General features: G+C 37.0%; 2 protein-coding genes across 2 annotated transcripts; one reads left to right on the forward strand and one right to left on the reverse strand.

Moving 5' to 3' along the window:
- The first annotated feature begins 24,964 nt into the window (after positions 1–24,964).
- On the forward strand, positions 24,965–27,098 carry LOC111898054 (thioredoxin H-type 2). The gene is made up of 3 exons (XM_023894000.2): positions 24,965–25,104; positions 25,428–25,550; positions 26,783–27,098. Exons 1-3 carry the CDS (start codon positions 25,024–25,026, stop codon positions 26,930–26,932), a joined length of 354 nt encoding a protein of 117 aa, XP_023749768.1. The 5' UTR covers positions 24,965–25,023; the 3' UTR covers positions 26,933–27,098.
- Positions 27,099–27,415: 317 nt separating this feature from the next.
- LOC111897359 (beta-galactosidase 3) lies at positions 27,416–34,438 on the reverse strand. Its single transcript, XM_023893317.3, has 18 exons — positions 33,983–34,438; positions 33,773–33,868; positions 33,536–33,648; positions 32,969–33,035; positions 32,794–32,886; positions 31,024–31,167; positions 30,856–30,944; positions 30,544–30,649; positions 30,255–30,342; positions 29,904–30,022; positions 29,658–29,819; positions 29,399–29,577; positions 29,206–29,315; positions 29,028–29,137; positions 28,832–28,942; positions 28,284–28,397; positions 27,961–28,163; positions 27,416–27,803 (listed from the first exon to the last, which is right to left on the reverse strand). The coding sequence occupies exons 1-18, from the start codon at positions 34,139–34,141 to the stop codon at positions 27,686–27,688; spliced, it is 2,181 nt and encodes a 726-aa protein (XP_023749085.1). The 5' UTR covers positions 34,142–34,438; the 3' UTR covers positions 27,416–27,685.
- Between the last annotated feature and the right edge of the window lie 37,651 nt (positions 34,439–72,089).

The following is a 72,089-nucleotide window of genomic DNA, read 5'->3' on the forward strand; positions in this document are numbered from 1 at the left end:
CACCCTTATACTATGTATAACATTAAAAGTTTAATATTATATATGTATAACTAAAATGCTAGTTGTGACAACCCGATATTTCAACTCTTTGTAATGACCAAAAAGGGTCAAGTATTGTAACCACTTTTGAGTAATAAAATTTACTTTCATAATAAAATGTACAAATAGTTCTATTTAATTTCCTTCTATGTTTAAATGTCTTTGAACCATGATCGTACGTGAAAAGAACGCCCAAATCCGACTTCATATAGCGAAGTTATGATTTTTCCAAGTTCGGCTTAGCAACAGACAGCTAAAAACTCGAATCGGAGATCGAGCGACTTTTGGCCGAAATGACCTAAACGAGAATCGAAGGTCTCGACAATGGTATTCCAGCGGTAAAAAGTCTGGCAAAAACCGACATCAGATAAAGAAGTTATGAATTTTCAAAGAAATTCCTTAAACACGATGAGTTAAATATAAATAAATAAAAATAATAATTTCGGAATTTGCCGACAGAGTCTAAACGAAAGTTGTAGAGCGTAGTCTCACCTACGCGTGGATATAAAGACCATCTAAAACGGAGTTCGTATGAAGAATATATGAATTTTTGAAGTTTGTTAAATAAATTATATATTTATTTAATTCAAAATTCGGACCTTATCCGAAGAAGAGTCAGCGTCCTCATCTGAGATACGCCCTGCGTACCCCTGTACGCCCTGCGTACCCGAGATACTTGGCCTCTGATCGTCCACATCGCCCCATCCGACCCGTCCGACCCGTCCGAAGTATCCGACCCGTCCGACCCGCTGTCCCGTCCGACCCGCCGTCCCATCCGACCCGTCTCCCCAGCAACCCGTCCCATCCGACCCGCCTACCCAGCAACCCGTCCCATCCGAAGCTGAGGCATTCGAGGCTTCGGTCATGCATGACGTACGCGTACGCGCTGCGTACGAGCGTACGCCCTGCGTACCGAGGCGGTTCAGCCTTCCTATAAATAGGATGTGAGGGCTTCCGAGAAAAGGGCTCATTTTTCTCCTCTCTCACAATCTTGCCTCGTTTTCCGTGCCCGTTCAAAACCGAAGCTCTGGTCTTTTTGCTCAAGTCCCGAGGGTCGATTTTACTCCCGAGATTCCCGAGAATCCCAAGAAAAATCCGTTTTCCGAGACGAAACTCTGCCCGGTTTTCCATCTCGCTATCTTCAAACTTTCAAGTGAGTTCATACCCCTTAATTTACCTTTTAAATATTTTATAAATTCTTTTATATGCTTTCAAGGGGGGGATTACAAGTAAAACACACGAGTATTGTCGTGTGTTACATAAAGAAACTCTTTTATATGCTGTTATATATCTAAATCACATGCGATTTATAAACCTTTAAGGAACTTTCATATATATAACATATGTTAAAATAGCATTCTATCTTTTGAAATATAAATTTGTTGTAATGCATGTATAAACTAAACTTTTCTTAGATTATTCTTGTCTATCTTAGACTCTACACCAAAAATCTATGCTTTCATAAACAAGTGATTTCTTTTCTAGGTATTTCTAAACAAACAAGACACACTTTTAGAAAACTATAATAGGTATAGTTTTACGAACAAATTTCTAACTCTTATGTACTAGAAACATGAATTTCAAGAAGTTTACTTTCGTATACAAGAACAAACGTAACATTTTAACAAGTAGATCTGTTTTTATACCACGGTTTTGTGAGACACTAACTTCATGTATGTTCGAGTACACATTTCAAGTCATGTATTATATACCAGAATCCCTTGGAGGGGGAGCGTGGTGTTTGTGTATAGATCTATACGGGCTTGACAACCCGCGCCCTGACTGTTAGCTGCAGTCCACCGTTTGGGGTGACAAACGTCATAACATTCCAACGCCTGAAGAACGTTGTGTATAGGCATTCCGAGTCAATAGTATGGTTATAAAACTCACAAGAGGTATTAAAAATGCATTGATTTACAAGGTTTTCAAACTCATTGGTTATTTTACACTTACATACATTTTAGAAACAAACATTGGTCTTGAGTGAAGGCTACTATTATACTAGTAGAAAATATAGGATTTTCTAAACACAAACAAACAAAGACAAAACATTTCATTTCAGACAAACATTGGTCTTGAGTGAAGGCTACTATTATACTAGTAGAAAATATAGGATTTTCTAAACACAAACAAACAAAGGCAAAACATTTCATTTCATTCAAACATTGTCATTTAAATACTTATGAAACTCACCAGCTTAAATGCTGATCTACTCTTTCAAAATTCCTTGTATGTCCCAGGAAATCAGTAAATTTCAGGTATTCATTTTGCTTTTGATGAAGGGATGCTGCGGCGCCAGTTTAATCTCGTATTTTGACATCATATTGTAATTGGTTTTGAACATGTAACTTTTGACAAATGTAAACTTTCAATTATATATATGATGGTTGTATTGCTTTCTTTACTATGTATTCATTTGTTACGTTACCACATGAAGTCATCCGCCCCCGAACGTTTCCGCCGTTCAGGTTTGGGGGTGTGACAGATTGGTATCAGAGCAATGTTTATAGTGAACTAAGTATATCGAACCACATAAGATATACAAACTATAAATGCTTAAGGGACTAATACTCTCTGACAAAACAAATTTTCTTTTTACGCTGAAGCAACTTTGCGTTCAACTTAAATTGATAGTTCATTTAAGTACAATTACATGCATACCACAAATTATTTTCATGTTATACAACTATACAAGTATTTAGACAAGTTGACACTACGATTGAGACTCGATATATGTAATCAGATTTTGGACGAATATAGCGTGATCAACTATATTTCCCCGAGATTGGACCAACGTATATCGAGGAATGATCGTAGTAAGCAACAAGTCAAACCTTACCAAACCATTACAAGAATCAAACACAAGAATTAAAATACTATAGGAGTATTTGCGATCTAAACTAGTTTAACTTACATGTTTTGCATGTTTCAACTTTATTCCATTCTTATAACCCTATTTCTCGTACAGTCAAATGGATGGATTGCACCACCCTGGCGACCCCTACTTTCCCAACCAAGGCAACGGAGGATGGATCGAAGATGATCCCGAAGAGGACGAGGAACCCATAGAAGTGGGTGATGACTCCGGTACCGACTCAGAGCCGGAAGTTATCGATCCACCACCCATTCAACCTCCCGTCTTCGTAAGGAACTTTCAAGGACCGACTCCCATCTGGGGAAGTCACCTCCACCATTGGAGCCAACAGCAAAACCTACGCCCTCCCTACGGCATGTGCCGGGACTTCTATGATGTCCGCGGCGGAGGTTCGGCTAATCGAGCACTCCCGGTAATGGTGGGTAAGTTAGCCAATCAGTCCTATCAGTCTGGAGTTCAAGCTAGTCGACTCCGGGATGTCAACGTGGAAGTGCAGGTTCACACTTCTGACATCCGTAGGCTGGACAAGATACAAGACAATGCTCAGCTTCAAACCAAAGCATTTCAAGCGCAAATGATTGCAGCCCTCGCAGAACTGAGGGAACAACAAGCCGCTTTTGATAGGCGTCTAATGGAGTCAAAGCAATCAGATGCGGAGTCAAGCTCCAAGCGCAACCTTCGACGCAAGTAGTGCTTGTCAAGGACTCAAATTTTGTTATAGCTTAGGACCTCGGCTACAAGTCTTTAAGTTTCTCGAACTTTGTAATCGGAGACCCTTATAGGGGTCAAATTTTCATGATCTTTGTAACAACTTTTATATTAATATAAGTGACACTATTACTACTATGTTAAGTATTTCGTTCAAACCTTGAATGGTCTTTGGGAAACCAAATACTTGTTTCATACCTTCAGTCTTACAAATAACTTTCATTTTTCTATTTTAAGACTCATACTATCATCTGTTGTTGAACTATAGCGATTTAGTTCATGAGACACATACATTTTCTATTCTATGAAATTCTTATCCTTGTCTTTTCAACCTATAGTTGAAGGATGCCTCCACGTAGGAATCCAAGGCGAAACAACGGTGAGGAAGCACCTGTACTACCTCCACCACCTCAATTTGATGTTGTTATGTTTCAAGCAACAGTCACCGCAGCGGTGGCAGCTGCCATGTCACAGATCAATAACTCGAGTACTAATGGCTCGGGATCTGGCACACGCCTATCCAACCATGGCGAGAGTCATGGACCACCTCGAGAATGCACCTATAAGGACTTCACTAATGCCAAGCCCCGGATGTTTTATGGAACTGGTGGTGTGATGGCCCTGAGGAAGTGGATTGAAAGGACGGAGGCAGTCTTTGAAATCTGCTCCTGTCCCGAGCACAGCAAAGTCAAATTTGCAACTTTCACCCTTCTTGATAAAGCTTTAACTTGGTGGAATGGCCACGTTAAAGTACTTACCCTAATCGTGGCAAACTCCATAAGCTGGGAGAGCCTGAAAGCCATGATGATGAGAGAATACTGCCCACGGGGAGAGATTCAAAAGCTTGAACACGAGCTATGGACTCTCGAAATGGTTGGTACCGACATCGCTACTTATACCAACAGATTCTGCGAGCTGGCAATCCTTTGTCCAGATATGATTGCTCCCGAGAGCAAGAAAATAGAAAGGTACATCTGGGGACTGACGCCCCAAATGCGATCAAGCGTGTTAGCTTCTAAACCTGACACCTTTGAAAGTGCTAAGGAACTGGCACAATCTCTGATTGACTACGGAGGTCATCAGAACTCAACCACTTCTGCACCAGCACCACAGAAAGGAAACAACAACAACAACAACAACAACTACAACAACAACAACAACAACAACAATGGCAGAAAGAGAGTGTGGAATAAAGGGAAGGGTGGGTCTTCCCAAGAATCCGCAACGAAACAACTGGTTTCAGTGAATGCTGCCACTATACCTACTACAGCTCCTACAAATACCTACCCAACAAAGTCGTATATAGGTAACCTCCCAAAGTGCACCAAATGCAATTTCCACCACCATGGACCTTGTCGGGAAATGCAGTGCGCCAACTGCAACAGGAAGGGACACACAACCCGTTTCTGCAAGGACCCTGCAAAACCTATCACTCAAGTTCCCGGTGCGGGTGTAGGGCAGACTTGCTACGGTTGTGGCGAGGTGGGCCACTACAAGAGGAACTGTCCTAAGGCAGCAGGCACCGGAGGTGTGGGACGAGTTTTGGCGATAGGCCACGACGAAGCTGTAGCTGACCCAACTATAGTTGCTGGTACGTTCCTTCTCGATAATTCATACGCATGCATATTATTCGATAGTGGAGCGGAGAGAAGCTTCGTGAGTCGAAACTTTATTCATTTACTTAAACCTAAACCTAGCAAGTTAGAAAAATCATTCACTGTAGAGATGGCCAATGGAAAAACCGAAAACACAAATTGCATATACATGGGCTGTACGTTAACTTTAGACGGCCATTCTTTCCCAATCAATCTCATGTCGGTCCAAATTAAAAGTTTCGACGTCATAGTCGACATGGATTGGTTGAGTCTTCTTCGCGCCGACATCATGTGCTTTGAGAAAGCAGTCCGTCTTAATCTCCCTAACAACGAAACCTTAGTTATCTACGGCGACAAATCTAGTACAAACCTTCGCATCATTTCGTGCATCCAAGCTCGAAAGTGCTTGCGGAAGGATTGTCGAGCATTCCTAGCGCACATCGTTGATACAAGTCAAGAACTGAAGGACATCAAGAGCATCTCGGTAGTACGCGACTTTCCCGATATCTTTCCAGAAGAACTACCAGGATTACCACCGCAACGCCAAGCCGAGTTCAGAATCGACTTAGTTCCAGGAGCTACCCCAGTAGCGAAGTCGCCTTACCGTCTCGCACCAGCAGAGATGCAGGAACTTTCCAGTCAACTTAATGAACTCCTTCAAAAAGGATTCATAAGACCAAGTTTCTCACCTTGGGGAGCACCGGTCTTGTTTGTAAAGAAGAAAGACGGATCGTTCCGTATGTGCATCGACTACAGAGAGCTGAACAAACTTACTGTCAAGAACCGCTATCCTCTACCCCGCATTGACGACCTATTCGATCAACTTCAAGGAGCAAACTACTTCTCAAAGATAGACCTACGATCCGGATATCACCAACTACGATTTCTAGAGGGGGACATTCCAAAGACAGCTTTCCGAACTCGTTATGGACACTACGAATTTGTAGTGATGCCGTTCGGATTAACCAATGCACCAGCAGTATTTATGGACCTAATGAATAGGGTATGCCGCCCTTACTTGGATCAGTTCGTCATCGTCTTTATCGATGATATACTTATCTACTCCCGAAGTGAGGAAGAGCATAGTCAGCACCTACGAAAAGTCCTAGAAACACTGCGAATGGAGAAACTCTATGCGAAGTTCTCTAAATGCGAATTTTGGATTCGAAGAGTCGAATTTTTAGGCCACGTTGTTAGCGAGAAAGGTATACACGTGGACCCCTCCAAAATTAAGGCTATTGAGAACTGGTCGGCACCAAAGACACCTACAGAAATTCGTCAATTTCTAGGTCTAGCTGGCTACTATCGCAGATTCATAAAGAACTTTTCGAGCATTGCGAAACCTCTTACTACACTAACCCAGAAAGGTGTGGCCTTTGACTGGGAAGCGAAACAAGAGAAGGCATTCCAGACACTAAAGCAGGCCTTGTGCACTGCACCGATACTATCCCTCCCCGAAGGGATAGAAGACTTCGTAGTGTATTGCGATGCGTCAAATCAAGGACTTGGTTGTGTTCTTATGCAGAGAGGGAAGGTTATCGCTTATGCCTCCCGACAGCTTAAGACACACGAAGTGAACTATACGACACACGATCTCGAGTTAGGAGCAGTGGTATTTGCTCTGAAGATCTGGAGGCACTACTTATACGGAACAAAGAGTACTATTTTCACCGATCACAAGAGCCTTCAACACATTTTCGATAAAAAGGAACTCAACATGCGACAACGACGATGGGTTGAGTTACTGAATGACTACGAATGTGAAATTCGTTATCATCCTGGCAAGGCCAACGTGGTAGCTGACGCCCTCAGTCGAAAGGAATACACTGGTCGGAGGGTCAAATCTCTGACCATGACTATCCATTCCCACTTATCCACACAAATTAAGGAGGCACAAATGGAAGCTTTGCAACCTGAAAATGTGGCAGGTGAATCCCTGCGAGGAATGGAGAAGAATCTAGAAGTCAAGGGTGGCGGAGCCTACTATCTCATGGACCGAATCTGGACCCCGAAACATGGTGGTTTCAGAAACATAGTCATGACCGAGGCTCACAACTCAAGATATTCCGTTCACCCGGGTTCAGATAAAATGTATCTGGATCTTAAGAAGCTGTATTGGTGGCCTAACATGAAAGCAGAAATTGCTACCTTCGTGAGTAAATGTCTTACTTGCGCTAAGGTTAAGGTCGAGTATCAGAAACCGTCAGGATTACTACAACAACCAGAGATACCAGAATGGAAATGGGAGCGGATTACTATAGACTTCATAACCAAGTTACCCAAGACGACAAGTGGACTCGATACCATATGGGTCATTGTCGACAAATTGACCAAATCCGCGCATTTCCTACCCATCAAGGAGACTGTCAAAATGGAAAAGCTTACAAGAACTTACTTAAGGGAAGTAGTGCGACTGCATGGTGTTCCGATATCCATTATCTCCGATCGAGATAGTAGATTCACTTCAAGATTCTGGCAGTCACTACAAAGTTCCCTGGGAACTAGGCTAGACATGAGTATAGCCTACCACCCACAAACAGACGGACAAAGTGAGAGAACAATACAAACTTTAGAAGATATGCTGAGAGCCTGTGTGATTGACTTTGGAAAGGCATGGGATATTCATTTACCCCTTGTCGAATTTTCATACAACAATAGTTATCATACAAGCATAAAGGTTGCTCCGTTTGAAGCCCTCTATGGTCGAAAGTGCAGATCCCCTCTGTGCTGGACTGAAGTTGGCGATACCCAGTTAGCTAGAGGAAGAGTTCCTGAAAGCACTCTCACTAGTCCGGAAATCATACGAGAAACGACAGAGAAGATCGCTCAGATTCGTGAACGATTGAAAGCCTCTAGAGACCGACAGAAAAGCTATGCTGACCAAAGGAGGAAACCTTTGGAATTCCAGGTAGGAGACCACGTCTTATTAAAGGTCTCACCGTGGAAGGGTTTAATACGATTTGGAAAGCATGGGAAACTAAATCCAAGATACATAGGGCCTTTCGAGATCCTTGCCAGAATCGGCCCTGTGGCTTACAAGCTTAACCTACCACGCGAACTTAGTAACATCCATCCAACCTTCCACGTCTCAAACTTGAAAAAGTGTCTATCCGACAAGACTCTTGTTATTCCACTCTACGAGATCGCGATCAACGAGAGCCTCAACTTTATGGAAGAACCAGTAGAAATCATGGACCGGGAGGTGAAACAAACAAAACAAAGTCGCATACCCATCGTGAAGGTTCGCTGGAACGCCAAGCGGGGACCTGAATTCACATGGGAACGCGAAGATCAGATGAAACAAAAGTACCCTCATCTCTTTCATGTTCACTAGTATCTTTACTACTTTAAATTTCGGGACGAAATTCTCTCTAACGGGGGGATGATGTGACAACCCGATATTTCAACTCTTTGTAATGACCAAAAAGGGTCAAGTATTGTAACCACTTTTGAGTAATAAAATTTACTTTCATAATAAAATGTACAAATAGTTCTATTTAATTTCCTTCTATGTTTAAATGTCTTTGAACCATGATCATACGTGAAAAGAACGCCCAAATCCGACTTCATATAGCGAAGTTATGATTTTTCCAAGTTCGGTTTAGCAACAGACAGCTAAAAACTCGAATCGGAGATCGAGCGACTTTTGGCCGAAATGACCTAAACGAGAATCGAAGGTCTCGACAATGGTATTCCAGTGGTAAAAAGTCTGGCAAAAACTGACATCAGATAAAGAAGTTATGAATTTTCAAAGAAATTCCTTAAACACGATGAGTTTAATATAAATAAAAAAATAATAATAATTTCGGAATTTGCCGACGGAGTCTAAACGAAAGTTGTAGAGCGTAGTCTCACCTACGCGTGGATATAAAGACCATCGAAAACGGAGTTCGTATGAAGAAGATATGAATTTTTGAAGTTTATTAAATAAATTATATATTTATTTAATTCCAAATTCGGACCTTATCCGAAGAGGAGTCAGCGTCCTCATCCGAGGTACGCGCTGCGTACCCCTGTACGCCCTGAGTACCCGAGAGACTTGGCCTCTGATCGTCCACGTCGCCCCATCCGACCCGTCCGACCCGTCCGAAGTATCCGACCCGTCCGACCCGCTGTCCCGTCCGACCCGCCGTCCCATCCGACCCGTCTCCCCAGCAACCCGTCACAGCCGACCCGCCTACCCAGCAACCCGTCCCATCCGAAGCCGAGGCAGTCGAGGCTTCGGTCATGCATGACGTACGCGTACGCGCTGCGTACGAGCGTACGCCCCGCGTACTGAGGCGGTTCAGCCTTCCTATAAATAGGATGCAAGGGCTTCCGAGAAAAGGGCTCATTTTTCTCCTCTCTCTCACAATCTTGCCTCGTTTTCCGTGCCCGTTCAAACCCGAAGCTCTGGTCTTTTTGCTCAAGTCCCGAGGGTCGATTTTACTCCCGAGATTCCCGAGAATCCCGAGGAAAATCCGTTTTCCGAGACGAAACTCTGCCCGGTTTTCCATCTCGCTATCTTCAAACTTTCAAGTGAGTTCATACCCCTTAATTTACCTTTTAAATATTTTATAAATTCTTTTATATGCTTTCAAGGGGAGGATTACAAGTAAAACACACGAGTATTGTCGTGTGTTACATAAAGAAACTCTTTTATATGCTGTTATATATCCAAATCACATGCGATTTACAAACCTTTAAGGAACTTTCATATATATAACATATGTTAAAATAGCATTCTATCTTTTGAAATATAAATTTGTTGTAATGCATGTATAAACTAAACTTTTCTTAGATTATTCTTGTCTATCTTAGACTCTACACCAAAAATCTATGCTTTCATAAACAAGTGATTTCTTTTCTAGGTATTTCTAAACAAACAAGACACACTTTTAGAAAACTATAATAGGTATAGCTTTACGAACAAATTTCTAACTCTTATGTACTAGAAACATGAATTTCAAGAAGTTTACTTTCGTATACAAGAACAAACGTAACATTTTAACAAGTAGATCTGTTTTTATACCACGGTTTTGTGAGACACTAACTTCATGTACGTTCGAGTACACATTTCAAGTCATGTATTATATACCAGAATCCCTTGGAGGGGGAGCGTGGTGTTTGTGTATAGATCTATACGGGCTTGACAACCCGCGCCCTGACTGTTAGCTGCAGTCCACCGTTTGGGGTGACAAACGTCATAACATTCCAACGCCTGAAGAACGTTGTGTATAGGCATTCCGAGTCAATAGTATGGTTATAAAACTCACAAGAGGTATTAAAAATGCATTGATTTACAAGGTTTTCAAACTCATTGGTTATTTTACACTTACATACATTTTAGAAACAAACATTGGTCTTGAGTGAAGGCTACTATTATACTAGTAGAAAATATAGGATTTTCTAAACACAAACAAACAAAGACAAAACATTTCATTTCAGACAAACATTGGTCTTGAGTGAAGGCTACTATTATACTAGTAGAAAATATAGGATTTTCTAAACACAAACAAACAAAGGCAAAACATTTCATTTCATTCAAACATTGTCATTTAAATACTTATGAAACTCACCAGCTTAAATGCTGATCTACTCTTTCAAAATTCCTTGTATGTCCCAGGAAATCAGTAAATTTCAGGTATTCATTTTGCTTTTGATGAAGGGATGCTGCGGCGCCAGTTTAATCTCGTATTTTGACATCATATTGTAATTGGTTTTGAACATGTAACTTTTGACAAATGTAAACTTTCAATTATATATATGATGGTTGTATTGCTTTCTTTACTATGTATTCATTTGTTACGTTACCACATGAAGTCATCCGCCCCCGAACGTTTCCGCCGTTCAGGTTTGGGGGTGTGACACTAGTCTTACCGTTAGTAGGCCTCATTCACGAAGCCGATCGATAAGGGGGGTATAAGGTTATGGCCTATAAAATGGCCGTTTAATGGGTATCCACTCTTACCCACTGCTTCCTTGATTGGTGGAGGATCGTTAGCCGAACGGGTAGGATAGGGCAATCCTTTTTCATTAATAAGTATAATGAATCTATACAAAGTAACTAAACGCTTTTCCAAATTCCCAATCCTAGTTACTTTAGGCAAAAGTGAAATTGATGCATTCCCATGAAATTACACTTTGCACCCTTGCTAAAAAGTTAGTGGAGCGTGTGTGGTTAACCGGCACACTAATTGGTTCTGAGCAAAGGTGGCAAAGGGTGACTCAATGTTTGTCATAGTTCAATGGAGCGTGTGTGGTTTACCGGCACATCGAATAGGTGACTGTAACAATGAGGGCACCATGTAGATTTGCATGGTTATTCACACCCACTTTGTGATCCTCGGCATCCCAGTCACAAACAAGAGGGGCATATCGAGATTTAAACATGTCATTGAAAATTTCAATGAATCTCAAAGGAAATCTTGGAATTCTTAATACATTTAAAACTTAAGCCTTTATGTTTTTTCATGGTGAAGAATTAGTGAATCGTCATTCACTTACCTCCAAATTATTTGCATGTTGGATTACGGCATCCCTCTTCTAATGTGTAAATAATGTTGTTGGATCCTAGCCTTAATGTCTCATTTGGGTGTTTCATTAAGGATTCAATCAACTAACTTGAAATTTCTCCCGTTTTGTAGATGTCTAACTCTAACCGTGGTCTTCCCGGATCCCAAGGAAAAGGTGTTCCTATTGAAAGTGATAGCTTGTTCCAAAGTGAAGGATCAATGTGGACTAGCTTGATCTCACTCCCTCCTCCTCCACCCGTTGTTCTCCCCAACCCACAAGATTGAAGATTTGAAAGGTTCAAGATCACCGAGACCCTATTGGCAATGCAACATGAAGATGTTAAACCTGTGTGTGCTCACGTCCTAGGGATGAAATCACACATCGATAGGTTGATTATGTTGGGTGCGTCTTTTCCCAATAAGGTGGCTGTGGACTGGGTTCTTCAGTCACTCCCTGAATCATATGATAAGTTCATAAGAGAGTATTATATGATGGACATTGACGCGACCCTCATTGACTTAACTTACATGCTTATTGCTGCTGAATCAGAAATGATTTGGCGAAGTAATGGAGCATATTTGTCTAGTCAATCAACCAACCATGATTCCGTGGACGTTCTAGGAGAAGCCACATGTTTCTACTGCCAAGGGAAAGGGAAATGGATACGAAGTTGCCCAAAGGAACTGAAGAGTATAAGAGATGGAAGAGTCAAGAAGTGTGGCTCTGCTTCAGGTAAAAAATCCACTATCTAACTCCATTAAATTCCTATTCTTTATACATAATGTGATAAGATTACATTTGCATGCTTTGCAGGGTCAAAGAAAAGAAAGGAAGGTTGATGGAATAGCAAGATAGTCTGATCACCAAGAAATGGATTACGATCGCATGGATTCGAAGATCAGATTTTGAGCTTAGGAAGTTATGAAAGATATGCTAGGAGTATTTGAATACATAGTTTTTCATTTGAATTTTGCGTTGTAAGGACATGTTTTCCGCTGCTTTAATGAATAAAATAAATTTTGGATTTTACCTTATTTTTTTATCCTTGCAATGGCATATATGAAAAATTGATGTTTGTGTACTTCTACTATTAGCAAAATGGATTTGATTCTTAATTAGGTTACTTGTGGATGTGTCAAAAGTTTACCAAATAGGGAGAGTTTCTCATCGCCCAAGTTTCAAGTGGATAGGAACTTGGAATCGTGCAACAAGTATTGCATGGTGAATGAAAACTATCACATTTGGGAAATTTAGACTAGTCGTTGACAAAGTGTCAAGTGAAGGACTATGAGATCAAGTACACAAAGTTGTGTGTTGATCAAGTCCACCACAAGAGTGACAAGATATTCATCATGATTTACTAAAGTTTAGTAAATATGGTTATAATTATAAGATTAAGTGTAATTCTGAATTGATTAAAAGAGTTCCAATCAATAACAAATAAGAATAATCAAGTAGGCAGAAAGATAAAAGTTTCTCTGTTCTAAGAAGAAGGGGGAGTACCTTTTATTGTGTTTTATGATAGGACTTAATGATTAAGAACCATATCATAATTAATCCTCTAAGTGACTCTTGGTACAATTTGTATGTATAAGAAGAGGAGACGAGAATTGTGAAAATGGTTAAATCAAGAAGTCAATCATACTTCGTTCCAATGTCAAGTCTTAGAGTTATACTCCAAGATTGTGAATTAGGTGATAAGTCTTAAGAAGGTTTATAACATTCGTCAAATGTGAAGCCAAGAAAAAAGGTTTTTCTTATTCTTACATATTTGAAATTGGCAAATTGTGATGTCTTGGATAAGACAAAGACCAACTAGGACCAATTATGTGAAGAGTTTTGATAAAAGTTGCACTAACTCTTGAATATTTGTTTGTCAAGACATGTTTCTTAATAAGGGAATCTTATATGTCAAGGATTCAGTGGGAGTCTTAATGGTCTTGAAAGGTTTCAAGAACAAATCAAGAATAGACCTTATAATATAACACTAGCACACGACTAGAGGTTTACTACCTATCATGTTGACACTATTTTGTTTCTGTGCCATTCCGAATTGAGTTAGTTATGCAAGTGAGTTCTACGAGTTCTCAATGGATTGTATAAGGGCAAGGCACCTTGTTCAATGGAAAGTACATTGAAATAAAGGGGTGAGCTGCTAAATAACTTGGAAGCAATGGTGGGACCCTTGATGGCAAGAAATTAAGAAGAACTAGTTCTATCCATAAGAGTTTGGATTTGTCACTGACATGATCTTGTGATTATGGTTACAACAAATTCACATGGATGAGAACGAATACACCGCAAAATCTAAGTGTCATGAGGTTTCTTTCATTCATAAGAATGATTGTGAGGAAACGCTTTCACTAAGAGAGATTTTGAAGATGGCATTATGTGATTTGGGTTTCTCAAATTCAACTTTGATTACGGCATACCTCTTCATAGTTCGAATTGTGGGAAATGGCAAATAGGTCTGAACATCTTAGACTTATTGATATGAGTCCTAGAATCGTTTGGACATATACATATGAGCTATCCAAAGAAAGGTGTATGAGTTTAAGAAGCTTAGATAGAGTCTTATCAAAGCATCTAGTATTAGAAATATGAACCTAAGAAATTATTTTCTAGAAGTTCATCTGATTTCTGAATACATGTCAAAGCTACTGGGAGCATAAGTGTTATGCTGGTAAAGAAATAATCATCATGTAAGTGGGAGCATGATTATTATGGTAAGTATTGCAAGTTAGCAATGTTAATTATAGAAAACAAGTGTCGTACTTTGCAATGTCGTAAATGTTGAAAAGTTGTTTTGCTATAATTAAGGGAGAGAATATTGTACTTCGTTTCATAATCTAAAGCTTAGATTGAGAAATTTTAATAAAATTAGTCAAAAGGTACATAGTGAGTTCTTAAATTTTGATTATGATTATGGTGTTCCTCTTCATAGATCAAATTGTAAGAACGTGACACATAAAATATTATGGCAAAAGATTGATAGAGTATCGTATCTTTATGTAAGACATTATGCATCGTGTCCCATACGCTTCGGGTATAGGATCGATTGCATAAGCTGTAATATTTGACCATTCTAAATTTTTCCAAATGCCTAGCGCATTAAGAGGGAAAAAGGACAAGAATCGGTTTTGACTAAGATAATTAAACAACTATCAAAGGACGATCCAAAGTTCACTGAGGATTGGTCGCTTGTGAGTAGTTGGAAGTATGGCATTGAATGGACCATATCGACATCATTATGAATAGATAAGATTCTATTAAGAATGAGTTGTCATATGGGAAGTATGGAAATGTTTCCATAAATCGGAGTTGGAAATTAAGAATTAATGTCTAGATTAGAAAATTTTATGCAAAAGGATGTTCAAGGAATGTACTTTGAGTGAGAGACATCACATCTATAGAATATTTCTATAACTATTTTGATAGAGTACCTTGTGATTTCGATGGCCGGGTCTTTGTGATTTTGTGCCGTGACTTCACAAGATGATCATTGCATAAAATATTAGAATTTGACATATTCTATAAGTGACAAGAATTTGATATTCTTGTGCTTATGATAAAGAATTGGGATTTGTGAAATGAGAATGATTAAAAATGTGTTCGCTTGATCTATTTCACAAAGTAATAGACCAGATAAAACCAAAATGTGCATGCTTGGAGCATGGGACAATTGTGGTTATAATTCAAGTTATAAAGTTGATTATCTGAAACGTTAAACAATGTATAATGAGTAATCAATATGGTGATTAAATAAAGGTGTTTTATTTATACTCAAGGGTTTGGGACCATATAGGATTAGTATTACTTTTGTGTTTCACTTTGCATGTTTTGACTTCTAGAATAATTGAGTTCATTAAGAATAATCGAATTATTCAAACGGACCACAATCAGTCATACGTTGGAAGTAGGTATGAATGAAGACTGTCATGAATTGGTTTGTAGATTGTCTAAAGCGTATTATACATAACAAAGGTTTGCTGCAGCGTTCATGAGTGCTTATGAATATGATTTTGAGCATTGGATTAAACCCACGCGCACTTGGATCGCTTCATGGATTTTATCATGAGCGATTGGTGAGACGATAATATCTTGTATTCTTGAAACCGAGATGTGTGAGTTGTATCTTGCGAATCGGTTGCACATTGATAATATGTAAACGCACCAGTAACTTGGTGTTATAAAACTTATTGTTGTGTGTGATTTGGTGAGTGAGTGCAAGCAAGCATTGAGTCGAAGTTTATCCGTTCCTTTTACCCAGAGTGGGATAAAAGCGATATATGTGGGCCCCTCGATGATTTAGTGATGACAAACTTAAATGCTCGGCCGGGCTAGGGCTAATTTGATTTGTTCAATTAGTCAGTCATCGTAAATCGGAAATCAAGAAACAACACATAGACTGAGAGAATGATTTCAATCCATTTCTCGTGTCTATACGATATCTAGAATGGAGGAATATACGATCCCTTATCTAAAGGACAGGTTACTGATAAGATCAAAGTTTGACAACGTCTTTGAGAGCTACGATTGCTAATCGAGGTGTACTTATATTGTAGTTACTAGACTTATCGCTGCAGCGTTCATGAGTGCTTATGAATATGATTTTGAGCATTGGATTAAACCCACGCTCACTTGGATCGCTTCATGGATTTTATCATGAGCGATTGGTGAGACGATAATATCTTGTATTCTTGAAACCGAGATGTGTGAGTTGTATCTTGCGAATCGGTTGCACATTGATAATATGTAAACGCACCAGTAACTTGGTGTTATAAAACTTATTGTTGTGTGTGATTTGGTGAGTGAGTGCAAGCAAGCATTGAGTCGAAGTTTATCCGTTCCTTTTACCCAGAGTGGGATAAAAGCGATATATGTGGGCCCCTCGATGATTTAGTGATGACAAACTTAAATGCTCGGCCGGGCTAGGGCTAATTTGATTTGTTCAATTAGTCAGTCATCGTAAATCGGAAATCAAGAAACAACACATAGACTGAGAGAATGATTTCAATCCATTTCTCGTGTCTATACGATATCTAGAATGGAGGAATATACGATCCCTTATCTAAAGGACAGGTTACTGATAAGATCAAAGTTTGACAACGTCTTTGAGAGCTACGATTGCTAATCGAGGTGTACTTATATTGTAGTTACTAGACTTATCCAAGTGGGAGACTGTTGGATTATTGTCTAAGCCTGTAACCATAATTAGTAAGTACTTGACCCGATTGTGCATGGTCCTTTTGGGTTGCCTTCACCAAAGCAACTTGACTGAAGAAATAATAGAGAGAGGTTATTATGATTTATTAATATGTTATAAGAATAATATATTAAAGGAGAAATAATATTTGTTTAATTAATATTGGTCAATAATTAATTAGGAATTAATTATGTGATCAAGTGTAATTAATTAAACTAGAGGGGCTGAATTGTAATTATGTGATAGTTACAAAGTAGGGTAAGGATTATCCTAGAATATAGGTGGAAGAAATCTAAAGGATTTGTATCCTTGAAATCGTCCAAATATATGGTTGTCAAGGCTTATCTTATTGTTACTTGGTGGGCAAGCAACTAGATAAGGATAAGGACTGAAACCCTAATCTCACACCTATATAAAGACCCCTAAGGCTCATAAATTCATCAATGCTTCCAAAAGGGTTATTAGGGCCGAATTCCACCTCTCTCTTCTCTCTCTATATCTTCTCCAATTGCTTGTGGTGTTTGTGAGCCATTAGAGGCACTACACTTGTGGTGCTTCCTTTCAAGACTTAGGGTTTGAAGATTCAAGTTGTTATTACAATATAACAACAAGAGGTATGTAATCTAACCTTCTTGGTTAATTTTGATAATAGCAATCATCTTTAGGGTTTTATTATGTGTTCATAATGTTGTGTATCTAATAGTGAGAACATAGATCCAATGCTAGGGTTGCATGCACACATAGGATTGTTTGTATAAAACCCATCAATATCGACCCTAGGAGGTTAGATCTATGCTTTGGATGCAATAATCCCGACTAAAAACAACTGGATGGACTTGGACTTTGGGGGACTCGACGAGTCGTTCATAGGACTCGACGAGTTGGGTCATGGTTCCCCAAACTTTTCTATTTCTGAGCAATCTAGTTGAGTCTAGAAGAGGACTCGACGAGATGGATGTGATTATGGACTCAAAGAACAAAGAGCTCGACGAGTTCAAGGACGAACTCGGTGAGTTAAAGGCAAATTTCCCGACTGATATGAAGAAGAGCTTGATGAGTTCAAGGAAGAACTCGGCGAGTCAAGGGCTAAACGTCCCGACTGACATGAAGCAGGACTCGACGAGTTCAAGGATGAACTCGGCGAGTCATGAGAAAAAGGTCTCGATTCTATATGAAGGAGAACACGACGAGTTCTTGAAAGAATCGACGAGTAGGATCGAAGTTCCAGTATTTTGTGGATTATGGAACTCGATGAGTTGGTGAACCAACTCAGCGAGTTGAGTCGACTAGATGTTGACTTTGAACAGGGTGTTGACCTTGAATTTGACTTTGACCGAGTTGACCCTTGAAAGGTTAGGAGTATGAAAAAGTAATTAAGAAAGATTGTTATGTATAGGAGTTTGAGAGGAGTTGAGCCCAGCACCGAGGACAGTTCAGACACTACACGACATTAAGGTGAGTTACCTTCCAGTAGAAGTGGGTCGAACGCACCAATGTCGGCCCACTAGTAGTTGATTATAGTTAAGACAATGGTCTGTATGATAAATGTCTGGTATGCCATTATCTGTTATGAGTTATGTGTTAGTATGCTATGATATTATGTGATAGTGGTAGGAGGGGTGGATAGACCCCTATATCGGTTGTAAGGACCGCCAGGGTAGGTTGGGCACCTCAAATATGCCTAACAGTATGTTTGTGTTATGTTATTATATGGTAGTAGTAGGGGTGAAATAGTCCCCGTAGCCGGTTGAGATAAACCGGAGGGTAAATTGGCACCCCAGAATTGCCAGACAGGGTAGGTCGGCACCCCAGAATTGCCAACAGTATGTTGGTTAGGTGGTATGTGGTATGATGGGGGAACTCATTAAGCTTTGTGCTTACAGTTTTCAGTTTTTTTTAGGTACCTCTTCATCGAAGGGTAAGGAGCTGGCACGGTAGCAACGCGTCACACAAACACAGGATTTCTGCATTATGAGATTCTTGGGATTATACTCTGATATTGTTACTATTTTATGACATGGTTGAGACACGTGATTTATGGTTTTATGAAATGAAATAACTTAGTGATGTTTTTTTATAAATTGTGTTATGAATTGTTATATCAAAAATGAAATTTTTGGTCTTGAAAATTAGGTTGTTACACTAAAATCATACTTCAAGAAAAGAGGAACAAACTAGGGAGTTGGAGCAATAGAATCAAGCACTCAAGGAACAAATGACCCATGTCACTAAGACATTGGGTCGTCATGTAGGATACTAGTAGAAGGTGATGGGCTAGTGGTTGTGTATATAGGAAAAAAAATCAGACTATATATGGTAAAGGTGAAAAGCTTTTTTTAGCAATGATATAGTCAACTTTGCAACTTTTGATATGTTTTTAAGAAACTTTTATTATATAAACCTATAATTGAACTGATGTAACCACTAGTGATGAATATGAAACATATATTACTATAATCATGTGGCAAATTATGTTGTCTATTATGCTATTTACTTTTGAGAATAATTAAATTCATTAGCATTCGTATTTTAATAACTAATACAATGCTTCAAAAAACTCACAATGTTCTTCATAATAGGGACAAAATAAAATGCATCGAAGAAAGAGTAATCGGTTAAACCCAAATCAACAACCAAAACAACAACAATCGTAACCACCACCACCATAAATGAACCCACCAATAAATTTAACAGAACTTGAGCAAATTATAGCACAAATAATCACTAAAGCTCTAGCTAATTTCACAGCATTTTGGAAGAAATCAAGGTGGAATTAGAAATAATAATGAAGGCAATGTAGGATCTGCCAAAACTTGCACCTACAAAGACTTCATGAACTATAAACAAAAGAACTTTTATGGAACTGAAGGAGTTGTTGGTTTAACCAGATGGATCGAAAAGATAGAATATGTCTTCTAAATAAGTTTATGTCTGAATGATTGCAAAGTACGATTTTCAGCTTGTACTTTTTCTGATGCGGCATTAACATGGTGGAATAGCCATCCAGATACGATGGGAATCAGTACTACAAACTCTCTGAATTGGGAGTATCTAAATATGATGGTAATAGAAGAATACTATCCTAGAGAATAAATACAAAATCTTGAACAATAGCTATAGAACCTAACAGTGAAAGGTTCCGACATAAACGCTTATACCGCCAAGTTTAATGACCTTGCCATAACGTGTTCAGGACTTGTAGCCCCCGAAATACAAGTCCTGCCAAGTGATACATCTGGGCTCTAGCGTCAGACCCGCCGAGTACATTCATTAACTATGACTATCCATTCCAACCATATCACACAGATTCAAGAAGCTCAACAGGAAGCTCTGAAGGAAGAAAATAATAAAGATGAAGCCTTACGGGGAATGGAAAAACAATTTAAACTCAAGGATGATGGAACTCATTATTTTATGAACCAAATTTGGACACCTAAATTTGTTAATATTAAGAGCTTAGTCTTGGATAAAGCTCATCGATCAAGGTATTCCATTCATCCAGGTTCTGATAAAATTTATTTAGATTTGAAAAAGTTGTATTGGTGACCAAACATGAAAGTTGAGATTGTCATTTATGTGGGAAAGTGCTTGACTAGTTATAAAGTTAAGGAAGAACATCAGAAGCCCTCAGGTTTACTTCAATAATATGAAATACCTAAGAGGAAGTTGGAACAAATTTCAATGTATTTTATCACAAAACTACCCAATACACCTAATGGCTTCGACTATATTTAGTTAATTGTTTATAAACTTACAAAATCTACTCACTTCCTACCAATCAAAGAAACAGATAAAATGGAAATTTTAACCAGAACCTACCTCAAGGCAATCGTCAAATTGCATGGGGGCAGATTTCTATTATCTATGATAGAGATAGTATATTCACCTCATAATTTTGGAAATCGCTACAAAGATCCTTGGGAACATGTCTGGATATGAGACCAGCTTATTACCCACAGACCGATGGTCGAACAAAAGGGTTATTCAAACTTTAGAAGATATGCTCTGAGCCTACATGATGGACTTTGGAAATGCATGAAGAAGTTAGAAAGAACGTCAACACGACATAGTGCAGGAGTGTGTGACACAGAAATTGAATAGAGATCCATTACTTGTTAGCCAAAACAATGTAAACGAGAGTCGAAGATCTCATAAATATGAATCCATCGATATAAAGACAGTCGAGAACAGAGTTCGAATGAAGGAATTATGATTTTTGAGTTGTCCTTTCAGATGTTTAGGGGTGATTTAAGTCATAAAAATGGGATCTTAGACATTGGTTTCTTCTCATGCATGATCTAGGTTGTCTTAATGGGTCAAAAAGCTAGGTTTTTTTTAGTAAGGTCTTAATAGTCATGCAAAACCATAAAGTTGGAAACTTTATGGTTAAGATCACCTTTTAGGGTCTGGATCTGGATTTTGGACGAAGGTGCTTAAGGATTAAGCACTTAATGGGTTGAGTTGGTTGGCAGCCGTGTACATTGGGCGTAGCAAAGGGTACATTGCGAGTACGTGCTCAACCACTTGTTTGTGGTCAAACATCTGGTACGTCCCGCGTACCTGTTGAGTACGTCCAACATACTTACTAATTCGACTCGGTTCACTCAGTTGACTTTGACCTGGATTTTGACTAGGGTTTGACCTAGTGGTATTTTAGGTATTTTGATTTGTATGTTGCAATTATTGTTACTGAATTCATTAAGTTGACTGGCAGAGTTGATCTCAGAGCGGCGTGCTATTTAGTTTTCTCATATGTCTGTGAGGTGAGTTTTCTCACTGTATCCATGGGTCGAAGGCAACAATCTCGGTCCATTATTGTGTTATTTAGGCTGATAATTGTTGTGTGGTTTACATGAGTTTGTATGATAGGTTGAATAAACCCTAGGGCGGGGCCCACTATCGTATGTTTGGTTTGTAATAGACCCCAAAGCGGGGCCCACTATTGTATATCGGGTTGAAAGATACCCCAGGGCGGGGCCCATATGTGTTGATCGGGTTGAAATACACCCCAAGGTGGGGCCTATATATGTATATGGGTTGGTTAAATCCCAAGGTTAAGCCCAGTTATATGTCTTGATATGTGATACATTGGAAAACTCACTAAGCTTTATGCTTACAGTTTATGTTTATGGTTTCAGGTACTTCTGGTTCGAAAGGGAAGGGTCCGACGTGATGGCACAATATCCTCCCCTCATGATTTTCGTATTTTGAATTATTATACTCTGATGTTTTGAATATTATGACTTGGTGTTTGATTTTGAACAGTTGATGAATGAATTGATAAACTTCCAAATGAACATTTTTATTACTATTTTTAGGATGTTACAATTTCTAGAGAAATGTAAGGTAACTTATCTTAGAATCCTATAAAAGCATTATGTTCCTAGTAATTCTCGTATCCATTTGTTACATTCTCCATGAGAGTATTGATTCATGAAACCTAATAAATTGTCTATCTCATGAGTTACTTAAGCAACGGTTAGGTCATATACAATCAGGATTATTCTAGGCATAAATACACTTGAAATCAATACAAAATCACCTAATTTATCTCAAAATGGTGAAGTGGAAATTTATACAATTCAACAATAAAAAAAAAAGTAAAATTATCAGCTAACAAATATAACAATATTGCTAAACTCTCAATAAATCAACAAACATTATGAAATTTATTAAATCATATTTATCAACCCTCAACACTTAAAACTTATGTTTATACATGAAGATAGACCTTTTTTAAAAGTTACACATATTTTCAAATTTTAAAAACCTTCTTGTACTTCATGTTTGAGAGACTCCCTTGTTCCTCCTTATTTCAAAAAGGTATTCGATTTTAGCTCGTCACTACATTGTTATAAAACGGTTTGTTGTAAGCATATTATACATGCTTCTCAAAGTATCATGGCTTTCAATTTTAGTGTATTCAATTATGTTAGGGATTAATTCTCTTTATTTTCAATTTTAGTCTTTTATTTCATATTTATTTCTTTCACAAAATCAAATCTAGAGAAAGGTAAGGTAACTTATCTCAAAATCATATAAAAGCATTATGTTCCTAGTAATTCTCGTATTCATTTGTTACATGCTCCATGAGAGTATTGATTCATGAAACCTAATAAATTGTCTATCTCATGAGTTACTCAAGCAACAGTTAGGTCATATACAATCAGGATCATTCTAGACATAAATACACTCGAAGTCAATACAAAATCACCTAAGTTATCTAAAAATAGTGAAGTGGAAATTTATACAATTCAACAATATAAAAAAATGAAATTATCAGCCAACAAATGTAACACTATTGCTAAACTCTCGATAAATCAGCAAACATTATGAAATTTATAAAACCATATTTATCAACCCTCAACACTTAAAACTTATGAAGATAGACCTTTTTTAAAAGTTACACATATTTTCAAATTGTAAAAACCTTCTTCTACTTCACTGAGAAACTCCCTTGTTCCTCCTCATTTCCGAAAAGGTATTCAATTTTAGCTTGTCACTATTTTGTTATAAAACGGTTTGTTGTACGCATATTATACATGCTTCTCAAAGTACCATGGCTTCCAATTTTAGTGTATTCAATTATGTTTGAGATTAATTCTCATGGTTTCCAATTTTAGTCTTTTATTTCATATTTATTTCTTTCGCACAATATTTCTAGGTAAGATAACTTATCTTAGAATCCTATAAAAACATTATGTTCCTAGTAATTATCGTATCCGTATGTTACCATGAGAGTATTGATTCATGAAACCTAATAAATTGTGTATCTCATGAGTTACTTAAGCAAGAGTTAGGTCATATACAACCGGGATCATTCTAGGCATAAATACATTGGACATTAATACAAAATCACCTAAGTTATTTCAAAATAGTGAAGTGGAAATTGGTGCAAATCAACAATAAAATAAATAAATAAATAAATAAAAAGTGATATTATCGGCCAACAAATGTAATAGTATTGCTGAACTCTCAGTAAATCAACAAACGTAACGTTATGAAATTGATAAAATCATATTTATCAACCCTAAAACGAATGCAAACCGGCAAAATCTAAGCAAATAAAGAGACAATAAGAGAAGATAAGGAGATTTTAAGACCTAAAACTAACCTTGTTGATGCCCGATGAAGAAGGAGGAAGCAGTTAATTGTAAGATTTGAGGGTTACTGAAATCCATCAGGGGAATCAATTAAATTAAGAAGTCAATAAGCCACATAATCCCATAATCGAAAAGCCAAAGCGCCAAATATAGAGACTACTACATGAAGAAACCAAAAAGATAATTCGTGCTTACATGTACAAACGAAGAAAGTTTAAAAGCACTGATGAAGGGTTATCTTTTTTCGTTGGATATAATTTGGGTATGTTCTAGAGGTTCAACTTTAAACTGAAACCTAAAGATAACCAATATAGCAAGAACACTTCATCTGATTATAGTGATCGAATATTATTTGGGTATGTTCTACGAGTTAACTTTAAACTTAAATCTAAAGGAAACCATGATGATGGATATAGACATAGACCCACTGAAGAAATCAACTAAGGAAGACAAAACTGACATCAATTAAGAGCATTTGCTGCAAAAAAACACTCCCCATAAACTAATTAAAGGGGTCATTTGCAAGATGGGTGTGTTCAAAAAGTCTGAAATATCGACTAAAAAACCACGAACATATGAAAATGGTTGATTTGCTGATATTCTTGAAAAAGAAGAAACAACTGCGCTTCGAGACATGCAAGAAAAGATCGCTTCATTGTAAATAAATCAAATATGAAATATCATGACAAACATAAGGGAAAAGAGAGACGCAACATCTGGCAATGAAAGCTGAGGTGGCGAAGGTGAATGAAGCCAACACTATTCTTCGTTTCATAATTGTAAGCACTTATATTATATAAAATATATATAAATAATATATACAATATATAATAATATATAACATAGGCCCAAAGGCTAATATTGGGTTATGGGCTTTTGAATTAGATGATGATATGATATATTATTATCATGACTCGTTTGTTATCTTTGTAGACCTAACTGAATTTTATTCCGGGGAGACACTTTTGGTTGTTGGTATTTGTGAGATTTTGATTTTTGAAGATGGGTGAAGAAGGACAAGTGATTAGTTGTCACACCGTTGATGCATGGAATCAACATCTTCAAAAAGACAAGAACAAATTGGTACGTCATTTATTCTAACAGATTACTTTGTGTTAAATCTATCTCTATGAAATTGCATGATACATTTTACGTGAAAACGTTTGTGATTATTTCGTTTTTTACGTTGATTTTATGATTTATAGTGATCCATTCAGATTTCTATGTCATTCATCTTCATCGAGGTCGATTATGATAATATGATGTATGTTGTTTTGTTCGGATTAGGGTGCTTAACGTCTAAACAACTCGATTTAATGACTGATTGAGACAAATTATGATGTATAAATATTGGAATAGAATATAGATCTAATTATTCATGATCAGCAAATGTGATATGTGTACAGATAGTTGTGGACTTTGCTGCTTCTTGGTGTGGACCTTGTCGGGTTATTGCTCCCTTTGTAGCAGAATTGGCTAAGAAAATGCCACATGTTACCTTTCTCAAAGTTGATGTCGATGAGTTGAAGGTAAAAAGTAAAAATAGGTTACTTTACTATTATAAAGAAATCTTACTCCCTTTTTTTGCCTTCTACAAAAGGTTTTAGTTTTTGTTGTGATGATTCAAACTTAATATATTTCTATTATTTATGTTTCAAATGGTTTTTATATATGGTGATTCTTTTCACATTGTTAAAGTATAATTAGTCATCAAAAGGAAACAAGATAATGTCGAACGTGGTTCATTGAACTTGGACTAAAAAATATGCAAAATTCAAACTTTTGTTGGTGTTGCTTGTAAAAACGATGAAAGAACGACATTTTAAATCATGTTTTTGTTTTTTCAATGTAAAGAAATCAACGTAATTGAAAAACAAACAAAAAAAACACTATTTTCTTATACCAAAGTAAGTGATTTGGCAGAAACATCAACACATCAATATATAGTCTTTTTTGGCATTCTCATTTGGGAAAATGTCACAAAAGCTTTTATATTTTGTTCTTTTTTCCATAGAAGCCATTATTGAATCTTTACATGAGATGAAAGCATTTCAGCTTTTTGTTAATTTTACCATGAAAACCATTTCAGATTTTAAAATACTGTGTTTTCTTTAGAAAGTTAACAAACCTCAAATGAGTTCAATGACTTTAGTAAATGTTACAAATTTCTCTGGTGGCTTTAATGAAAAGTTAACAAATTTGAATGGCTTTAGTGGCCAATCTAGAAGGTAAAAAACTTTAAGATGACCTTCAATGGAAAGTTTAGCAAATTTCAATGGCTTTCATGGACTTTCTTCTTTAAAAAAATAAGAACTTTTCATGACAGATGAGAAAAATATAAAAGATTCCGTAGCATTTTTTGTTATATATATACAATTTCTATATAAACAATTATTCTTAATTTTTTTTTACCAAATTATTCTTGATAATTAGGTTGTGTTCGGAATTATTTATCCAACTTTTTTAGATCGTAATCTTTGTCAAAACAAAAAGTAGCTTATAAGCTAATTTTTTTTAGATATATTCAAACTAACGTTTCAACGAGTTTATTGAGTTTTTTTTTAATTCCAATCTTCTACATGCCCTTTTATGTTATTTAACATATTTCGGCTAGTTTACTAAATGGTTTTTTATCAGCTTACAACTAACTTTCCAGCTAGTTTGTCAAAGATTAGCCTTAGTGAACCACTCATTTAATAGCAAAGTTTGCTATTCAAAACATTTATACTCTTTAGAAATTATCTTTCTTGTAACTATACAGGTAATTGCATCAGACTGGGGTGTTGAAGCAATGCCAACCTTCTTGTTCATAAAAGATGGGAAGAGTGTGGGCAAAGTTGTTGGAGCAAAGAAAGAAGAACTTCAACAAACAATCATCAAACACTCTGGTAATTCAAGTACTAGTGCATGATGATGATGATGATGATGATGCATTGTGTTCAAAAAGAACCAAAATTACTCTTCTTTTTTTCTCTTTCCATTCAACTTAGCATCTTATTTTAGAAGATGCATAAACACTTATTATCATCCTATGTGTTTCTTTCAACTTCCATTTGTTGATTCAAAATTCTAATAGAATAACATGCATATTTTTACCTTAGTGCAAAGCTTTAATAATGTTTAGACAAAGAAAAACATTATATGTTAGGCAATTTTATGGTTTTAACCATGTATATTGTTTCTTTTTCCAATTTAACCAATTTGACCTAATACAATATACCTGTTAATTAGAAAATTACTTGTAATACCTAGTATAACAAAACAGGTCAAAATGGTTAATTTGGAAAAGTGTCTCGAACATTTACGGTTTTATTGAAAAAAAAAAGTAAAGTTTTAGTGTTTAAACCACAAAAGTTACTAAAATATAATGGTTTTTATGTAATTTGTGCATACATTTATGTAAAAAAAAATGCCAAAAGTGCATTCCAACAACAAAAATATGGGATTCAATTGTACAAACCAATTTATTCCTTCCTAAATCACTCACTTTCACTATAAAAAAAATCAACTCCTAAACAAATAACCTAATTCTAGGGATTCATCTTATCTCCCATTACAACACTTACACAAAACACACCATGACAAAGTATCTATATCCTCCTCTATTATTGTACAAATTGGTCAACAACATTAATAAAGACTAAATTCTCACTCCAAATTGTTGTTAGTTACTTGTTATTGATCTTTTCACTAGTGAAACCTTAGTGGGGTCCCCACCAAGTTCTTCAAAAATCACCAATAAATTATTTTTTGGTTTTAACCAAGATCTAGGCACATGATACCTGAAACAATAATAACTAATTTGTCAGTAAAATGTTATGATTTTTGATTCATCCACTTAAAACAAGGCGATTTGACTTTTACACCCCTCGTTTTAATTGAAGAGAGAGAATCATGATGAAGGGTATAAAAGTCAAAACATAAGTGGAAAGGTGTTACCATCTTTGGGTTGGTTGACCACATCCGAGTTGACAAGTCAACGGGCGGTAGGTCCCAGCATAATGACACCCTTGGCAATTACCAGAAGCAAAAGTTGTCCAATATCTTCCTATGCTTTGACCATTGACCCATGCTTGACCTTTTCCCATACTATTCATGTCAAGAGCCAATGGTGAATCACCCTTAGGTGCATTGAAGTAAGCCTGCAATTATTGACGAATTTGCCCTTGAGTTTCAAATAAAGATTTGTTTTTTCTGCTACCCTTTGTAAAGTTATGAAATCTTTATTAAAGTATAATAAAGATTTTTGACCATTGACATACCTTATGCCATGTTAATGGTTGCTGTTTTTGGGTGATTAAAGAATCTTGAGTCCATGTGACAGAAGATGTAGGATTTGAGGAGATGAGATTCATGGACTCTCCCTTTAGACCAACCTGTACAAAAAAGATTCTTTAAGAATGATGGAATCATGGAAGGAATGGAATGGTTCATTCCATAGAATGAAACGGATGGAATGGAATGGATCATTCCTGAAGAAATGTTACATCATGGAACAGAATGGGAAATTTCAATATAACCCGTTTTATTTGGAATATGAATATCCAAAAGATACTAATTTTATTATAACTTATTGGGGTTCTATGAGCTTTTATTACATTTAATTTTTTATTTTGTAAACGAAAGTTTGTTTATTATAATTCAAAAAATATGTATAGTATAGTTAGAATTATATGTTCTATTATTCTATCTACATATAATATAAAAAAAGTTAATTAACAAAATGGAAGGTATCAAATTCCTTCCGGAATGGTCAATTACATTCCATCAAACAATGGAATTAACAATTCCATTCTTCTTTGATTCTAACCTTGTAACTCCAGTTGACCCATGACAAGTCCCATTTCCCTTTGTCAAAACCATACAAAGCCACTGGACCTAAAACTCCAGTCTCCCATGTTTCATAATGTCCTCCCATATTCTTCACAAAATTAAAAAAAAAAAATTAAAAACTTTTTCCTTCCAATATTTATATAAATAAATAAAATAAAATAAAATAAACTAACCGGTAATCCCATGGCAACACTAAGTAGTGCAATTTTATTGATTCCACCATGTAAATTAATCTTTTCTTTATACATAACTTTCCTATGTTTTCTTGTTCCAAAACTAGAACCTAAAAACACTTCAATTATTAAATAATTGTTTTAAATAAATAAAAAAAACAATATCCCAAAAACAAACCTGAATATTCTCCATTTATAAACACATGAAGAGCATGTCCCCTTGATTGCACCAAAAGCTTTGGAAGCTCTCCTCCATGCAAAAAAGATTCAGATGAATCAACATCAACACTGTAAAAAAAAAAAACACATTTTATTAAATCCAAACCAAAAAAAAAAAAATTTAAAAAAAATTCAAAATTGGTTTACTTTACCTAGTTGTATACCAAAGATAATCACTAGTATCTCTTGTAATATTAATTTGTTCTAATAAACCCATTGAAGTAATTATAGAACTTTCATCAACAATATTTAAATCTTCATTATATGTCTCCCATGAAAACATATTTGAATCACTCCATAACATCTCCATTTTGGTTGATTCAACTCCAATCTGTGACAATTTTATAAACTATAATATAAAAAATTTATATATAAAAAAAAATTGTAAACTTTATAAAAAAAAATACATACTTTGGCTGTATTAAAAGCAACATTTTTGCAATCAGGTAGGATACTAATAGACCAAGGGGGTAATGTATAATGCACATTATTAAATGTCACTTTTGCAGCATTATTCGGATCATAATTTGACAAAAAAGCTGCACATTGTGATTTAGGAGAGAATACATGAGCCTGAAAAAAAGATGTTAAATAATTAGTTAAATAGTTTTTTTTTCTTTTTTGATTTATTTAAATGAGAAAAAATAAATAAATAACCTGTTGGAGGCTTCCTAAAGAGGTGATAATAGGATCTGATGAAACTAAAGCAAGCTCACATTCCTTAATGACTTTGTGAAGCTCTTTTAAATGACCATATTTTGGTTGCCTGATTAAACCTATAAAAAGAATGAGCAATATACTTTCATTCATTTGTTTATTATAAAGTTATAATTTATAATAAGTCATAACATATTAAAATCTTACTTTTGCTTCTTTTAATTAGATTTGTTCAAAGTATAATAAGAAATTGGAAGAAATGAAAGTAGGATGCTATAAATGTAAATATGTAATACACAAATAAGTGAAAGTAGGTTGCTATTTATTGCATTTTAAAGTTTTAAACCTCACCATATTCATCAAGTGGAGCATCATAATCGTAACTTGTAGTGATGAATGGGCCTCCAGAAGAACGACCAAAGTTTGTGCCTCCATGATACTATTTTCCAATATTTAAAAAAAAAATGTAAGAAATAGAAATGTATTTTCATTCATTTATTTATTATAATTTATTGTAGCATTGTATTGTAAAAAAATAAACCGAATTATAACAATGTCATCTAACTTTCATTGCTATAATTCACTAGATTTTTCTATGTTTCAATAAGAAGAAAAAAAATGTTGCATGAGTAAAACGAACCATGTAGTAGTTAAAGAACGATCCGCCCTTTTGTATGAACCGCGCAACGGAAAATGCCAAATCTTGAACCGGTCTTTCATAGACCGGACCACCAAATTCCGTGAACCTGACAGAATACAGAATACTGTCATACTGTCTGTATAAAGTGTTGTCTGGATAAATAATGTTTAAATAATATTTACAAAAGTAAAATTGCACTTAGGGAATGAAAAGGGAAAAAGTAAATTTTGGAAAGCGTGACTTTTTTACCTTTTACTATTAAGTTGTCATTTCTGTATTAAATAAAAAAATAAAAGATAGAAAATTATGTACCATCCACTCCAAGCCTCGGTCCAAATTGTGGGTTTGTAAGGCTTGTTGGGTGAAAATTCATCGCAGTAAAAACCGTTGCACGTGTTAATCTTCCATAAAAAAAAAAATAGTAAATATTAATCATTAATTTTATAAAGTTATATATATATTGTTTTAAATTATTTTTACAATGGGATCGGGGGCATCATCTTGTTTGCACATGACCCATGGGACACCTGTCCCCAATTCTACAACCATATTTGCAGCCCAAGTCATGTAGTTATGTCCGGCACCTCCATATGCCTTTCCTACCGATCCATATTCATTTTCAATCTGCAAAAAACATTTAAATAATTTTTTAATCGGTTTAGTTTAAGGAAAAGGTAATTACCAGGAAAAAGAAAACATTATATTTGGGGTAGTTTTGTGGCTTAACCACTTATAGTCCAATATTGTATTTTTTTAAAAAACAAAATATAAACGTTTCAAACAATTTTCCAAAATAAACCATTTTGACTTGCTCTATTACATTTGACAGGAATTTTACCAAACTAACCCTCAATGTCAAAATGGGTAAGTCTATGTTTGGTACCCCATAACTAGCTTATTTTTTTGCTTTTATAGGTTGTCATGTTTGGCAAACCAAAAAGTAGCTTATAAGTTAGCTTTTTATAAAGCTACTTAGGTTGCGTTTGGCGATCACAGCTAGCTTAGTTTTCGAACTTTTTTAAGTTGTTATGTTTGGCTTACTAGCTGAAAAGCTGTTTAAATAAAAAGGTAGCTGATAGTTGAAAAATTAGCTGATAAGACATGGTGTTTGGAAAAACCAGCTGAAAGATATAAAACGACATAAAAATGCATTTAAAAGAATGTGTTTCTATAATTAATTAAAGGGTATATTTGGAAAAAATTTTAAAAAACTCCTAAAAAGCTAGTCTAAATAGTTTTTTTTTAAAAGTTAGCTTATCAGCTAGTTGTGGCGCGCCACACACAATCTTAGACTAGCTTTCCAGGAGCTTTTTAAAAAAATTTCCAAATATACCATTAATTAATTATGAAAAACATATTTTTCTAAATGTCATTTTATGTCATTTTATATCTTCCAACTAACATATCAACTAGTTTTTACCAGCTTGCTTATAAGTTATCAGCAAGTTTTTCGGTTGTCAAGTAGTTTTTCAGCGGGTATGTCAAACATAGACTTAGGCTATGTTTGGCGTACTAGCTAAAAAGCTAGTTGTCAGCTGAAAAACTAGCAGATAGCTGAAAAGCTAGCTATTAAATGAAAAGTTAGCTGATAAAAAATGACGTTTGGCAAAACTAGCTGAAAAGCTAGCTGAAAAATATAAAATGACATAAAAGGACATTTAAAAAACTATGTTTCTAAAATTAATTAAGGGGTATATTTGGAAAATTTTTAAAAAAACTCCCAAAAAGCTAGTCTAAGTAGATTTCTAAAAAGCTAGCTTATAAGCTATTTTTTGGCTTGCCAAACATGACAACTTAAAAAAAAACTCGAAAAATTAGCTAGTTCATCAGCTAGCTGTGTCGCGCCAAACATAGCCTTAGACTAGCGTTCTCAACGAGCTTATTGAGCTTTTTTTAACTCTCTCAAATATACCCTTTTATGTCATTTTACATATTTCTACTGGCTTATCAGCTAGTTTTACCAAACCTCATTTTTTATTAGCTAGTAGTAGCTACCGTTTGATCTTTCTAACTAATAGCTAATTTTTCAGTTAGTCCGCCAAATAGCCTAAATTGGAAAAATGTCTTAAACTTTTATGGTTTTATCAGAAAAATAAAGTATAGATGATTACCAAAATTGACCGTGAAATTGCCCAAAATGTAATAGATTTTCAGTAATTCGGCCACACAAAAAAATTGAATTTTCAAACAAATGTTGAAATCAAGATTATGTAAAAACACACTAACAATTAAAAAAAATGGTTATTATACCTGTGAAAGAATAATTGGGCCTCCTTGAGATTCAAACATCTTTTCACTCTTCATCAAATTCACTATCTTCTCAGTGAACCCTTTCATTGCACTCTGCAAAAAAAAATTATAAATAAAAAAAATTAAAATTCATTTTTATGCATATATTAAACAAAAAAAGAAAGAAAATTGTGACCTTGAATGGCTCGTTATCGGTTCTGAAACTAATGCCGGGAACATACTTCAACCAAACTGGAAATCCTCTGCAAAAAATAATTTTTAATTATTTATAAAGTAAAATTGAAAATGATCCAAATATTTTGACACATGAATTTTGGCATTAAAAAAAAGGAAATCTCCGGAAAAGTCCCAATATTTTACCCTAATTTACGAAAAAGTCTCAAACTAAAATTTGCTTACGAAAAAGTCTCAATTACGGTAAAAATGACGATTTAGTCCTATTTTCCGATTTACCGGTTTTATTACTTACTCGGTTTTAATAAAGTCCCATTATTTTACAATAATTTACGAACAAGTCCCAAATTATTGTAAAATAATGGGACTTTAATAAAAATTATCGTAAAATAATGGGACTTTAATGAAACCGAGTAAGTATTGAAACCAATAAACTGGTAAAAAAGGGTCAAATCGTCACTTTTTCATAAACCAATTTTACTTTGGGACTTTTTCGTAAATTAGGGTGAAATATTAGAATTTTTCCGAAGATTTCCTTCTAAAAAAAGGTAAAACATAAAAAAAATACCCAAAATTCCATTCTGCACAAATATAAGGTCCGATTCGAAGATGAACATACATCCCTGCTTTTTTCACTGTCTTCAAGAACTTCACTAGATCATATCGCCCTTCAAAATTATACTGAAATTTCACAAAAGCAACGAAAAAAATAATTAAATAAATAAATAAACCTTAATTTTGTATCATAAAATTGCAAAAATTAAACCCATAAAAAGAAAAAAAAATAAAATTAAAATCAAAGTACATTGCCGGGAGACGGCTCATGAACATTCCAAAACACGTAAGTATCAATCACATCAAGCCCTCCATCTTTCGCCTTCTTTACAAGATCTTCCCACATCTACAAACAATTTCATCAAAACCCCCCACAAATTCAACTTCATTAATTCCCACATTTTCCATCGATAAATTAAACAAAAAAAAAATCGTAAAATGTGAATAGTTTTTAGGGTACCTCAGGGGTGCTTCTGGTGTAATGTATGGAACCAGAGATGAGAATTCTTCTTTCGCCATTGATAACAATGGCTTTGCTATCGTAGGTAACACTGCATTCGATTATTTCAAAACCCAGCTGAAAAATCATCAAGAACAATAAAACCCATTTGCTTTCCATGTTTTCCGAAAGGAAAAATCTCAAATTACGAAGAAAAAGTGTTTACAGAGAGAGAATGTGTGTTTGGGGAAGAGGAAGAAAGGGGCTTTTTTTGTCGACAGAAAAACACCATTTACACTGAGATCTAGAGCTTATGTGAGTGTGTATATATAGATATAGTGTAGTACAGTGTATGTAACTATGTCACTATGTATGTATAGGTGTATACGCATTACATACATGGCGACATATACATAATGACTTTCAATTGCTGACAGAGGTCGAGAGGCTTTCTTGACTGCGTGACAGCAACTGGGTACCCTTTGTTGTAAAGCGAGTGTATAAGACGACAGGTTGAAGATACATTATTAGATTTTAAATGATAAAAAATAGTAAATGGAGAGAAATATAATATTATTTATTTTTTATTTTAATGAAACAAGGGTCAATCAAATGACCATATTTTAAAATACTTATTATAATATAATTAAATGAATTGTTGTTTTATATCGATAAAATATTATTGGACCGAATTATTGTCATATAAGTTCGATATTTGTTTTTCTTCGAAGTAAAATAAGATAATAGACATATTGATAATCATGTCAATATCATATGGTATACTCACTCATACACTTATTGTTAGGAAGTAAGCTGATAAAACACAAAACCATACACACACAAAGAGATTATTTATGTGGTTCGGTTAAGATGACATACATCTACGGATAGGAGGAATATTATTATTCAAGAGTTCTCAAATAAGGATTATAAGTAAAATTTCACAAAGATTCGCGTAGAAGTCAATAAATGACTACCAAACATTCTTATTTATAGACTACGAATCAGACCTAAAACCCTAATGGGTCAAGCTCATTAATCCATAAGCCCATAAAAGGAGTCAACCAATCATAATCTGTCATGTAGCTACTTCTAGAACCTTCAACATTGAGAGACATTGCATGATCATTAGCTACACACATGATAGTGCATCATGATAGCGCATCCTCCATCATGATGACGCACCATGCAATTTAGGGCACCCACTTCAAGTACCTTCAACTTCATAGCATCCTTGGACAACCTTAAGCACCCCTAGCGTACTAACAACTTGAGTGGTGCATCAAGAGCCACAATGATGCACCATGAACCTATGTGGCGCATCATGATGCTTAAGTGGCACATCATGATCATTAATGGTGTGTCTCTGCCTTCACAGAATAATGGCACCTTCACATCATGATCATTAATGGTGTGTCTCTGCCTTCAGCAACACATCAATAACATATCAACACTTCAGAGCACATCAAGGCACAGAATAATGGCACCTTGCACCAAGATAGTGCACCTTGATTATAGGTGGTGTATCTTGTCTGAAAGGTGGCGTATCTTGTCTGAAAGGTGGCACATCCTCCTACATATGACACATCTTGCTTCACGATGCCTCAGATGATGCTCCAATCCCTTCTCAAACGATCTAGCCTAAGCTCCCAATGCTCCGGTGTGATCCCTGATGCTCACACATTCTTCCAAGTGTTCTATTAAGTTTCCAAATTATTCAATGAAACTTGATGCTCCATGAGAATGCTCCAAATGCTCAAGTCATATTTAAAAATCTCCATCTTGACTTGAGTATTCTATAAACTCTTCTAAAACCAAGAAATTCTTCTCATATCATGCCATCTTTCCCCGTATAAACTTAACACCTACAAACATCAACTAATTTCAAGCAAATCTTGAACTTCTTTATGGGAAAAGACTTTGCCAACGTGTCTGATGGATTCACCTTGGTATCAATCTTTAGTATAGAGAACTTGTCTTCTTCCAGAATGTCATGAATGAAGTTTAACCAAAATCAATATGATTCGTCTTCTCATGATACACATGATTCTTTGTAAGACTCAACACACTCTAACTTTCACAGTATGAGACATGATTCTCTACCTTCAAACCAAGACTCTAACGCCTTGTTCCCGAGTTCCACTTAAGGAGGGAAATGAAAGGATGTAGAGGGAAAGTGAGGGGTGTTGAAGGAAAATCGCGTTCCCAAGTTTCATTAATGGAAAGAAAGTAAGGGGAGGGAAAGGATTTTGGAGCCATATTTTCCTCCCAAATTAGGCGGATTTAGGAAGACAGTGAGGTGAAGGAAAATTTTAAGTTTTATTTTTTGTTTTTCCTCCTAACTCGGGAGCACAAAAACTTAAAATTTTCCTTTCATTTCCTTCGAACTCGGGAATACGGAATAATGAATATTTTCCTTCCCCTCCCTTTCTTTCTATCAAAATTTTCCTTCCCTTTCCTTTATTGAATTTACCAAAAAAAACTCGAGAACAAGGCGTAAACGAGCCCATGCAATCATATCTCTTCCTTTATTCTTTCTATCATAGACATGTACACTGATTTAGTTATAGATAAGGCAACAATATCTTGTAATGCTGGCTTCCAACTGACAGCACATCTACATCGAGTGTAGATATAACACATCAGTAATTTTCGTTTCACCATATTACCACCATGGTTTGAGTTAGCATATCTATAACGACCCAAAATTTCCATCCGTCAACAAAGTTAGTTTCCATTACTTGAAAATTAATTTCCATTAGCAATTTCGGTTTTATGATTATAAATTCGAATGAGTTATAATATAAAAATAATGATATTTTATACCTAAAAGAATGGTCAAAATATTTAAATTAGGGGTATTTCAGATAATTACTAGTCATTAAACGGGTTAATAGGAACGAGGGACCAAAGTGTCATTAAATGTAACTTGAATTATTATCTTATTAGAGTTACGAGTGTTTGTAATTTACTTATGACACTTGAGGGACAAATCAGTAAAAATATGGTATAACTTCCAAAGAGTTGGATCACTCGTACTCGTTACGTTTGTTTTTGGCATGATCCAACTAAGAGGCCAACTCAAAGAAAATTGACTCCTAATTCCTCTCTTGTGTGTGCGTCTAATGGAAAAATAGAGGGAAGAGCAACATGAGTCGAGCAAGGCAGCGAAGGAGAGAATGTAATGGGATTGAGAAAGAGAACTGAGACAAAAATGGTGTTGTGGCTGCAATTTTGTGATTCAGTTCGGGGCTAAGAATCAATATTTGTAATCCTATGATTTCCTTCTTATGAAATTGATTCACAAATTGATGAGAATTGATTGAAATCATTGCTAATTACTTTCTCTTTGACATTCTTGATCAAATTGCTTTCTCCACTTAATTCTAGTGGTTATGTGTGATTAAACTCCAGGAATAGGTGTGTTTTGATGGTTTATGGTTGTCAAAAATCTTGTTATGAACACCCTCAAAAGTGTTTTTAATCATGTTTAAGAATTGCTCAAAATCATGGAATCAATACCTTCCTTTTAGTTGCTAAAATTCATGTTTCTTTCTATCTCAATTCTAGTGATTTTATATGAGGGTATTTTTCTGCATAAAGACCATGTTTTGAACAATCCAAAAGGTTCTCAAAACGGTCCTTAAATGTCTTTATATATGGATTAATGATGGAGGAAACTCAAACCCCAAATTATGTTTTCTCTTTTAGCATCATACTTTGTGTTTTCCTTAAAAGCAATGTACTTTGAGTCATAGTTTGAAGTTGAAATTGTCCTTTTGACTAAACGACTTATTTCTACTGTTAAGAACTTAATTTCCATCTTGGGGGGTCATTTTTGGTTTGGGCTTAATGGGTTAAGATGTCAACTAACGCTTAAAAGTCAATGCTGGGAAATTGTATGAAAATACTTATTATGTCCATGTTTTGTAAAAATTATAGAAAAACCATAAGGAGTCGGATTTAGGATCCGTAAACTCTCAAAGCTCTTATTTAAGTCTAGTATGTCCTTGATTTTTCCCTGGACCTGATGTTTTTTCTAACTAAAGTGAAAATCATCATTTTCACAGTCTAGTCCGGAATTAGTGGCATTGATATGCATTTTTGTAAAATCCATAGTAAATTGTATAAAACTTGTGTGGACCTATACAAGTAGTACCTGGAAAGCTAAAGTCTAAAATACTGGAATATGGAAAAATATTTTATATTTTGAAGGCTTTGGTGGTGGTAAAGTGGCCTTGAACAGGCTGTTGTTTCGGGTCAAAATTTAAGAATTTGACTTAGTAATTTGTTTACATGTTTAGGGTATAGAATAGTCATTTTGTTTGTCTTGAAAACATCTAATAATATATTTGTTTGTGTTGTATTAGGGCAAAGCTTGATACCTCAAGTGCTTGCATGACTCGAAGAGGGAATGATCATTTCTTGATAAAGGTGAGTTAATCTTTATGGAATTTAAGTACTTTGTTAGGGAATTACATATTTTAGATGGATTGGAATAAACCTAGGTTGTATAGGTTGCATGTACCCATATTGTGTATAATTTTCCGTTAGTACTATTGAATTCCTTTTTGTGTATAAGAATATAAGATGCATTATATACTAAATTCTTATTTTCTTATGTGAGATGTGTGTTAGGTCCATGATATAAAGAGAGTTTTGTGTTGTTTATATGTGATGTATGCATGTTATAATTTCTTGAAAATATTTTCCTATAATGATTAGGAAAAAGCATGCTAGTGATGTGATATGCCATAATGATGTTATGATGATATGTGTATGATATTGTATGTTGATGTAAAATGGTTAACTTGTAATAACTAATTTGCATGTCTACATAATGAACAACTTGAGAAGTAATATGATATTAAAAGATGATAATTATTATGGATGATTACTTGGTAAGGCTTAAAATGTATTTCCTTAAGCGGTGAATTAATAATATATTAATAAAAAGGGGAATACACTTAGCGGGGTTAAAGGTAGCGACCTAGACATTAGTGGGTACCCTATCCAGATTGTGATGTGTTTATTAGGTTGGAATATACCTATAGGTTAAGAGCTTAAGCCAAAGAGACGTCGGGTAGTTTTTCTAGACAACCATTTGGAGCATGGTCCATGGTTGCTAGGACTAGAGTGGTGTTGAAAAGTGTTGGAACGTCAGTGCAAACACCACGTGGGATTTAGAAGGTGTAACATGATGGAATTGGAACCGCTTGTACCGATCCTTAACAACAACGTTCGTACTAGCATATGTAATGTCGGAGTAGCGAACACAACAATCAGGGGCAATGTTACGGGTGAGAGTAGTGCCTTACCTAGTGCATTGGGTCGCGTTCTTCACATTCGTAGCGAACGGGATACTTGTCTTGGGGTTATGACAAACGTATAGACCTATCATAGGAAGTATTATTATAATTAGTTACAAAGATGAATAATGAATAGTAACTAAAAGGATCTAATGGAGAATTATATTAATGGGCATTATTGTTGGATTAGTGTCTAAGTTCATAACTATTTTGGTATATACTTGACCCGATGGTGCATGGTCCTTTTGGGTTGCCTTCACCAAAGCAACTTGATAGGATGAATTATGGAGAGAGAGGATTAATTATGATTTATTAATATATTATGAGAATAATATATTAAAGGAGAAATCATATTGTTTAATTACTATTAGTCAATAATTAATTAAGAATTAATTTTGTGGCTAAAAGACATTAATTAAACTTAAGGGACTAGAACTGTCAATTGTATGATAGTTGAATATTGGGCTAATGGACTCCATATTAGAGGGGTGGACGAATTATATGCGGAAACCCATTAGAAATCATCCTAGGCCTCTAAGGAGGGAGTCCATGGGTTGCTTAGGGCTTAAGCAGTCAAATTAGGGTTTCCTTGTTAGATAACCCTAATAGCCTCACTATTTAAGGATCCCTAGAGCACCAAAAACGTGGACAAGAGTTTCCTTAGGGTTTCCACACGTTTTTGGGTGCCTCCTCTCTTATCATTCTTCATCCTCTTGCTCTTGGTGTTTGTGAGCCATTAGAGGAGTGACACTTGTGACTCTAAGCTTTCTAATGTCATTACAATGAGGATTTGGGTTGTTATTGCTATATAACAACAAAAGGTATGTATTCTATTTTTATATATGAATTTCGAAAATAGTTGAAGCATACTAGGTTTCTTTTTGTGTTCATAAAGTTGTATAATTGATAGTGAAAACATAGATCCAACTCTAGGGTTGCATGCACACATAGGATTATTTGTACAAAACCCATCAGTGGTATCAGAGCCATTGGTTTTTGTTTTCAATTAGCTTTTATTCAAATGTATGAACTTGATATATTAGGGTTAATGGCTAATAAACCCTGAAGGCTTGGTAATTTTCGCAATTAGGGTTGCAAAACCCTAGTTGGCGATTTTTTGCTAGGGTTTCCCAAACCCTTTCCTTGGCCTCCAAGATTTTGAAATCTAGGGTTATCCAACCCTTGGATTTTGAAATTGACTCCTTCCCAAGGTTAGATCCTAAATTTTAGGGATTTGGATATTGTCATATCTTGTAATTATCCTTTAAATATTTAAATTTGGTAATTAAAGATTTTGAATATCCCATCCCATAATTTCGATATCTAGGGGATTTAAGGGATTAGATTAAATTAATTGTTTAATTTAAAAGATATCCTTACCAAAGTAAAAGATAATTGTCAAATTAATTAAGATAATCATTTCCTTATGTGATAAACTTGATTTATTTGAATTATTTGATAGATTATCTTGCAAGAAATTGAATTAGGTCATATTTAGATAATTACTAATTAATTGGTTAATTATTATTATTTGTAATTTGATCTAGAATGTTCTTGCTTATGTTTTGAAAAGTTTCAAAACTTGCCCTCAAGTTTTGGAATTTAAATTGTTTGATTAAATGGTTTAATTTTGAAAAAGTCTAAATTCTAAAACCCTAATTTTGAAAAGTTCAAATTACACCCTTATGGTTTTATTAAATTAATTAAGTGTATAATTAAAAGAGAGTTAATAAATCCATAATGATATGGTTTATATTTAAAATAAATTAAAAGTATAATTTATAAAATTAAACCACCTAGTATTTTAAAAGTGTAAAATACACCCTTATATTATGTATAACATTAAAAGTCTAATATTATATATGTATAACTTAAATGCTAGTCTTACCGTTAGTAGGCCTCATTCACGAAGCCGATCTATAAGGGGGGTATAAGGTTATGGACAATAAAATGGCCGTTTAATGGGTGTCCACTCTCACCCACCGCTTCCTTGATTGGTGGAGGGTCGTTAGCCGAATGGGTAGGATAGGGAAAACCCTTTCCATTAAAAGTATAATGAAGTATAAAGTAACTAAAAGTTTTACAAAATTCCCAATCTTAGTTACTTTAGGCAAAAGTGAATTGATGCAATTCCATGAAATTACTCTTTGTGCCCTTGCGAAGACGTTAGTGGAGCGTGTGTGGTTAACCGGCACACTAAATGGTTCTAAGCAAAGGTAGCAAAGGGTGACTCGATGTTTGTCATAGTTCGGTGGAGCGTGTGTGGTTAACCGGCACATCGAATAGGTGACTGTAACATGTGGGGGCACCATGTAAGTTTGCATAGTTATTTACACCCACCTTGTGATCCTCGGTATCCCAGTCACAAACTAGAGGGGCATATCGAGATTTAAACATGCCATTGAAAAGTTTAATGAATCTCAAAGGATCTAGGAGTTTTCATAGATTTAAAACTTAGATTTCTTTTTCGTTTTTCATGGTGGAAATTGGTAAATCGTCATTTACCTACCTTCAAATATTCTGCAACTAGATTACGGCATCCCTTTTCTAGGTTGTAGCGTATTGTGTTGGGTCCTAGCCTTAATATCTCATTTGGGTGATTTATTTGAATTTGTTTTCTCCCGTCAAAGTATGACAACTATGGTATTCCCAAATCCCATGGAACAAGCTTTCCATATAAAGATGATATTCCACGATTCGATCGAGGAACAAGAGATCATGCTTCACTTCCTCCACCTCCTCCAATTATTCTCCCTAACCCACAAGTTCGAAGGCTTGAAGAGTTCAAGCTCACTCAAGCCCTTTTGGCAAGTAAACACGAAGAAGGAAAGTCGGTGTGTGCACACGTCCTAAAGATGAAGTCACACATTGATAGGTTAAGAATGTTGGGATCTGTTGTCAGTGAGGAGTTGGCTGTTGACTGGGTTCTTCAGTCGCTTCCTAACTCATATAGTGAGTTCGTAAGAAAGTACTATATGATGAACCACAACGTGACCCTTATAGATCTCACCTACATGCTTATTGCTGCTGAATCAGCAATGATTCGGCGCACTGGAAAAGCAAAGTTGATTGGTGAGTCTGCCTTCTAGACTTCCATGGATATAGGCAATGGAAACGAAAGGCATGCCATGATCGAAAAGTTTGATCATAAGAGAAAGGCAAAGCCTGAAGTAGTTCCATGTGCTATTCCAAAAGAGTCAATTTGCTTTTATTGCCAAGAAAAGGGGCATTGGAGACGAAGCTGTCCTATTTACCTAAGAGATCTGAGAGATGGGAGAGTCAAAACGTATGGCTCTGCTTTAGGTAAATTCCATTAACTAACTCTTTTAAGTTACTATTCTAGATTCTTAATACATAATGTGATAAGATTACAATTGATGTTTTGTAGGATGGAAGAAAAGAGAGGAAGCTTAAGGGAAGAAGTGAGCGGAATCTAATCGTGAAGAAATGTATTTCGATCGCATTACTTGAAGATTAGATTCTTGAGCTACTACTTAGAGTTAGAATAAAAGTGCTAAGAAATATGTATTAGCATAGTTTTTCAATGAATTGCATTGTAAGGACAAATTTTTCCGCAATAAAATAAAATTTTGATTTTATATTATTTATTTATCCTTGCGATGGCGTGTATGAAAAATTGATGTTTTGAATGTTTCTATTATTAGCAATAATGGATTTGATTCTTAATTATGTGGAAATGTCGAGAATTTACCAAATAGGGAGAGTTTCTCATCACCCAAGTTTCAATTGGACAGAAACTTGGAATCATGCAACTTGGTTGCATGATGAATGAGAAATTTCATATTTGGAAATTAGACTAATTCGTTGACAAAGTGTCAAGTGAAGGACTAGGAGATCGAGTACACAAAGTTGTGTGTTAATCAAGTCCACCACAAGAGTAACAAAGATATTCGTCATGATTTACTAAAGGTTTAGTAAATATGATTATACTTATATGATTAAGTGTAATTCTGAATTGATTGAAAGAGTTTAAATCAATAGCAGAACGAATAAGAAGAATCAAGTAGGCAGAAAGATAAAAGTTTCTCTATTCTAAGAAGAAGGGAGAGTACCTTTTATTATGTTTTATGATAGGTCTTAATGATTAAGAACCATATCTCAATTGATCCTCTAAGTGAGTCTTAGTACAATTGTATGTCTAATAAGAGGAATCAAGAATTAAAGAAATGGTTAAATCAAGAAGTCAATCATACTTCGTTCCAAAACAAGTCTTAGAGTTAAGATTGTGACATTGAGTGACAAGTATTAAGAAGGTTTATAACATTCACCAAATATGGAAAGTTGTTATGTCTTGGATAAGACAAAGATCAACTAGGACCAATTTTGTGAAGTGTTTTGTCTTGATAAAAGCTACACTAACTCTTGAATATTTGTTTGTCGAGAAATGTTTATTGACAATAGAATCTTATATGTCAAGGAGTCAGTGGGAGTCTTAATGGTCTTGAAAAGTTCAAGAACTAATCAAGAATAAACCTTATCGATCATCACTAGCACACGACTTGAGGTTCACAACCTATCGTGTTGACACTATCTTGTTTCTATGTCGTTCCAGTTGAGTTAATTATGCATGTAAGTTCTATGAGTTCTTATTTGAACGCATAAAAGGAAAGTAACTTGATCAATGAAAAGTACATTGATAGGAAAGGATGAGCTGATTAACTGCTTGGAAGACATGGTGGGCACTCGTGTTACCATAAGGCAAGAAATCAAGATTAAGAGTTCGGTCCATACGAGTTTGGATTTGTCGAAATTCTTGGTTTTGACAAATTCACATGGATAGGAACACATACACCATTAAAATCTAAGTGTCATAAGATTCCCTCCTTCATGAAGATGAATGTGAGGAAATACTTTCACTAAGAGAGAATTTAAGAAGATAGTGATTGTGAAAATTGGATTCTCGAATTCGATTATGGTTACGGTATCCCTTTCCATGATTTGAATTGTGAGATTTGGCAATTAGTCTGAATTGTTTAGATACACATATGAACTATCTTAGGAAAAGGTGTATAAGTTTAAGAAGCTTAGATAAAGGCTTATCGAGGCATCTAGTATTAAAAATCTGAAAGTTCAGCTTATTTCTGAATACATGTCAAAGCTAGTGGGAGCATAAGTGTTATGCTTATATGATAATAATCATCATGATAGTGGGAGCATAAATGTTGTGCTTGTATGATTATTAAGGCAAGTATTGCAAGTTAGCAATATTAATTATAGAAAACAATAGTTATACTTTGCAAAGTCGTAAGGGTTGAAAAGTTGTTTTGCTATAATTAAGGGAGAGAATATTAGGCTTCTTTTCAAATCTAAAGGCTTAGGTTGTGGAATGTTAATAAATTTAGTCAAGGATACATAGTGCGTTCTCAAAATCTCGATTTTGATTATGGCATCCCTCTTCATAGTTCGAATTGTGAGAACGTGACACATTAAATATTATGGCAAAAGATTGATAAAGTATCGTATCTTTATGTAAGACATTATGCATCATGTCTCATACGCTTCGGGTAGAGGATCGATTGCAAGTGCTATAATATTTGACCATTATGAAATTTTCCAAATGTCTAGCGTATTTAGAGGGAAAAAGGACAAGAATCGGTTTTGACTAAGATAATTAAACAACTATCAAAGGACGATCCAAAGCTCGCTGAGGATTGGTCGCTTGTGATTAGTTGGAAGTATGGTATTGGATGGACCATATCGACATTATTATGAATAGATAAGATTCTATAAAGAATGAGTTGTCATATGGTAAATATGGAAATGTTTCCATATTGGGAGTTGGATATTGAGAATCTGTATCTAGATTAGAAACTTTTATGCAAGAAAGGATGTTCAAAGGAATGTACTTTGAGTGAAAGACATCATATCTATAGAATTGTTTCTTATAAGAGATTGGCCAAGTCTTAATGATTTTGAGCTATGACTTTACGAAAGAATCATTGCATAAAATGTTAGAATCTAGCATAAGTAACAAGAATTTGATATTCTTACACTTGTGATAGGGATTGGGAGTTGTGAAATGAGTATGATTGGAAATGTGTTCATTTGATCTATTTCACAAAGTAAGGACCATAGGTAAACATTGTGTGCATGCTAAGAGCATGGGACAAGTGTCGTAAAAATTCAAGTAAGAAGTTGATTACCCGAAACAACAAATAATGAGTAATCGATATGGTGATAAATAAAAGGTGTTTTATTGATACTCAAGGGTTTGGGACCATATAGGATTAGTATTATACTTGTGTTTCACTTTGCATGTTTTGACTTCCTGAATAATTAATTATTTCAGAATAATCGAATTATTCGAACGGACCACAGTCGTTCATATGTTGGAAGTAGGTATGAATGAAGACTGTCGTGAATTGGTGTGTGGATTGTCTAAAGTGTATTAGACATAAGCAAATGTTTGCTGCAACGTTCATGAGTGCTTATGAATATGATTTGAGCATTGGATTAAACCCACGCTCACTTGGATCACTTCATGGATTTTATCACGAGTGATTGGTGAGACGATAATATCTTATATTCTTGAAACCGAGATGTGTGAGTTGTATCTTTCGAGTCGGTTACACATTGATAATATGTAAACGTACCAGTGACTTGGTGTCATAAAACACATTGTTGTGTGTGATTCGGTGAGTGAGTGCAAGCAAGCATTGAATCAAAGTTTATCCGTTCCTTTTATCCAAAGTAGGATGAAAGTGATATATGTGGGCCCCTCGATGATTTAGTGATGACACCTAAGCACTTGGCCAAGCCGGGACTAATTTGATGTGTTCAATTGTAGTCTGTTGTCAGTCGTCATAAATCGGAAATCGGGAAACAACACATAGACAAAGAGAATGATTTAAATCCATGTCTCATTCTATATGATATCTAGAATGGAGGAATATATGATCTCTTATCTAAAGGATGCGTATCTGATAAGATCAGAGTTGACAACGGCTTTTGAAAGCTACGATTGCGGATCAGGATCTGAAGTCATATGCATAATAGTTATTAGACTTATCCAAGTGGGAGACTGTTGGATTAGTGTCTAAGTCCATAACTATTTTGGTATGTACTTGACCCGATGGTGCATGGTCCTTTTGGGTTGCCTTCACCAAAGCAACTTGATAGGATGAATTATGGAGAGAGAGGATTAATTACGATTTATTAATATATTATGAGAATAATATATTAAAGGAGAAATCATATTGTTTAATTAATATTAGTCAATAATTAATTAAGAATTAATTTTGTGGCTAAAAGACATTAATTAAACTCAAGGGACTAGAACTGTCAATTGTATGATAGTTGAATATTGGGTAATGGACTCCATATTAGAGAGGTGGACGAATTCTATGGGGAAACCCATTAGAAATCATCCTAGGCCTCTAAGGAGGGAGTCCATGGGTTGCTTAGGGCTTAAGCAGTCAAATTAGGGTTTCCTTGTTAGATAACCCTAATAGCCTCACTATTTAAGGATCCCTAGAGCACCAAAAACGTGGACAAGACTTTCCTTAGGGTTTCCACACATTTTTGGGTGCCTCCTCTCTTATCATTCTTCATCCTCTTGCTCTTGGTGTTTGTGAGCCATTAGAGGAGTGACACTTGTGACTCTAAGCTTTCTAATGCCATTACAAGGAGGATTTGGGTTGTTATTGCTATATAACAACAAAAGGTATGTATTCTATTTTTATATATGAATTTCGAAAATAGTTGAAGCATGCTAGGTTTCTTTTTGTGTTCATAAAGCTATATAACTGATAGTGAAAACATAGATCCAACTCTAGGGTTGCATGCACACATAGGATTGTTTGTATAAAACCCATCAATTATTATGATGGTTATGTGATGTATTTGATATTATACTATATGAGTAGTTGAATGCATGTTTATATGATGTTTCATTTGACCCATTTGGGATATGTGCGTTCCATAACACAGTACTATGACTGACTCACTTTGCGTATGTTGAAACTTGTTTTTTTGCTTGTTATTTTGCCTTGCATTGCCCTAATAAATGAAAATGTTATTGCCACTTGTCATACTCTCATTTAATTGGCCACATGTCATTTTGTCATAATTTTGAAATATATTTATATTCCACTTGTCAATTACTTCATTATTCATTTCCACTATATCATTAATTTAGTTTCCATAAATTAAACCTACTATAATGACTATTAATTTGAAATTTGAAATTTCAATTTCAGTTTAAAATAAATTTACACTTTAAACCTTTGTATTTAACATTTTATTATAATAACTCGTGTAGTATACGGGTTTAACAATTAAACACATAATTTTAATTAATTTATTTTTTGTATGTTTTTTTTCATAGTTTTCACTTCTTTCATATTTCAAATTCAAATAAATTTCTCATTTAATCGCTCCTATTTAAAATTATGTTTTAATTACCCGTATAATATACGAGTTTTACAAGTAGTGATGCATTAAAAAGGATGGGGGCCTTTGCGGTAGTTACATTTAGTATATTTTTAGTGATGATACCACTTTTGACTTGTCGTTAAGATTTTATCTACTCTTGGTTTTAAAAACTTATTAGTGTTGGTTTGGTGAATTTAATTTGAAAGTGGTTGTTTTTAATATCTAAATAACATTTGTGAGGTTTTTCAAATAAACTATTAATAAGACTTTTGTTGCATTATTCCTTTAAATGATTTTTTTAAAATAAAATAAAAATTAGATGAAAAATCACGATGTTAGAAGTTGGTATCAGATTCATGTTGTGAGCGAACTAAATTCAGAGGGCTGTGATCAGAATCACAGTGTATATTGGCTCAGTTAGGTTGATTTAGGTTCTTAATGGGGGAGGGTGTGTGCCGAGAGATAGGATAGTTGCCCAAATCTTTTTAGAAAACTCTTTCCCATCTTGATGTAACAACTTTTCTTACATTCAAGAAAATGTCTGGCACACCTACAATCAACAAAACGGGTGAAGAAGGCGGCAACCAAAATCGGCAGGATGCATGAGTTCCTTTCATCTTCTAGACCCCACCGGATGATCGACAACCGTGAGTAAAGTCGACTCGCGGCAAGCGCAACCAACCATCATGGAGCAAGCGAGATCGGTTAATGGGGAGCGGAGCGGAGAACATATGCAGTAGGCCATGTGTACCATGTACTAGACGTTGAGTTGATGATGCGGGATCGAGCTATGAATCGTATGCAGTAGGCCATGTGCACCGCTGGTTTACTATCACCAAAGGACGAGGACAAGGAGGAGCCACAAGAAAAGAAAGCCGAGAGCTGCTTGGTTATTAGGGAGTGGAGCGGGGAGCCTATCGGGATCGTGTTGAGCATTGGGGTAGTTCTTTCAATTCATTCATGGACTGAAAGCCCCCTATCTTCCAGGGAGGAGGAGACCTGACAATGGATATCTTTTGTGGCACATGTATGTACCCTATCCAGATTGTAAGGTCCCTAATAGGTTGGAATATACCTATATGTTAAGAGCTTAAGCCAAAAAGACATCGAGTGATTTTTCTAGACAACCACTCAGGGAATGGTCCATGGTTGCCAGGACTAGAGTGGTGTTGACAAGTGTTGGAACGTTGGTGCAAACACCACATGAGATTTGAGAGGTGTAACATGATGGAATTGACACTACTTGTACCGTTCCTTAACGACAACATGCGTACTAGTATATGCAATGCCAGAATAGCGAACACAACAAACCGAATACAATGTTACGGGTGAGAGTCGTGCCTCACCTAGTGCATTAGGTCATCAATCAAACATAATCCAAATACGATACTAGTGCAATCCCTTGAAAATGGGCTTCAAAAACTTAAAGTATTTCACCACTTGTGATAATAAAATCATGTCATCAATCAAACATTTATTTGACTTAACAACAACCATGATCTTCTTTGAGATACTCCAATCCATCAGTCATCCATTCATGATCAAGACATAACTCGGATAGGATTGAGAATCATCTTGATCAGTTTGGAAGATTAGAAGTACTTAAGGATGTTCTTTACAATACTCCAATGGCATTCACCTAGATTATGTTGATATCCACTAGGAATGCTCAAGACATAGTCAACATCTGGTATAGTACATAACATGAAATATATCATGGATCATATGGCAAAAGCATAAGAGACCCCATTAATGCAGTTCACCTCATCATGTGTGGTAGGCCACTGAGACTTGCTCAAGGTAATTCCATGTTCCATGCTTGGATTCTTTCTTCTTAAACCATTTCAATATTTTATCAATGTATGCATTATGATTAAGACCAATTAGCTACTTAGATCGATCCCTATAGATTTTGATTCCTAGGATGTATGTTGCTTATCGTAGATTTTTCAAGGAAAAACATTTTCCAAGACAATACTTGATGTCTTACAAGGCTGAAATGCCATTTCCCATGAGTAGTATGCCATCAACATACAGGATTGGGAAGACACCAACGCTCCAACTAGCTCTAATGTAAAATATGGCTCATTGTGGTTTTGAGAACAACCAAGCTCTTTCATTTTCTTGTCAAACTTAAAATGACAGTTGTAAGATGCTTGCTTCTATCCATACATAGGTCTTTGAAGCTTTATATACTATTTTATTGTACTGCATGTATACATGGATCTTTAAAGCTTCATATACCATTCAAGAAGGCTGTTTTGCCATTCGTTTTTCATATCTCATAAACATAGTACACAAATATGGAAATAAGTATCATGATATCTTTAATGCTAGAAATTAGAGAAAATGATTCTTCATAGTTTATAACATGATTTTGTGTGAGATGTTTCGCCACAAGGAGAGCCTTAAAGGTATGTAAATTTATGTCTATGTGAGTCTTTATCTTGAAGAACAACTTACACTAAACAAACTTCTTGTCAGGTGGAAGATTAACTGAGTTCTAAACTTATCTTTCATGGACCACAACTCTACATTCATGGCTTCAAGCCATTTATCAGATTTAGGATATTATATGGCTTCTCAATACCTAGTGGGTTTACAATGATCCACTAGTTCATATTCCTCAACAAACAGGAGATATCCATTTCTTAGGTTGTTCGATCGATGATCATTTAGTTTAGCTTCATCGACATACGATTACACACAACATGCTTGTTGTTAGGTGAAGGTGAGAGATGCGACATAACTTGTTCATCTAGTTACAACATAAAGTTGGGTTACGATGTCTTGATTGGTTTGAATGGTGTCGAAATCCCATTGGAGCTCGTTCCTTCTAATTTGTAAAATGCATCTTGCTAGTCTTTTACCTCCTTTGGTGAAATAAAATCCTTCCATCATGAAAATAAAGTTTATTTGTTATAAAAACGTAATCATTAGTGGACGCTATAATCTTTTGTTATAATTACGTAAATTATGTATCTTAAAAACTTTCAATATTTTTTAAAATGTGTGTGGATATCTATTAATGCTATGTAAAGATTTAAAATGTATTAAAGATTAACCTTTCAATATCTTAAATACTTCAAAATTAATGAGTGAGTCATACTTTTTAAAGAGAAAATGACAAAAATAGTCATTTACACTAATTACATTACAAAAATAGCCAAAAAAAACCAAAGTTGCAAAAATAACCATGAATTTCGCAGATAGAATAGTCTCATCTGTGAAATGGGCTTTCCATCTGCGAATGTACAAGCAGCTAAAGCACAACTATGCTTTAGCTGCTTGTACATTCGCAGGTGGTTTATTTTTTATTTATTTTTTTCTCTATATATATTGAAATTGTAGGGTAAAATCGCAGATGGAATAGCCCCATCTGCGATTTACTCTGATTCCATCTGTGAAATTGCGGTTATTTTTTTAATTTTTTTATTAATTTTTTTTTAAGTTTAACTATGAAATCAATTGGTTTGACTACGAAATAATGTTGCCGAACAAGAAGTTAAAGTTATGAATAGGCGTGTGGTAGATAAAACTAAAAAGAAAAAAATTCAAGTCAAAAAAATGAAAAAAAACATGTTTACGGGCATTATGTTGATGTTGGTGATGTACGTTTAGATATAACCGAGCTACAAACCAATTGATTTCATAGTTAAACTTAAAAAAAATAATAATAATAATAAAAAAAAATAAAAATTAAAAAATTAAAAAATTAAAAAAATAATCGCAATTTCACAGATGGAATCAGAGTAAATCCCAGATGGGGCTATTCCATCTGCGATTTTACCCTACAATTTCAATATATATATAGAAAAAATAAAATAAAATAAAATAAACCACATGCGAATATACAAGCAGCTAAAGCACAGTTGTGCTTTAGCTGCTTGTATATTCGCAGATGGAAAGCCCATTTCATAGATGGGACTATTCCATCTACGAAATTCATGGTTATTTTTGCAACTTCGGTTTTTTTTTTTTGCTATTTTTGTAATGTAATTAGTGTAAATGATTATTTTTGTCATTTTCTCCTTTTTAAATTCAATTTCTACAAGATTCAACCTTTGATCATCTCCTATAAAAAAAAAAACTTTTGTACAAGTATATATTAATGATATGTTTAAGATTTAAAATGTATCAAAGTTTAACTAATTTAAAATTATTAAAGTTATACTAAATTTAAAATAAAAATATTTTTTTCTCCTATTTCGGTATTTGTAAGAAAAACACTATGAAAAACCATAATTACAAAAATAGAAGACCATTGCATTACCATATTAGGTGGCCGTTATCGAATGCGATACAAACGGTCACAAATGCTCCTTTCAACGTAAAATAATAATTATCATGATTTTGTTAACTCACTACTGAAATTGAATATTCTAACGATTAACAGCTTTTTCAATATTGTGGCAATTTTTTTTTGTCCAAATAATCTAATGGGCACATTCAAGTGTTTTATACGGTTCAAACAAATTTAAATTATGCGATTAAAATAATTACTAAATTCTTGAATTTATAGAATTTACTTATAAAACCTGAATTTATAGAATTAACTTAAAAAACCAAGAACATGATGAATAACTATTTTGATTCGATGTGTATCTCAAACCGATTTAACAAAAGTTATTTCAAACTAATTAACAAAACTACAACATGCATATAGGTGTTCCTCGTTAATATATAACATTTTTTATACTCATTCCTATCCAATTGTCCATTAGATGAAGGGTGTAGCCAATACAGGGCAAGAGGGGGCCTTGGCCTAACCACACAAAATTGTTTATTTTATGCTACACACGGTATGTACAATATATATATTTTTGTTAAATAAAAGTAATCGAGGTTGTAATATGGCCTACTACATTCAAAAATTGAAATTAGTATAAGAGAATACATTGTTATCTATGTCGATTAGACTTCACTTTAGATTATTTTAATAATATAAAATAACATCGTGTGCAGCATAAAATAAACAATTTAGTTAAGAATGCATATATAATTATATTTTTTTTATCGTTTGAAGGATTTTGCCACTTGTTCATATTTTGTATATTATTTGGTCTACCCTAAAACATAATCTTGGCTACGCCACTGCATTAGATGTTAGATTTTGTGAACTGATCCAATCATATTCTATATAGGCAGCCAAATCGAACCGGATATATGATTAGACATGTTTTATTTAATTTGATGATTTTGATTGGTTATGCAAGTTAAAACCAAATATATTTATGATAAATAAAATTAATGAAAACATATATCATCCAATTTTCATCTAATATCTAGCAAATCACAACCAATTAACCAAGCACAAATACGATATATAAATTAACAAAATACGCTTTAAGGTTTAACTTTCAAACAAAAACACGCTAGATATAATAATGAACAATTAAAGTTCAACCTAATAACAAATATCATAACATTTTAGTTATCAAAACATTCACTTTAATGCTTCATTCTTCAAAACATTCAAATTGGATATCAGATTGGTTGGATGATAATATTGGATATCCAATTGGACTGGATCGGTTCCAATCCAAGAACAAAATTGATCAAATTCAATTATGATTGAATATCTGATATATGTCGATCGGTTTGTAAACGGATTGGTTGGTTCATCGGTTTTTTCTACACACCTATACATGCATATATAACTAGGTATTGAACAACAAAGCATAAACTCAACAAATTAAGCTTACAATTCTAGGCAAATTGGAAAATCATTAAAAATGAGAGAAAACAACTTTGAACAAAAATGATATTTAAAAATAAGAAACGTACGAGATGAATGGGAAATATACATGTTCAATTTAATTGTGAGAAGAGAGACAATGTTTTTCTTATTGTTGGGTTTTGAAGGAAACTAAACGTTTGGGAGAGAAAAACTTTAATATATAGAATTAACGGTTAGGAAGATGGTGTTTACATATAAATGGCATAGTGATGTTCACTTATGTAACACCGTGATCCAGGTATTTTCCATTCCTATCCTTAGTATGAAATTTGTTGTGAAATTGGTCCCATTGTCCACTTAATGAAATTGCGTGTTGGTGTTAAGTACGTTAGGCGTACTCTGTTTACACAAAGCGTACGTGGTTGGGGTCAAACCCTAAACTTGAGGGTTTGAGCCCTATTTTAACAACATTAATTTCTCAAGACCTCTTCCCTCATCATCCTCCTTCTCCCAAATCGTCCCTTGCAAACCCTGATTCGTTGTGTGAGCATTTTAAGCTTGAGAGTGTATTTTTGGTGTTCTTGAAGGAAGAAAAAGGAAAGGAAATCAACTTGGAAGCTCGAGACCACTTAGATTTAGAAGTATCTCACCCTCAAGCATCCTTTAGAGGTATAAAGTTTAGATTTTGATGAGTTATTTGATTAGATCTTTCTAGTCTAGAGATTATGTACACTTTTGGTCGCATAGTTTGGTCTAGTGGAGTATGAGCTACTTCAGGTCCGTGAAATGTAGTTATCTGTAGTTTTGAGCTCATAGATTTATAAAAATGAGAGCTTTGACATTCTCATTAATCCATGTAAGAGTTTTGGGACTTTGGATGACTTTTGGACCAAGGGTTTGAGTTTTTACCCTCTTGTATACATGTAAATGGATAAAGTCGGAGACTTTATCCATCAATACGTCCCTTTTTACCTGGATCTAAAGTTTGGTGCTTTGGCTTAATGCAACAAGAACTTAAGCGAAAGATAGAGATTTAGCTCTAGTCCGCTGGGCGGACCTGAGGTATGTTGCGCAATCTAGATTTCGAACCCGTGAACTTGAGAGGCACCCTTTATGTTGGGCGGAGAGCAGAGTACGCAAGGCATACTCGACCTAGATTGAATCTTTGACTTTTTGACTTCGAATTTGACTAGGATTTTGACAAAGTTTGACTTAGGGGTATTTTAGGTATTTTAAACAATAGTTTGAGATTAGGTCACTCCTTGTTGTATAGGTGACATGTAGAGTCAGCAATTGGAGTTGTGATTTGTTCAGCTACATTTTAGATTGTGAGGTGAGTTTTCTTCATTGTACTTGTGGGTCGAAGGCACCAATGCCGACCTACTGGATTATGTATCCTGGTATATTAGATTGATGTTGTTTTGGTCATACGATAGACTGGTAGATCTGTATGCTTACCTGTGTTCACTGATTATGTGATAGATTGGTAGAATAGACTGATTACCTATACTTGTTGGTTATTGACTATTATTGTGTATGTCGACATGTTATGGTTTGTTGGGTTGAGGCGGTCCTACTTTGTGCTAAAGGTCAAGATACCTGGGGTGGTCCAGATAGGCTGAAGGCCCGAGAGGCGAACCAATCAGGCTTAAGGGCCGAAGAATGGTTCAAATAGGTTGTAGGCCCTGTGAGGCGGTATAGTCAAGCTGAAAGCTCATATTTGCATGTTGTTATATGTATGGTTGTGTGTGGTACTTTGGGGGAAGTCACTAAGCTTTGGCTTACAATTTAAGTTTTATGTTTCAGGTACTCCAAATGATTGGGGAAAGGCGAAGGCTTCATCCTTTAGTTTTTATGAGATTTGATTTTGGGATACTCTGATTTGTGATTATGACTTTTGGAAACCAAGTTTTGATAACATTTATGGTTTGTGTCTTGGTTTTGAAAAACAAAAATATTACCTAGATTTTTGGTATGTTACAACTTAGTTAATTAGTAGGTACTTTCTAAGACATTTTCCCTTGGAGTCTCAAAATGACTGTTACATTGGTTTTTTTTCCTTTCCCAGCAAAGAGAGTTGGTGGTGTTGGAAGCGTGAGTTGAGATTTGCATTCAAAAACCGGACGAAAGTCTAACATAAGTGGTTCTGCCTTATAAGGATGCACGAAGTCGACCAACATGAAGATCTAGATGGTATATTATTAAATTAGAAGCAAAGTCCTTTTGGGGTTGTCCTCAAAACTAGTATTTGGTTAGAATGAAGGAGATAAGGCAACTTGATTATTATATTAATTAATCTGGGTCTTACCCTAAAAACCCTAGCTTTGGCCTCAAGTTTCATTCAACTATATAAACTCCTCCATAGCTCTCATTATTTTGTCCATTGTTTCTTGCCTTTAGAGAGTAGAAATTTTGCTCAAGCCTCCTCTCTTCTCAAGTCTTCTTGCTACTAGGGTTTTGGGTACAAGCTATTAGAGGTATCCATTCCTTTGGTGCTAACTTTCCAAGATTTTGAAGAAGAATTATACTTTGATTATTTTCAATAATAATCAAAGTGTATGTAACCCTAATTTGATGTGAATTTCGATTTCTAGCCTTTCTCCTTGGGTTTCTTGATATTCATAGTTAGTTGCTATCAATAGAGAAAACGTAAATCCTTTCTAGGTTGCATGTGAACTTAAGGGGTTTAAGTGTTTTTCCCACCACATGTTAATTTTTATTACCTAGAAAACTCATCAGTGGTATTAGAGCCATAAGTTTTCTATTTGATTATGTACTAAAATGAATTGATCAAATTAGGGTTTATGAAAATTAAACCCTAAAGGCTTAAATTTCGACTTGGCTAGGGTTTTTTGAAACCATAGTCGCCACCCCCTTACTTTTGAAAATTATAGCTTATCCCTAAGGTTTCTAGTTTCCTTAATTATTATTTTAATATGGTTTAAAATTTGATTAATTAAAAACCTGATAAATCCCCTTTTTCGAAAATTAGAGGGTTAAGGATTATAATGAAAATTGAATTATTTTATTAATTGTTTAATTTAAGATAATTATTTAATCCATAAGAATTAGGATTAAATTTAAATTATTTGATTTAATTTATTAATTGAAAATAATTATTTAATCCCTAATGATTTAAATTTAAATTATTTTATTAAAATTTTAATTTAAGATAAATATTTAAATCCTTAATGATTTAGTTAAAGGATAATTGGTAAATCATTAATTGTTTAAAATTAATTAATTATTAAAAGTTGAATTCGAAAATTAATTTTAAACCTTAGTATTTTGAAAAGTTTTAAAATACACATTATAATATATATGATTAAAAGTTTAATATATGTATAATACATGTTAGTCAAATTGCTAGTACGCCTCATTCACGAAGTCATACTATAATGGGAGGATATAAGGAAACAACCTAAAAAATGACTGGCATTGGGTGTCCACTCTCACTTATCGTTCCCTTGTATGGTGGAGGGTCATTAGCCGAACGGATTTGATAGGACATACCCTCTTAAAATTATAATGTTATTAAAGTACTAGAATCTTTTATATAAATCCTAACTCTAGTTACTTGAGGAAAAATGTGAAATTGTATGCTATCCATGAAAACGCACATCACTCTTTATATGTCGTTAGTGGAGCATGCATGGTTAACTGAAACACTAATTTGGGACTATAAAGTTGAGGTGATGGACAAATTGAAAATTATCATTATTTGTGGAGCGTGTGTGGTTAACCGACACATCAATTCGAGATGATAAATGACCTCGAGGTTGTCAAGCAAGTTTGCATGGTTATTCACATCATAATTGTGATCTTCGGCATCCCAATCATAATTGGTAAGAGCATAATTGAGATTAAACATGTCATTGATATGATTCAGTGAATCTCAGAAGATCTAGGAGTTTAATGTGATTGAAATTAGTGAAATGTTCTACCTACCTAAAATAGATTCGAATTTGATTACGACATCTCCCTTCAAAGTTTGAATCGAAAATATGGATCCTAGACTTAATTTAATTATGGGTTAATAATTAAGGATTAAAATCAACTAACTTGAGTGCTCTCTTCTCCTAATTTCAGATGTCAAATCAAGATGATAATGGTCTTTCTCATTCTTATGGAAATGTGTTTCCTCAATCTTTTGAAGATGATCTTCCACTTTCAAGCCAAGGTGAACATGTCTTCCCTTCCTTAGGAAATTATGGAACTAGACATCGTCTCTCTTCAACTCTTCCACCACCTCCTCCTCCTCCTGTAACTCTCCCAATGTCACGAGTTGAAATATATGAAACTACTTAAGCCCTTTTGGCATGTAAACATGAATATGGAAATTCTGTGTGTGTGCACATTCTAAAAATGAAGTCGTACATTGACAAACTGGATAGGATTGGTGTATTATTTCCAAGGGATCAAGCCATATATTTGGTTCTTATCTCGCTTCCTAAGTCATATGGTCAGTTCATTGAGAACTTTCATATGAGAAATCTTGATGTGAACCTGATAGATCTGACCCAAATGTTGGTGGTTGCTGAGGCAGAAACGCTTAAGAACATATATGAAGCATAGATGCTTATAGGGTCTGATTCCAAGGTTTCCATGAACATTGACAATGATGATCCAGAAAAGATTTCTCTTCCCAATGGAAAGGGTTCCTCTAAGGTCAAACTGTTTGATCGTATGGTTAAGAGAAAGGCTTGTTTTGGGATCATTCCATGTGTTAAACCCAATGAGTCCATTTGTTTCTATTTCAAATTTAAGGGACATTGGTCGCAAAGATGCCCAAAGTACCTGAAGGATCTTAGTGTAACACCCATTCCAGGTATCATTTAAATTTTCTTAAGTTTTAGGGTTTTTGTAACGACCTAATTTTTCGAAGAAAATTTTCATTTTTGATTAATCAACACATTTCCATAATTTACGAAATCCAAACATAATTGTTTTCAAAACACAAGTCAATACAACTTTTATTCCAAAATATCAGAGTGTCCCGTAAAAATGTCTGAGAGAGTGCACGACGCGCCATCAAGCCTTGCCTTTGCCCTTGGGCTCTGATGTATCTTAAACGAATCCATAAACTGTAAGCTAGTGCTTAATGAGTCCCCCAGATCATATCCCACATACAATCCACATAACACATATCACATTAGCTATAAAGTTATCTCTACCACATAAGCCATGCATATATACAACATATAAGGAAGCCATGGAAACCCTCTAGGGTCTTACACCTTGTGCCACTGGAACCCCCACGTGGTCTTACTACCTGCCATGGGAACCCCCACATGGTCTTCCTGCCATAGGGAGCCCCACATGGTCTTCTTGTCATGGGAACCCCCACATGGTCATCCTGTCAAGCAATATCATACATACTAATCATGAAAATATATTAGGATGCCATGGAAACCCTCCAAGGTCTTATACCGATGCCACGGGAACCCCTGGGGTCTTCCAATTAAATATCATACTAATCATAAGGCATAAGCAAGCAATATTCTGCATATCATAAAATGGGTCGGCCTTGGTGCCTTAGACCCATTGGTATGGTGAGAAGACTCATCTCTCGAATGTTGAACTGGTAAGCTAAAGTCAGGTATATCCCACACGCTGCTCCTCCTCAACTGCCTACATTTATCAAGTGATTAACTTATCACAATCCCATAAATACCCTCAGAGTCAACCATGGTCAACAGTCCATATTGACCTCTACTCGTCGAGTGCATCCAACAACTCGCCGAGTTCTTTGAGTAATTCATCCACTTGCCAAGTTACTTGTGTAACTCGCTGAGTCCCTCGAAAACTTATGAGCCCTTAACCGAAAACCCATTTAGACGAAAAAACTACTCAGACCGAAAACTCATATGGCCGAAAGCCCCATTTTCCACCGAAAACACCATGGATCCCGAAAACGGGAAGAACCCTCTTGACTCGCCGAGTCAGCTGAGGAATTCGACGAGTTCCTTCATGTTCGGTCCCTTTTCAGTGGGATCTAAGGTCCTAAATTCTAGATCCAAGCTCTCCTAGTGCAGGTTCCACGTAAAGTTGCAAACTTTACATGCATGCAAGGTATCCCAAGGCTATATCTTCAAAGCTAGGCTCCTTTCAAGGTTTGTGTGCATTGAAAGTTGCTAGACTACACAAAGTGAGCAACTTTATGTCATTGGGGACCTAAAGGGATCCATATCTAGAATCATATCCTTGTGATAGGTTCAGATCTGAGTTTGGACTCCACTTTGCCCCAAAATGGTCATATACTTGAGAGAGAAGAGATCTAAGAATCTATAGCTCAAGGTAACAACTTTTTACCTTAAAATGGTGACCAATGCAGTGTAGATGCCGGATCTACTACTTCCTTTCTCTTTCCTTCTTTTAAATTCCTTCTCCAACAAACCAAAGTTGCTAAACTAAGATCTTACTCTCACTCAAGGAGGTTCACAACCGAAAATGATTTTCTCTTGGTAGTAAGGTGCTAAGGGAGGCCACAAGAGGGCAGGTTATGATTCTTATATAGTGTTCAAACCCTAAAATTAGGTTTTTCTCTTTACAGCTCCTACTTGCCAAGTCGAGTCTTCCGACTCGTCGAGTAGGTCCCGTTCCCGTGTGCATAAATCATTCCTCTACTCGACGAGTTGGACTCCCAACTCGCTGAGTCCACGCCCAAAACCCTGAAAATTAAATGAACTGAGTAATACCTGGATCAGATGTTACAAATCTCTCCCACTTGAACTAGACTTCGTCCTCGAAGTCTGCTGAAGTGAACAATTCCAGGCAGTGATCCCACATCTCCTTTTCTGGCTCCCAAGTCCCTTTGGGGCCCCTTCGGTGCTGTCATTGCACCTTTACCAGCTTCACTACCTTGTTATGAAGAACCTTAGTCTTCCTATCTAAGACTACAACTGGCATCTCGATGTAATTAAGGCTCTCATCCACCTGAATGTCGTCTAAGGAAACGACTATGGCCTCGTCAGTGACGCACTTCCGGAGCTGAGACACATGGAAGGTGTTGTGGATTTGGCTAAGCTCATCTGGAAAATCCAAACGATATGCCTCCTTGTCTACCCTGGCCGTGATCCTAAACGGGGCTATATAGCGGGGTCCTAGCTTTCCCATCTTCTGAAACCTGATGACCCCTTTCCAGGGGGATACTTTTACCAGCACGAAGCCCCCCACCTGGAACTCATGATCCAATCATCGTCGGTCGCGCACCTGTTGAATCAGCTCGGTCGTCTTGAGAACCACCTCGGTGCTACCTAAGGCTCGGTGCCCTACCTCACCCCAACAAACGGGGGTTCTGCACCTCCGACCATACAACATCTCGAACGGTGGTCGGTCAATGCTGGAATGGTAACTATTATTGTATGAAAACTCTGCCAGTGGGAGGTATGTATCCCAACACCCTCCAAAATCCAACACGCATGCTCGCAACATATCCTCTAGTGTTTGGATCGTCCTCTTGCTCTGGCCATCCGTTTGGGATGGTATGTTGTACTAAAGTGCAACTCAGTGCCCAGTTCCTCATGAAACTTACTCCAGAATCTAGAGGTGAATCAAACATCCCGGTCGGAAATCACTGAAACCGGCACCCTGTGTCTAACCACCACCTATCGCACATAAAATTTCCGCCAATTTCTCTGTGGAGATGCTCTCAGAGATTGGAATAAAGTGAGCACTCTTCGTCAGTCTGTCCACAATTACCCAAATGGCATCAACACCCCGAGCTGTCCGAGGCAACTTCATAATGAAGTCCATAGTGATCTCTTCCCACTTCCACATGGGAATGGGTAGCGGCTGAACCTTTCCATGAGGCCACTGATGCTCGGCCTTGACCTTTCTGCAGGTCAAGCACCGTTCCACAAACTAGGCGATCTCCCGCTTCATGTAGGGCCACCAATAATTCAGCATCAAGTCTCTATACATTTTTGTATCCCCCAGATGTATTGAGAACTTGGAATTATGTGCCTCTTCTAATATCTTCTGCCTCACTCCTCCAGTTACTGGTACCCATACCCGGCCACACTGTGTCAGAAGACCTCGGCTATCCTTAACAAACAAGGGATATTATCCCTGAATCCCCTTGATCTTCCAATTTTCCTTCTTCACACCCTCGACCTGGGCCTCCTTGATCATATCCAATAATGGAGAGATCACTGTTATCCTCAAAGAAACGTTCCCAATCGGGGAAACTGCCGCTTTGAGGCTCAAAGCATCAGCCACTACATTGTCCTTCCCTGGGTGGTATAGGATTTCACAATCATAGTCCTTTAGCACGTCCAACCACCTCCTTTTTCGCATGTTGAGATTCTACTGATCCATCAAATACTTCAAACTCTTGTGATCGGTATAGATGGTACACCACACTCCATACAAGTTCCAAGTTGTGAGTGGCGTAGTTTACCTCATAAGGCTTCAACTGTCTCGAGGCGTAAGCTATCACATGCCCCATCTACATCAGTACTGCACCTAACCCCGAAATTGATGCACCGCAGTACACCACCAAATCCTCTAACCCCTTGGGTAGTACCAGAATCGGGGCCTCGCATAGCCTCCGTCTCAGGTTCTCAAAAGCCAACTACTGATCTGCGGCCCACTGAAAATTCACATTCTTCTTGCTCAAGCGGGTCAATGACACATCAATCTTGGAGAAATATTGAATAAATATCCGATAATAGCCAGCTAAACCTAAGAAGCTACGGTTCTTAGAGGCATTCTTCGGTACTTCCCACCGCATCACTACCTCAACCATGGCTGGATCAAGCGAAATGCCCTCCTGGTTGATGATGTGCCCCAAAAACTGTACCTCTCGCAGCCAAAAATCACACTTAGAGAACTTGGCATACAACCTCTCCGCCCTCAGGGTCTCCAATACTTCTCTCAGATGCTGCTCATGCTGCTCCCTAGTCTTAGAATAGACTAGGATGTCATCAATAAAAACGATCACCGACCGATGCAGCATCGGTCTACATACTCTGTTCATGAGATCATGAACACTGCTGGGGCATTGGTACGACATCACAACAAACTCATAATGCCCATACCGAGTCCTGAAAGCTGTCTTCGGTATATCCTTCTCCCGAATCCTTATCTGATGGTACCCCGACCAAAGATCAATCTTGGAAAGCCACGATGCACCCTACAGTTGATTGAACAAGTCATCGATCCTCGGAAACGGATAACGGTTTTTCACCGTTAGTTTGTTTCGCTCTTGGTAATCAATGCACATCCTATGTGATCCATCCTTCTTTTTCACGAACAGGATCGGTGCTCCCCACGGGGAACTACTCAGACAAATGAACCCTCGGTCTAGTAGCTCCTGAAGCTGCGTAGATAATTCATGTATCTCGGGCGGTGCCATCTGGTACGGAGCGTTTTCTATCGGTGTGGCACCCGACACTAAATCAATACAAAACTCCACCTGCCTCTCCGGAGGCACCCCTGACAACTCTTAGGGAAACACGTCCCGAAATTCTCGTATAATCGGCACACTGCCCATATCCACCGTTGTCTCAACCTTCGTATCCATGATATAAGCCAGAAATCTCGTACATCCCTACTGCAGAAGTCTTCTAGCTCTCGCAACCGAACAGAGAGTTGGCCCCATCGAGGCCCTCTCACCATCTATAACCAGTTCTCCCCCACTTGGGGTTCGAACTCTCACCAACTGGCGCTCGTAATCAATTATGCCCCCATTGGCCCCCAACCAGTCCATCCTGGCAATTACCTTTAGTCCTCGTAACAGTATCGGGACTAGATCAACACGGAACCTCTTCCCAAGCACATTCAGGACACAGTCCCGATACACCCTCGCAGCAGTCACCGTGCGGTCGTTTGCGATCTGTACCAAAAGCAGGGAATCCAAAGTCCCTGGCACATCTCAAAGCTTCTTGCTAAGCGCAAGAGTCACAAACGATCGAGTAGCTCTCAAATCGAACAAAACGTGAGCAGACATTCCATTGAACAAAAAGGTCCCTATGTATAAGCATAGTGTACACATAAGCAATACAAATAATCGTAGGGTAGAGAAGAGAAAACATGTACCAGCTACAACGTCTGGCTCTGCCCGAGCATCCTTATTGGTCAACTGAAATGGGCGGCTCTTCACCATGGGAGCATCTGCCTTAAAAGGGCGGCCATCCATAATCCTCATCGTGACGGGTGCAACTGCCACCACTGCTCCTCCCCTCCTTGCAACCTTGGACATTCGGCCTTCTTATGGCCAGTCTGGTTGCAGTGGAAACAAATCAAGCCCTTCTTGGGGCAATCCATGCTCACATGGCCCTGTTGGCCACACATATAACATGTCGGGCCCGACCCCCGACAAACCTCACCATAGAATCTCCCACACTTGGCACACCGGCAACATCCCTGCTGTCCCCTACTAGATGAATCCGAGGTCTTAGGCTTTTAAGCCTGACCTGCTGCTGCCTATGCCTGCTCAGACTTCTGCTTGGTGCGAGAGTCTAACTGCATTTCCCACTCACGGGCCTTTTCCACCATCTCGTTCAGGGTTTACACCCTGTAAAGCTCACAAACTCCCTGATATCATCCCTCAACATGGAATGATACCTTGTCCGTCTCATATCCTCATCAGTAGCATACTGGGGAATCAATAGTGCTCGCTCCCAAAACTTGACGGTGATCTCCGCCACCATCTCGGTGGTCACCTGTATGTCATGAAACTCCTTCACCAGCCGTTTCACCTCAACGGGTGGTACAAAATCCAGATCAAAACGCCGAACAAACTTGGCGCATGTCATCTCAGCCACGCCGGATGCTCCTACCTATCTGGTCACCTCTTCCCACCAATCCCAGGCACGATCCCTGAACATATACGAGGAAAATCCTACATCTGGCGCATCTGGGCACAAACTCATGCGCTGGGCATTTTCCATGTCTGCCACCCAGCGTCAAATCACGATGGGGTCCTGGACCCTGAAAAACATTGGCGCTACACACGCCTTGAACTCCTGGAATGAGGGAGTTCGGGCCCCAACCTGACCCGCAACAATTTTGGCTCTGAACGCCCTGAGCCTCTCCTCCATGGTCTCCATCATACCTTCCTTGACTGTCCCAAAGATAATTGGGGTAGCGTCAAGGATACCCTTCGTCACCTTGGCTGCAATGAGCTCACACAACCTCTCATTAATGGGCTCGGTAGTGTCACCCGACCCAAATCCAGATCCTGATCCCCCTGCTCCAAATCGTGTTACCACCATGCTGAACTGTAATGTCATAAACCATAACAATCAGGATATCTATACAGGGGATCTTCCCACACCGTACTCCTTGGAGTTGTCAGATCTAACATTGGTTCGGGTACAGGTCCCATGCTTTTAGTAGTACGGGCCCAATACTACCTTCCCCACCTACCTGTACCTTTCCCAATGCTCTACCTGATAACTTCAATTCGTCCCAAAATAAATCAAATCCCACAGAATACCGCATATCTCAAATCCTAGGTTGTCCTAAGATTTGCTCTACCCAAACCAATCATATCCGGTTGCCTTTATGCATGCAAATTATACATAGAAAATGATCAAATAGACTTTCGAATAAAAGATTCTACCCTAGGACCACAACCGAACAAGGAACAGGAAATAAGGCCAAATTAATCATTCTAAGGCTATAAGCTCCTAACTATATACAATTTTAAAAGCATACACATAGCAAGTTCCATACAATCATCAAAGCTCGAATATCAGTATAACTTGGCGAACACATTGGGGAACTACTTACTTGGCTCGACTGATCACGCGCGTTGCATTCTCATCTTTTCCTTTCTTTAAAAGCTTTTTATTTTATTTTTGAAAATAATTTTACCATTTCCTTAGTTTGAGTCCTGACACACCAAAGAGTGTGCCCAAATCCCTCAAACCAAGGCTCTGATACCAACTTGTAACGACCCAAAGAAAAATTTCATTTTTGATTAATCAACACATTTCCATAATTTACGAAATCCAAACATAATTGTTTTCAAAACACAAGTCAAATATAAATTTATTCCAAAATATCTGAGTGTCTCGTAAAAATGCCTGAAAGAGTGCACGCCGCGCCATCAAGCCTTGCCCTTGCCCTTGGGCTCTGATGTGCCTGAAACGAATCCACAAACTATAAGCTAATGCTTAGTGAGTCCCCCAGAGAAAACCTCATATACAATCCACATAACACATATCACATTAGCTATAATGCTATCTCTACCACATAAGCCATGCCTACAACATATAAGGAAGCCATGGAAACCCTCCAGGGTCTTACACCTTGTGCCACTGAACCCCCACGTGGTCTTACTGCTTGCCATGGGAACCCCCACATGGTCTTCCTGTTAAGCAATATCATACATACTAATCATGAAAATATATTAGGATGCCATGGAAACCCTCCAAGGTCTTATACCGATGCCACGGGAACCCCCCGGGGTCTTCCAATTAAATATCATACTAATTATAACGCATAAGCAATCAATATTCCGCACATCTTAAAATGGGCCGGCCTTGGTGCCTTAGACCCATTGGTATGCTGAGAAGACTCACCTTTCGAATGCTGAATTGGTAAGCTAAAGTCAGGTATATCCCACACGCTGCTCCTCCTCAACTACCTATATTTATCAAGTGATTAACATATCACAATCCCATAAATACCCTCAGAGTCAACCCTGGTCAACAGTCAAGGTCAACAGTCCATGTTGACCTCTACTTGTCGAGTGCATCTAGCAACTCGTCGAGTTACCTATGTAACTCGCCGAGTCCCTCGAAAAATTATGAGCCTTGAATCAAAAATCCATTCAGCCAAAAACCCTACTCAGACCGAAAACTCATATGGCCGAAAACCTCGTTTTCCAAAAAAAACACCCTGGATCTTGAAAAAGAGGGAAAAACCCTCTTCACTCGCCGAGTCAGATGAGGAATTCGAAGAGTTCCTTCATGTTCGGTCCCTTTTCAGTGGGATATAAGGTCCAAAATTCTAGATCCAAGCTCTTCTAGTGCAAATTCCACGTAAAGTTGCAAACTATACGTGCATGCAAGGTCTCCCAAGGCTATATCTTCAAAACTAGGCTCCATTCAAGGTTTGTGTGTATGGAAAGTGGCTAGACTACACAAAGTGAGCAACTTTATGTCATTGGGGACCTAAAGGGGTCCAGGTCTGGAATCATATCCTTGTGATAGGTTCAGATCTAAGTTTGGACTCCTCTTTGCCCTAAAATGGTCATATACTTGAAAGAGAAGATATCTAAGAATCTACAGCTCAAGGTAACAACTTTTTACCTTAAAATGGTGACCAATGCAGTGTAGATGTCGGATCTACTGCTTCCCTTCTCATTCCTTCCTTTAAATTCCTTCTCCAACAACCAAAGTTGCTAAACCAAGCTCTTACTCTCACTCAAGGAGGTTCACAGCCGAAAACGATTTTCTCTTGGTAGTAAGGTGCTAAGGGAGGCCACAAGGAGCAGGTTATGATTCTTATATAGGGTGCAAACAATCAAATTAGGGTTTTCTCTTTATATCTCCTACTCGCCGAGTTGGGTCTTCCGACTCGTCGAGTAGGTCCCATTCCCGCGTGCATAAATCATTCCTCTACGCGACGAGTTGGACTCCCAACTCGTCGAGTCCACACCCAAAACCCTAAAAATTAAATGAACCGAGTAATACCTGGAACATATGTTACAGTTTTGTGATGGAACTCGACGAGTTAGGGAGCTCCAACTCGTTGAGTAGAGATCATTTATGAGGAAGTGGGACGAGTCGGAAGGCCCCAACTCGACAAGTAGGCGCTGTAACGAAAAAACCCTAATTTTTAGGGTTTGCACCCCATATAAAGGACTTAATCTGCCTCTTGTGGCCTCCCTTACCACTTCATTACCCAAAGAAGAAACCCTAACCATTCTTTGTTGCTTCCTTGTGCTTGTGAGACTAAAAGAGTGATTTTGGTGCATTTTGTTGAAGAAGTTTGAAGGTTGAGAAGCTTGGAATGGGAAGGAGCTTGTAGATCCAACATCTACAATGTTTGGGCATCCATTTGAAGGTAAAAAGCTGTTAGCTTGATCATTCTAGCATTAGATCCCCTTTTTCTTAGGTTTAAGGTCAGTTTTAGTACGTTTGTAGAGCATTTCGGGTATTGGGCATGATCTGAAGTTGTAACTTCAGATCTAGACTCCTCTAAGTCCTTAGAGTTATAAACTCACTGATTTTATCAAGCATTGGCCCTTCTCTTTGGCTAAAACCCCTCCCTTAGCTTGGTTTTGGCATTTAAGAGCTTACATGCACGTAAAGTTTGCAACTTTACGTGGAAACCATGCCCTAGGAGGCTAGATCTGTAATTTGGAGCTCTAGGTGGCTTAAAAACATTTGAACACAAAAAGGATTTAAGGGACTCAACGAGTCCCTTAGCCAATTCGACGAGTCGGGTAGGGTTTATTCGTTTTCGAGATTCTGAGTGATTTTGGTGGAGGATTATAGTTTTCGGCCTACATGAGTTTTCGGTCTTCTGGACATTAAGGAACTCGACGAGTTCCCCAGGTGACTCGGCGAGTTGAAGAGTTACTTAGGTAACTCAACGAGATGTTGGATGCACTCGACGAGTTAAGGTCAACATGGACTATTGACCTTGACTTTTGACTTTAACTTTGACCAGGATTGACGTTGGGGGTATCTATGGTATTTCATGATTGTGACAAGTTAATCACATGATCATTATAGGAAGTTGAGTTAGTGTAGTGTGTGGGACTTATCCGATCTTATCTTGTCAGTTCAACATTCAAGAGAGGTGAGTCTCCTCACCATACCAATGGGTCGAAGGCACCAAGGCTGGCCCATTTTTTGATATGTGGTACACTTGTTGATTGTAGAGATACGTGGTATGATAGTTAATTATGCTAAGTGTTATGCTAGCTATATATGTGATACTTGCAGGGAAGACCATAGGGGGAGCCCATGGCACTTGGATGTAATACCATGTGGGGAACCCCATGGCTTTTCAAATAAAAATCATGGGAGGAGCCTATGACATTTGGATATAAGACCATGTGAGGGAGCCCATGGCTTTCCAGCTAAAGACCATGTGGGAGCCCATGGCACTTAGGTGTAAGACCATGTGGGGGAGCCCATGACATCCTGGAATAATACCTTGGGAGGAGCCCACAACATCCTTATATGTTTGTATGCATGGCTTATGTGGTAATGCAGCTTTTATAGCTAATATGATTATGTGATTAGGTGGATTGTGTGGGGTATGCTCTGGGGAACTCACTAAGCATTAACTTACAGTTTGTTGATTCTTTCAAGTACTTCTGAGCCTAAGGGCAAGGGCAAGGTCTGATGGTGCAGCATGCACTCTCATGGGTGTTTTTCTTTTGAGAAACTCTGATTTTCGAAATAAATTTTGTTGATGTATGAATTTGGAAACAATTGTTCTTGAGATTTTATGGATAATTGGAAATGTTTTGATATTTAAAAAAGGAAAATTTTCTTTTGAAAATTAGGTTGTTACTCTCAGAGATGGTAAAGTCAATTCATTTGATTTTACTTCAGGTACATCAATTATCTAACTCAATTGCTTTATAATTTCGTATACTTAGACTCTTAATATATAATGTGATGATCACATTTTGATAGTATTGCATGATCTAAGAGGAGTAAGGAAGCTTAAGTTGTAACACCGAAAATTTCAAAACAATTTTTCATTTAAAAATAATCGTTTAATTCTAAAAAAAACACTTTGTTTAAAATCTCATTCATAATCGAATGACAAAACATAACTCCATTTTCACTTGCATAATAAACCAGGATCCTCAAAACATGACTCTTTATCTGGTGTGTACAATCGAGCCGGTGCCGTCCCATGATCCTGAGAGAAACCTGAAACACATAACACAAAACACTGTAAGCACGAAGCTTAGTGAGTTCCCCAAAATACCACACATAACACATATTAGCCACTCGAGGCTATAACTCTGTGGGTCCATGGACCCTACTCTGTGAACCCTCCGGTTCTAACTCTGTGAACCTTCCGGTTCTAACTCTGTAAACATGCACAGCATAAATCACATAGAAATAATGCAGTACAACACATAACATACATAGCATACAACTACTCTGTCACATAACTCTGGTTACCTACTCAAGGTAAAGTATAGTGAGAAGACTCACCTCGCGTATCTCGGTAGCTCGTAAATCCCTGAAATCACTAGTGCTCGATCTCCCGAGCTATAGTCCTCCCATAACACAATACATCTCTAATTAACACTTTCCCAACTAAGGTTGACTAACCCTAACAAGTCAACACCGGTCAACTCTGGTCAATGGTCAACGGTCAACTCAACTCGCCGAGTCTGGCGTGGACTCGCCGAGTCTCTACGAGGACCCGATTCCTCTGAGTCCCTTCCGACTCACCGAGTCACTCTCCCGGCTCGGTTACTCAACCCCTGGTTCGAAATCACTGAACAACCCGCACCAACTCACCGATTCTGGGAATGGACTCGGCGAGTGCATTCCATGCACAACCCCAAACGACCTTCTGAGGTCAGATCTGCTCCACTAACTCATAGATCCAGTCCTTCCAAGCTTATTTATCACGTAAAGTTCAAGTCTTGGCATTCATAACACACCTAATGATTCATAAATGGTGTTTTGACCTCAAGCACAAGGATCCCAACTCAAAACCTCCATGGATTCATAAAAATCTTGGACAAAGGGACACTCTGGACCTCCAAGGGTCCAGATCTAGAACCTAATTCGCTTAAGGGACCAAGGAAGCACTAGATCTAGCCACAAAAGGACTCAATAAGCTCTAAATCAACATGAACATCACCTTAACAGAAAATGGTTCGAAAATAGTACCTCAAACGTGATGTTCTGGACCTCAGATCTCCAGGAAGTTGATCCTCTTGTTTCCCCTTGGCTATAGCCTCATTTCCCTTTCTAGATAACACCTCCAAGACCAACAATGGCTCCTTCTCTCACTCCAAACGCTCAAGCTCACTAGGGTTTCGCTCTGGGGACTGGTGAACACAAATGACGGCCATAAGGCCCTTTAAATAGGCCCCACACCCAAGAAATTAGGGTTTCATTAAACAGCGCAGACTCACGGAGTCTACCAATGCGACTTGCCGAGTCCGGGCATTAATCCAGGTGAGAAATCGCGTCTCTACTCGGCGAGTCTACGCACCAACTCGTCGAGTTTTTCCACAAAACTCAAAATAAAAAGAATAAATAATATACCTGAAATCCCGGATGTTAAAATTCTCCCCCACTTTAATTCGACTTTGCCCTTGAAGTCTCATTCCTGAAATAGCTCCAGATGCTGCTCCCGCATCTCATGCTCTGGCTCCCAGGTCAACTCGGATTCCTTCCGATGTTGCCACTGAACCTGTACCAGAGGCACCTCTTTGTTCCTCAGAACCTTGATCTTTTGATCCCGAATAGCCACCGGTCTCTCAACGTAGTTCAGGCCCAAATCCACTTGAATATCCTTTAATGGAACTACTGCCGACTCCTCGGCTATACACTTTCGCAGCTACGACACATGGAAAGTGTCATGGATCTGACCTAGCTCTGCAGGTAGCTCCAACCGGTAGGCTACCCCGCCTACCCTCGCAATCACCCGGAAAGGACCGATATATCGGGGCCCCAACTTGCCCCTCTTCCTGAATCGGATCACTCCTTTCCAAGGAGAGACCCTTAGGAGTACAACGTCACCGACCAAAAATTCGAGCTCGGACCGGCGCCTGTCCGCATAACTCTTCTGGTGACTCTGAGCGGTCAACAACCTCTGTCTGACCTGCTGTATCTGCTCTGACGTCTGAAGTACGATCTCTGTACTTCCCATCACACGTTGCTCTACCTCTCCCCAGCAAATGGGGTCCGATACCCCCTTCCCTACAACAGCTCAAAGGGTGGCATACTGATGCACTAAAGATGGCTGTTGTTGTAGGAAAAACTTGGCCAAAGGCAAATACGGGCCACAATTCCCCCCGAAATCTAATACACATGCCCGAAACATATCCTCGAGCGTCTGAATCATTCGCTCGCTCTGAAGTGTCCACAGACATCACGATGGTAATCTCTAGCTCATTTCTCATATTCATCTTCGATACCGAGCACCAGGTCAACTTTTGGCCCCACAGCTGAACCCCCAAAGGTCACACATAACATGATCCAAAATATCTCACTAACTTCCTCCCCGTGACCACTATCATGGCCCAGTAACACGCAAGTCACGAAATTCCCTTTTCCTCATAAAAATCCAATCCAATCGAAGATCGACTCAGCTCTAACCTCTGGCGTCTGCTGCGCATATTCTCCCGCGCGCCTCGCTGACCCTCCCGACAGAGACAGAGACCCCAGTCTCGCCCTGGTTTAACCACTAGGCTCCAAAAACTCGACACTAGGGCTACTCAAGCCTAAAACTCTTCTGCATCATGCACTTATCGGAGAACATTCCAACATCACACTCTCTTGCCGTCAAGTGGGTACTATGGCTCCCCACAACATTACGACAGCCTCTGACTACTGAGTACTACGACTCCCCGTAGCACCACAACGCCAACTGACTAGTGAGTACTACGGCTCCCTGCAATACCACGACTCCCTCTCTCTGACTTGTGAGTACTACAGCTCCCCGTAGCATCACAACATCCTCTGACTGGCGAATACTACGGCTCCCCGTAGTATCACGACTCTCTCTCTCTCTGACTTGCAAGTACTACAGCTCCCCGTAGTATCACAACACCCTCCGACTAGTGAGCACT

This window comes from Lactuca sativa, chromosome 3 (genome assembly GCF_002870075.4).
Source record: "Lactuca sativa cultivar Salinas chromosome 3, Lsat_Salinas_v11, whole genome shotgun sequence".
In the NCBI taxonomy this organism is placed as follows: domain Eukaryota; kingdom Viridiplantae; phylum Streptophyta; class Magnoliopsida; order Asterales; family Asteraceae; genus Lactuca; species Lactuca sativa.

Coding starts and splice junctions, on each gene's coding strand:
- LOC111898054 (XM_023894000.2), top strand. CDS start 25,024: ATGGGTGAAGAAGGACAAGTGATTAGTTGTCACACCGTTGATGCATGG. Junction 25,105..25,427: donor AAAAAGACAAGAACAAATTG/GTACGTCATTTA, acceptor ATATGTGTACAG/ATAGTTGTGGACTTTGCTGC. Junction 25,551..26,782: donor TTGATGTCGATGAGTTGAAG/GTAAAAAGTAAA, acceptor GTAACTATACAG/GTAATTGCATCAGACTGGGG.
- LOC111897359 (XM_023893317.3), bottom strand. CDS start 34,141: ATGGAAAGCAAATGGGTTTTATTGTTCTTGATGATTTTTCAGCTGGGT. Junction 30,343..30,543: donor CGTTCTTTAACTACTACATG/GTTCGTTTTACT, acceptor ATTGGAAAATAG/TATCATGGAGGCACAAACTT. Junction 28,398..28,831: donor GGGTCAACTGGAGTTACAAG/GTTAGAATCAAA, acceptor TTTTTTGTACAG/GTTGGTCTAAAGGGAGAGTC.